A 72089-nucleotide genomic window follows, 5' to 3' on the forward strand; every position below is an offset into this window, starting at 1 on the left:
ACATCTTATAAAAAACAATAAAAAAATTTGCTAGGCGTTTGGACATAGACTTAGTTGGAATTTGGGGGGTAAAAACTTTTTGAAGTTAATATGAAAAATAATATTTGAAAGTGAAATTGTGCTTGAAGATGCATTTCACTTTAAAATAAATAAAATTTATGAGTAAAAAAAAAATCACTTAAAAAACTGGTTGAAAAACTCATAAGAAAAACTAAACAAAAAATTTATTCCATTATATAACCAAATAGTATTTTGAATTTTTTTTTTTATCCAATCGAGTGTGAATAAATTTTGAAGAAATTTCCGAGAAGTAATTTATAAAAATAAAAAAGTTAAAAGGATAAACAGAGTCACATGGCTGACTAATTCCACAGCCGTCTATCTCAGCCATCGCTTTAGAAGCAAAGTTTGTAATAGTCAATTCAAGGGAGTAGTTTCAATCTTTATCTCACTTGCTGTAAGTCATGATTCAAAAAGAATTCCTTTTTCAGGTAATGAAAAAGAAAAAAGAAAAACACTTCATTTTAGAAAAGGGATTGAGAACATCAGCCATTATTGACAGCTAAGAAGTCATAATAGTAATATCCAAATACGTTTTACTTTTCTTTTTTAAGTTGCTTTGAAATGTGTTTCACTATTTATTTACGGCAAGTTGTTATAAATTTTAGTACCACAAAGAAATTATTGCGACTTTTCATAATGCAAAGGTTAATATGTAATCCTAAGCGTTTTTCATTATTATACACACACATTACAAAAATATTTTCTCTCTTCATAATCGCGGCAATTAAAAAATGGCTATTCAAAAGCAGCATATTTGTCATCGTATCGTTATTTAATCATTTTTTTGCTATGCATAGAGTATATACTTTGTACACTGAGTATATACTAACAAAGATTACATACTATTACCGCCATTACCGCCAGGCGGGTGAACTTCTTTTACCATTAAAAAATAGTTTCATCTTAAAAAGTAGGGAAATCTACATGATATAGAAAATATTTGGCCTTATTTATATTTAGTAGCTATACTTTGCCAAAATTACATCTCATAGCTAAATCTTGTATGCCAATTACACAAGGTAACTAGTACACTAAAATTATATTGTATTTAGTATTTGCTCCCATTTTCCTCCATTTTCTCTCTCCTTCGTCGCCTCTCTCTCTAAGCTGTCTTCTTCAGTTTTCTGCAGCACAATTAGATATAGTTCAATTACACTGGGATTGGTCTTAGACTCAATTTAAAACAAAATTCACTAACCTTAGTTGTCTCCGTCTAGGCACCTTTCTGCTGTGGCATCATATGAAGACAAGGAGACAACACTACGAACGTTTTGGGAAAAAGGCTTCTCCGGTGAAACTACCAGATCCTTCTCCGATCCCACCCTACACTGTCATCTCCGTCCAAACCAACTCCGGTGAAACCCACCTCCGGCGAAACCAGCTCGTCTCTCTGTCAGCGTTTTCTGTCGCCGCCAGATCTGAAAGTTGTTACTAGCATTATTGCGCGATGTTTTTGGTTCTAGATGATTTAACAATTACTATTACTAGACGTGCATTTCCTCTAATGTGATGTTGTTTTTGAAATCTGCAATGCTGTATTGTGCTAGAGATTGTGTTTTTTAGATTGTATTCATTTTTAGTGTGTATTTGTTAATTTTTAGTGTATCTATGTTTTTTTATGTATTCAATTTTCAGTGTATTACTCGCTGCCTTCACTAAAAAAAAATTTGTATGCAACAAGTTGAATACAATATTTTTTGTATTTATGTTGTTTGAATACCACTGACTTTTAAATACAATAAAGTGAACACAATGTAAAAGTAGCTATAGATGAATACAACTGAGTTGAATACATTTGACATGAATACAGCTAAGTTGAATACATATGACTTGAATACAATGAAAAGACTTTTTGAAATTTTTTTATTCACTGTATTCATGAATACAGCTAGGCCGTTTTATGAATACAACGAGCCATTTTTTGAATACAGCGAGGAAACTGTAGCTACGCAATGTAAATATTGAAACTGTAGCTATGACAAATTTTAAACCCCCAAAGTGTAGTCATTTATGTAAAATTCCCTAAAAAGTATATCCCGATAAAACCCATCACTACTACTTTATTGTACCGGATAAAAGCGGACACCAACAAGAGTTTTGGTGGGATGGAAGGATGTCTCCATCTTTAATCAGAGGACTGAGGTTCGAGCCCTAGATATTAAAAAAAAAATCATATTGAGAAGTGTTGCCCACTTAAATGAGCCTATGCGACGCGAATTCGAATTAATCGGTTACCCAACATTTGTACCGAACACCGCACGGAAAGAAAAAAAGAAAAACTATAATCAAATACCATTCAACCATTACAAAATATGTACACAATATATAGGTAGTGTATATATAGTTTATACTTAATATACATATACACTACCTATATATACTTCGATCTTCCATCACATTTGGTGAAGTAGATGGCCGAAGGATACATTTACGTTAATTTTTCAAAAAAGAAAAAGAAGAGGTGGGTGGGGGCGCAGCCGGGGGGGGGGGCTTGATTGTTATATTGTGTTTATCTCCATACTGTTTAAGGAAGTGGGCCAGCAAAAATGAATACAATTCAATATCCAATTCATATCAAAGAATTGCTGGTACAGTCAAATCTCTATAACAGTATTATTGGATCCAAAAATTTTCTGCTGTTATAGAGAATAACTGTTATATACCTATATCAGCATTGGCATTTAAATACTACTTCGTTGTTATAGGAAAAAAAAAATACATAAAATCTATTTTTTATTTTTAATTGTCAAATTCTAAATTTAATCATACTTTGTATAACGAAAGAAAATCATTTAATAATGAAAATATATATATTCATATGAGGTTTTTTGTTATAAATAGTGTATTAAATGATCAAATATTTGGTCAAATGTATACACTTATTATTGGTAATCATAAATATGCTATTTTTATAAAGATATTTAATTATTATATTACAAAGGAAAAAGAAAATAGCTATTATATGAGGGGTAATTTACAAAGAGCGTACTGTTATAAAGTTGGTTGCTCCTGTTATAGGTGAAATGCTGTTATAGAGAAGTAAAATATAACATAAAAAATCGGTTCCGAAAAAACTTGTCTGTTATATAGAGATGTTGTTATATGCAGGTGCCGTTATAGAGAGGTGTGTTGTATATATTTAATTTTTGAGTGTAAAATTTTCTAAATTTTCAGGAACACGTCTTTGATCTAGCTAAATAGATAGTTATATTTTATTTTTCTGTTGTTACTTTATGGGTTTCTCCAACTAATCCTATAAGGAGGACATGAACTTTCATTAATCATTACTATTAGCCTTTTACAGTTTATCTTCTCTGCACGGGCATGATGGTCTTCACTAGCACAAAAGTTGTGCATAGACGGTAATAATTACACTAAATATTTGATTTCGCTACGACTTCGATTGGTTTCCCTAATCAAGCCAAACTCCTCGTCACTTCTGGCCACCTTATTCCGTCACCGCAGTCCAAATATAGAAGAATTTGTATATTATCACATTTAAAAGACAACCACATATGAGTGTGCATAGCTAGTAAGTACTAAGTTGAAAAATACAAAAGTCATGACGTGGCAGATTCAATTACGTTGACAGTATAAAAAATATTTACATGGCTATATATATAAATTGAATCCATTCTTTCACTCCCGGAAGAATATTTTCTTTAAAGGAAATCATCTATATATTATTCTTAATTGTGTGAATCGCTTATCATTTTGTTGATGAGTGCCATTGAGACTCAACATCAGGACGGAAACTTTTATCACATTGTTTTTGAGAATCATAAATTTTAAAGTTTTTAAAAATGTACATCTTTACTTTTTTGAGCAAATAACACTTGAACGGGTCAGGCAATGTTAGTTAAAATTTTAGAGAGAGAAAAAATGTGTGAAACAAAATTGCTCTATAGTCATGTTAATTAAATTTTGCAAGTACAGAGTACATTCTGATTATGAAGTTTAGACGAGTGGTTGTCATTACTAACAAGTAACAACTAATTGCAAACATCAAAAATCACGATTTCTATTATGTAGGCATTCCTTTAATTGTGTTAACCGACTTTAATTTTGTTGATTAGTATTGAGACTTGAAATCAGGATTTTTAAAACTGCCATATTATGTAAAATTATGAGAACCATACATTTTAAAAAAATTCTTGCAATATGTATCTCGTGAAGAACATTGAAAGTGATTACAATGAGAGAAATATTTTACTCTGAGCCTAAACAACTAGCAAACATTTGAACGAGTCACGTAATGTTGAATAAAATTTTGAGAGAAAAAAATATGTGGAACAAAATTGCTCTACAGTCATGTCAACTAAAAGTACATAGTACAACTGATTATGAAGTTTTAGACGAGTGGTTGTTACTGTTGACGGATAATTGCAAACCTCAAAAATCACCATACCATCATATTGTATCACTTTCACTCTCTCTCTCTCTCTCTCTCACACACACACACATCAATCATTTAAAAGACAACCACATATGAGTGTGCATAATGAGTAAGTACTAAGTTGAAAAATACAAAAGTCATGATGTGACAGATTCAATTACGTTGACAGTATAAAAAATATTTGCATGGCGATATATATAAATTGAATCCATTCTTTCACTCCCCGAAGAATATTTTCTTTAAAGGAAATCATCTATATATTATTCTTAATTGTGTGAATCACTTATCATTTTGTCGATGAGTGCCATTGAGACTCAACATCAGGACGGAAACTTTTATCACATTGTTTTTTAGAATCATAAATTTTAAAGTTTTTAAAAATGTACATCTTTACTTTTTTGAGCAAATAACACTTGAACGGGTCAGGCAATGTTAGTTAAAATTTTAGAGAGAGAAAAAATGTGTGAAACAAAATTGCTCTATAGTCATGTTAATTAAATTTTACAAGTACAGAGTACATTCTGATTATGAAGTTTAGACGAGTGGTTGTCATTACTAACAAGTAACAACTAATTGCAAACATCAAAAATCACGATTTCGATTATGTAGGCATTCCTTTAATTGTGTTAACCGCCTTTAATTTTGTTGATTAGTATTGAGACTTGAAATCAGGATTTTTAAAACTGCCATATTATGTAAAATTATGAGAACCATACATTTTAAAAAAAATCTTGCAATATGTATCTCGTGAAGAACATTGAAAGTGATTACAATGAGAGAAATATTTTACTCTGAGCCTAAACAACTAGCAAACATTTGAACGAGTCACGTAATGTTGAATAAAATTTTGAGAGAGAAAAATATGTGGAACAAAATTGCTCTACAGTCATGTCAACTAAAAGTACATAGTACAACTGATTATGAAGTTTTAGACGAGTGGTTGTTACTGTTGACGGATAATTGCAAACCTCAAAAATCACCATACCATCATATTGTATCACTTTCACTTTCACACACACACACACACACAATCACACACACAGACAGACATACATACATACATACATACACATACATATATATATATATATATATATATATATATATATATATATATGTATTTTTGCACCATTGCGCCTTTTTTCAATAAACCCCCCGCTTTATTTGTGCTTTGTGCTTAAAGCCCCAGCTAACCAGAGAGTTTTTTGCGCTTTTCGCTGTTGATAACACTGCTAACTCCCACAAGCACAAATATCGGGCAACTATCCACCAAGACTTTGACAGATAGGACGAAATCACCTAGTTAAAACCGGGTTCTAACTCTTAACAATCTTACCAGATTTGATATTCATTTTACACTGTCAATTCCAAATTATAATGACACCCAAAGTCACCAACCATGACAACTTTCTCAATCCATGACCTTTAATTGCTATAGTAAACAAAATAAAAAATAAAAATTGAAGTAATTAGAATCAAGGTTAGAATAATATGAATACTAGAATGATCAAAAAAGGGGATTTGAAGCTAGGAAAATGCTTTTTCCAATATATGAATGACACACATCATGTAATTTTACAAATGCCACAAATGAATATAAGTTATTACCTTAAATTACAAGCGTTTTAATTGAAGGAAAATAATAAAAAATTATAAAACTTCGCTTTACAAACAAACTCACAGCACTCACCCAGAACCAAATTGATGGGAAAAAAACATCTTGGGCTAAAACCAGATACTTTTCACAATGAACATTGTCCTCACCTTTTGTACAGCAAAAGAATCCTCATTGCTTCAACACCATTTGAATAGCATCTTGTTGAACTTTCGTTAAACTCTGCAAACAACAGTTGTTAAAACCATATAATAAGTGGTTCAAAATAAGATATCATATTGAGATGTTCCATTCAGTCATTTGAATGGACCTATAAAAGATGACTGAAAATTGCTCCATTACTATTAGAGAATTTCTTGAGAAAATCTACGAGATAATTCACCAAATTTATCTGCAGGCGTGATTAAATTGGATGGTCAGTTTAAATCAAGATAGGATTTGATCCAATTGATCAGATGTAACATGGTATCAGAGCGGGAAGATCTGGACCGCACTAATTCATAAACACAGATCAATTCAAAACACAATTTCTCGAGAAATTATAATTGTTCGCAATTTTTTCTTAAAAATCAGAACTGTAAGTTTTCTTCTTCAAATAGAAGCTTGTTTTCAGTAAATTGAAGCTAATTGAGGCATAAAAATGGCGAATCTCATAGTAGAGACACTAGAACATAGTCATCCCCTATATTTGCAACAATTAGATGCACCTAGTGTTGCTTTAATTGGTATAAAACTTAATGGTCCTGAAAATTATGGAATATGGAGAGATCGATGAGTTTAGCCCTAATGGTGAAGAACAAGTACTGCTTTGCTGATGGAACCTGTAAGAAAAGTTCATACAAAGGAGAATTGGAAACTCAATGGGAAAGGTGTGATGTTATAGTATTACCATGGATTAGCAGCACTATGGCACCAAATTTAGTCACTACAATATTCTATGCTCCAAATGCAAAGTATGTGTGGGATGACTTCAAAGAACGATTCAATAAGTCAAACTTTACCAGAATTTATCAGATATGGACTGAAGTAGTATGCTTAAGGCAAGGTAGAGATTCTGTAACTGACTATTACACTAAAATAAAGAACTCGTGGGATGAATTTGATGTATTAATTCCTTCACCTTCGTGTAGATGTGTGGAAGCTAAGCCCTATGTAGAACATTTACATCAACAAAGATTGTTAATGTTTCTAATGGGATTGAATGAGTCTTTTAGTCATGTGAGGAGTGATATATTGCTTAAATCTGATGTGCCTAGTGTGAATCAGGCTTATGCTACTGTTGTACAAGAGAAGAGTCAAAGACAGTTAGGAGTAGTGGAGGCTAACAAAGAAGTTCTCACTATGTTAGCTGGTAGAGGACAAAATTTTAGAGGAAAAAGGCCAACAGGGACATTCCAAGGTCCATCTTGTGAGGTTTGTGACTATAAAGGACATAAGACAGTGGACTGCTATAGGTTAGTTGGATACCCTGCTGATTTCAAAAGTAACAAGAAAACAAATCAGATTGGCTCAAGTGGTTATGATCAATACCAAAATCAAATACAGCATGGAGGTTATAAGCCTAGAGGTGCACAACAAGGTGAAACAAGCAGTTTCAGATCATATGCCAATAATGCAGCAGCAGAACAGGGGCAAGGACATCTTCTTACTGAAGAGTAGCAGAATCAGATGAAGCATTTGCTGTAGAACACTGATCTGAATGAATGCAAGGCTAATATGGCAGGTAATGTTTCCTTAGTGTCTAATAATCCAAGTTCACATGATTGGATAGTAGACTCAGGGGCAACACACCACGTAGCATCTTGCAAGGATCTATTAAAAGAGACAAAACGGTTAAAAAATTCAAGCACGGTTCAATTACCAACAGGAAATAAGGCTTAATCACTTGTACAGGCAGTTCCTTTGTGTTAGGTGATATAAAAGTGAAAGATGTCCCACATGTGCCTAATTTCAAGTTCATTCTTCTATCAGTTGCCAAACTTACTAGGGATTTACATTGCAGTATCAGCTTTTTCCCCACCTTTTGGGTGTTACAGGATCTTTGCACTACCAAAGTGATTGGGATTAGTAGACAGTCTAATGATTTGTACCCGCTGAAAGATGGAATAAAGGCAGCTGTGAATGTATCAATGAAGAGTTTAGATACATTTGAACTTTGGCATCTCAGACTTGGTCATCCTTCACTCAAGGTAATGCAACATATCTCAACCATCAAACAAGACTTGAAGAATCCTCCACAACAATGCTGCCAGATATGCCCCATGGCTAAACAAAGTAGATTACCCTTCCCTCATAGTACAAATAAGTCAGATCATATTTTCCAATTAGTACATATAGAACTCCCACATATGACAGGAAATATTACTTTGTTAAAATAGTTTATGATTACAGTAGATTTATGTTTGATTCAACATAAAACTGAGGTTCTCATTGTACTAAAACATTTCCTGACAATGGTATGTACTCAGTTTGGTGTTAAAGTACAAGTGTTGAGGTCTGACAACGGTACTGAATTTACTAACTTAAAATGTAAAAATCTTTTTTCTTTTCTTGGCATTTTGCATCAAAGTTCTTGTCCTTACACAACCCAATAAAATGGAACTGTAAAGAGGAAACATAGACATATTTTAGATACTGCTAGAGCTCTTAGATTTCAAGCTTTAATTCCCATAAGATTTTGGGGAGATTGTATTAAAACTGTAGTTTACCTGATAAATAGACTTCCTTCTGGTGTACTGTCTGGTAAGTCACCTTTTGAAATGTTATATGGAAAGGAACCAAGAGTTGATCATTTGAGGGTGTTTGGCTGTTTATGTTTTTGGATCTGTGTTGCCAAGGCAGGACAAATTTGCACCAAAGGCTGAAAAAGCCATATTCATGGGATACTCAGAATCTCAGAAGGGCTATAGGCTACTTGACATTAAGTCTAAGACTTTCTATATCAGCAGAGATGTGTCCTTTATGGAACATAATTTCCCTTTTCAAGGCCTCTACGATGAAACTGTGGACATGTTTCTTCCACAAGAACCAACTATTGTGGATTATGAGCAGCCCTTTCCCTCCTCTCATAACACACCATCTAAGGAAATTGAACCAGATGCACCAGTTGAACCAGATGTACCAGTTATTTCCACTTCTCCACTTTATGATGAAGCTGTTCACAATGCTGAAGATGATGCTTCCAATCCTGAGTCAAGTACTGCTGATGTTGCTGACTCCATTATTTCTTCTGATGCTGCTTTAAGGCCAAGTAGGACCTCCAAGGCTCTTCTGTGGCATAGAGATTATGTGATTCCAAAGAAGGTTAACTCTGCCAGCCTATGTCCTATTAGTGATCATTTATCTTATGACCACCTTAGTCCCTCATATCAAGACTATATAGCAGCCTTTTCAGTAGCACTTGAACCAACTTCCTTCAAGGAATCTTCTAAGCACCAACACTGGCTTGATGTTATGCAAGCAGAGGTAGATCCTTTAGAACTAACAACACTTGGACTGTGGTGGATGTGTCTCTTGGTAAGAAAGCAATTGGTTCTAAGTGGGTATATAAAATCAAACACAAGGCTAATGGTGATATAAAGAGGTATAAGGTCAGACTTGTTGCTAAGGGTTATAATCAGCAAGAAATCCTAGATTACCATGAAATATTTTCTCCAGTGGCCAAAATGGTCACTATTAGAACTGTCATAAGTGTAGCAGCAGCTTCAAACTGGCCTTTCTATCAAATGGATGTGAACAATGCCTTTTTACAAGGTGATTTATTTGAAGAAGTATTTATGGACTTGCCTCAGGGTTATTAGAAGCAGGGGGAGTACAAGGTATGCAAATTGCTTAAATCCTTATATGGACTGAAGCAAGCCTCAAGGAAATGGAACCTCCAGTTGACTGAGGCTTTAGTTAACACAGGCTACACACAAAGCCCTCATGATCACTCCTTATTTACTAAGAAATCTGGGAATAGCATAGAAATTACACTCACATATGTGAATGATTTGCTGATTAGAGGTAGCAGCACAACGTTAATTCAAGAATTAAAGGCATCATTGCACAGTAAATTTAAGATGAAGGATCTTGGCACACTCGAATATTTTCATGGAATTGAAGTATTAAGATCAAAGACAGGCATTCTACTTAATCAGAGGAAGCATGCTGTTGAATTGATATCAGATTCAAGGTTTAGTGGTGTAAAACCAGTTAACACCCCTTTGGAGGCCAATATTAAGCTTACTACCGTTGATTATGATGAGCTTGTGGGAATTTCAAATGATCCACCTTATCAGGATGTCAATGCCTATTAGAGACTCATTGGAAGATTGTTATACTTGACAATTACTAGACTGATACTTTGCAGATCAATTATTAATTCAATTCCTTCAATTGCCTAAGTTATCACATTAGAAGGCTGCTTTAAGGCTGGTGAAATATATCAAAAGGTGTCCAGGTCAAGGGTTGCTGCTGAGCAGTAGTCCTAGTAAAAATTTGGAAGCCTGCTATAACTCAAATTGGGCTGCTTGCCCAAATACCAGAAGGTCTGTAACTGGTTATGTAATCAAGTTAGGACATTCTCTTATATCTTGAAAATCTAAGAAACAACAAACAATGAGCAGGAGTTCAGCCGAAGCTGAATATAGAAGCATGGCAGCTGTTGTTTCAGAAATCATATGGCTGTTGGGCCTGTTCAAAGATTTGGATGTTACAGTAACAACACCAGTCAAGTTGTATTGTGATAGTAAAGCAACCATTCAGATTACTGCAATTCCAATATTCCATGAGAGAACCATACATATTGACATTGATTGTCATTTTGTGAGAGAAAAGCTCAAGGCTGGCCTGGTGGAAACACACTACCTCAACACTAAAGAACAACTGACTGATCTACTCACAAAGGGATTAGGTAGTTCACAGCATCATACACTATTGAACAAGCTTGGTGTTTTTGATGTATACTCAAACTCCAGCTTGAGGGGGAATATAGGAGTATAAGTAGTTAGTTGTAATTGTATTGAAATTTAAGTAGTTAGGTGTAATTACTAATGCAGTTAGTTTGTTAAGATGATGTCATTAGTTAGATAGAGGTACATGTGCAGAGCATGTGCACTACAGGTTGTATAAAGCCACATTTGTGGCATCAGAATTCATATATCAAAAATCTCCTTTCTCTTTCTACAACTCTCTTCACAATGCTTACCTTAGATTGAGATGAATCAAGCTAGGATTTGATCCAATTGATCAAATCTAACAACATCCAATCAGAAAAAGACACATTGAAAATTCTCGAAATCAATAGTTGTTCTTCACCATTTTCAAGTGTGTTTTTGTTCCAGACACTATTTTAATCCAAATTTGTCATAAAATACAACATTAATTTCTCAATTTTTTTATCAAAATCAAGTAACCCATGCATTTTAAACCTTCGAGCTTTCCAAAGACCTCATTAATGACATAATCATAGTCACCAGACTCACCACTACCATAGCAATTTTTCCATTGTTACGGATTATTTTTAAATTTTTTGGACATGTAAAAGAAGACTTAGAATTTTGCAATTCGTGGAACAAAGTCCCAATTTTTCTTCGAGGAAGGAATTGAAGCTTTTTGGTGCCATTTGCTTTATGAGATTTCTAATTTTCACAGTACTCAAAGTTTCTTTTAAGTTATGGTTTCTTTAAGTAAAAAAATCCCTTGTTATTAGCTTTTGTGTCATTGACACTGGGATTAATGATGCAACTTTTAAAGGTATTGTCATGTTTCATTGATCAACTAGTATGAGCCTAAAATAATTCAAAACATTAGAATCTCTAGATTTGTAAACTGCACATGGATCTTCTTCTTGTTAAACTTGTGCAATCAGATATGCCTCTCACACTAATTGTTCAACAGAAATCTGTTAACTTCTTTATGGGCCAGCTTATTATTGGTGTTGCCCTCATAAGCATGTATAGATCCATTGCAATGGGGGAAGTGGCGGTGGAGAGAAAAAAAAGGCAATAAATAAAAAGTGTTTATGGGCTCTTCACGTGCCTATGTTGGGTAGAACTCACTCTATGTGCCAGCTCGGCACATGGGTTCAGCCTTTATTAAATTTTATAATATCAATTAACTTTTAAATAAAGATAAGTTGTTATACATTCAGATGTTGAAAAACAAAATTATTTAGTATTCATTTCTTAATATCAAATATATATATATATATATATATATCTTAATGCGTATTAGAATGCATGTTCTGTTGGTTCAACTGAATCTGTTAATTCTCGTCTGAATTATATAATTTCAAAATGTATAAATAGCTATAATAACATATCTCGATCATTCTAAGATGACAATATCCTCCTAAACATTGTAAGCATTACGTTTGTTGAATTTTTCTTGGAAGCTTGAATTAAAAGAGGACAAATGTTTTTAAAGAAAGATTAATTGCAAGGGAATATAATGTAGCTGATAAAAAGTTTCTTCATGACATATCCAGAATATCCTAGTAAGTTAGTATCAATTAAATGACAAAAATAATTAATGGTGAAAATCTCAAGAAGCAATATCAGCCATCGACGTTTTTAAGCGACATCACTAAAACGTGTTTCTCAATTTTAACACAACATCATTAAAAGCTCGTTAAAAGAGAAGTAGTATGTTGGTCAATCTTATATCGTGATTGATCTCAATCTTATATCGTTATTTGATCAATCTTGGTCATTGTAACATACTTTCTCCCTCATTCGAATTTTGGTGGTAAAACAGCAACAAAATGATTTTTTCCTAAAAATTTCCAACAGTACTTGAAAATTTTCAAATATCACAATATATATATATATATATATATATATATATATATATATATATATATATATATATATATATATATATTCGAACATCTAAATCTTAATGCGCATATTAGAATGCATGTTCTGTTGGTTCAATTGAATCTATTAATTCTCGCCTGAATTATATAATTTCAAAATGTATAAATAGCTATAATAACATATCTCGATCATTCTAAGATGACAGTATCCTCCTAAACATTGTAAACGTTACGTTTGTTGAATTTTTCTTGGAAGCTTGAATTAAAAGAGGACAAATGTTTTTAAAGAACGAATAATTGCAAGGGAACATAATGTAGCTAATAAGAAGTTCCTTCATGACATATACAGAATATCCTAGCAAGTTAGTATCAATTAAATGACAAAAAATAATTAATGCTGCAAATCTCAAGAAGCAATATCAGCCATCGACGTTTTTAAGCGACATCACTAAAACATGTTTCTCAATTTTAACACAACATCATTAAAAGCTCCTTAACAGAGAAGTAGTATGTTGGTCAATCTTATATCGTTATTTGATCAATCTTGGTCATTGTAACATACTACTTCCCACATTCGAATTTTGTCGGTAGACAACAACAACAACAACAAATGCAGTGAAATCCCACAATGTGGAGTCTGGGGAGGGTAAAGTGTATGCAGACCTTACCCCTATCTCGGAAGATAGAGAGGCTATTTCCGAAAGACCCTCGGCTCAAGAGAAAACACAATGAGAAAGGTTAGATAAGCACAAGCAGTTCAAAGCAAAATGCAAATGAAACTAAAGAAAGCGAATAAGTCAAGATAAAGCAGTCTGAAAAAAGGAAGCAGTAGCTACCACAGATAAATAAGATAATCGAAGTACAAGAAACAAACATATAGTAGCAAGAATCAAAGGACAACAGACTATAGATCGAAACAACGACTACCTACTAGCCTTTTACCCTAATCTGAGTCCTCCATAACCTCCTATCTAAGGTCATGTCCTCGGTAAACTGAAACTGCTCCATGTCTTGTCTCAGCACCTCTCCCCAATATTTTTTCGGCCTACCCCTACCTCTTCTGAAACCATCCATAGCTAACCTCTCACACCTCCGCACTGGGGCATCTGTGCCTCTCCTTCTCACATGCCCAAACCATCGCAGCCTCGCTTCCCTCATCTTGTCCTCCACTGATGCTACTCCAACCTTATCCCGAATATCTTCATTCCTAATCCTATCTCGCTTGGTGTGCCCACACATCCATCGCTACATTCTCATTTCCGCAACTTTCATCTTTTGGACGTGAGAGCTCTTGACTGCCCAGCATTCTGCCCCGTACAACAAAGTCGGTCTCACAACCACTTTGTAGAACCTGTCTTTAAGTTTTGGTGGAACCTTTTTATCACACAACACTCCTAAAGCAAGCCTCCATTTCATCCACCCTGCACCAATACGATGTGAGACATCATCGTCAATATCCCCATTTTCTTGTATAATAGACCCAAAATATTTGAAACTTCCTTTCTTTGGGATAGTCTGGCTACCAAGCCTCACTTCCACGCCAGGCTCATGTGTCACGTCACTGAACTTGCACTCCATGTACTCTGTCTTAGTTCTACTCAACAAAATGATTTTTTTCCTAAAAATTTCCGAGAATACTTGAAAATTTTCAAATATCACAATATATAATTTTACACACACATGTATTTAGGAAGCTGACGACTACAGAAGCTAAAAACCTACGACTACAAGACAGGTCGGAAGCGACTCGCTCCCGTGCCTCTAGTGAGCTAGAGACAGTTCAAAAAGATCAAATCCGAACTAGACTAAAGGAGTAAAGGTTGAAGATCTAATTAGAGACCTAAATCCAAAATACGTACCGTAAAATGACTTTTTTTTCTATCTCTGCTATACTCTTTTGTAATAGCTTGTTGAGCTAAACTAACGAGAGATAATATTACGTTTTACCTTCTGCCTTGACTCCCAATTAACTTTTGAATAATTTAAAAGAATTTATCTTAATTTCTGCCATCATATTTCTGGTCGTCTGTTCAATCTTCTTTCTAACTTTTTCCTTAAAATAGTCAATCCTCTTAATTAATCACATTTAATTGTCTTTTCAGCAGACATCATATCCGACAAAAGTCTTCTTAACTGAAATACAATTAATTTGTTCTTTTTTTCTAATTCAACTGTCTTTTCCATCTGTGAAACTTTGAATCAACAATATAATTTGTTCTTTTTTTCTAATTCAACTGTCTTTTCCATCTGTGAAACTTTGAATCAACAATACATGATTATCATATGTAATCGTGTATAACAAGGAAAAATGTGATTACTATTTCTTTTTACAAAATGAGAAAAGGAAATTAAAAGAGAAAAAGGTCCCTCCGGGTACATCCAATAAAAAACAATAAAAAAAATTGCTAGGCGTTTGGACATAGATTTAGTTGGAATTTGGGGGTAAAAACTATTTGAAGTTAACATGAAAAATAATATTTGAAAGTGAAATTGTGCTTGGAGATGCATTTCACTTTAAAATAAATAAAATTTATGAGTAAAATAAAAAATAACTTAAAAAATTGGTTAAGAAACTCATAAAAAACTAAACAAAAAATTTATTCCATTATAACCAAATAGTATTTTGAATTTTTTTTATCCAAACGGGTTAAATAAATTTTGAAGAATTTTCCGAGAAGTAATTATAAAAATAAAAAAGTTAAAAAGGAAAAACAGTCACATGGCAGACTAATTCTATAGCCGTCTATCTCAGCCATCACTTTAGAAGCAAAGTTTATAATAGTCAATTGAAATATTTTAATACTTTAATAAATTTTGGGTTTTCAATTCAAGGGAGTAGTTTCAATTTTTGTGTCACTTGCTTTAAGTCATGAGTCAAAAAGAATTCTTTTTTAATTCCTTTTTCTGTTAATTAAAAAAAACACACACTCCATTTTAGAAAAGGGGTTGAGGACATTAGTCATTATAGACAGCTAAGAAGTCATAATAGTAATCCCAAATACGTTTTACTTTTCTTTTTTAAGTTGCTTTAAAATGTGTTTCACTTTTTTATTTACGGCAAGTTGTTATAAATTTTAGAACCACAAAGAAATTACTGCGACTTTTCATAATATAAAGGTTAATATGTAATCCTAAGCGTTACACATTACAAAAATATTTTCTCTTAATAATCGCGGCAATTAAAAAAATGGATATTCAAAAGCAGTATATTTGTCATCGTATCGTTATTTAATCTTTTTTTTTTGCCTATAATTATATATATTATATACTTTATACCCTGAGTATAGACTAACAAAGATTACATACTATTACCGCGAGGCGGGTGAACTTTTTTTACCAGTTAAGAAATAGGCTCATCTTAAAAAGTATCTCCCAATGCCGCCCATCATTACTACTTTAAAAAAGCGGACACCAACAAGAGTTTTGGCGGGATGGATAGGATTCCTCCATCTTTAACTAGAGGATTCGGGTCCGAGCCCCAGATATAAAAATAATCATGTTGAGAAGTGTTGCCCCCTTAAATGAGTCTATACAACGCGAATTCGAATTAATCGGTTACCCAACATTTGTACAGAACACCGTGCGGAAAGAAAAAAGGAAAAACTATAATCAAATACCATTCGACCATCTTGTTTACAAAATATGTACACAGTGTATGGGTAGTGTATATACAGTTTATACTTAATCTATCTATCTATATCGATATTATTATAAAAGCATGAATAAAAATATTGGTTAACCAAAATATCTTTTAATATTGAATGACTTTTATACCCTTTAAAAACTAAAAATATTGCTTTGTAGAAGCTATTACATGTTGGATTACTATTAAAATTTACCTAATATTAAAGAGAAAATTTGGTTCCACGGTGTCCGATCAGATGGAAGAATCGAAAGGAGGCATTAAGCATATTGTTTGAAGCTTGGCGGTATATGTTAATATTGTAAAAGTTCCATGGTGTTGTCTCGAGCTTCCAGCATTGCAACCGACTAGCAGTGCGAAATGGGCGGGTCAAATCGGATATTGATGGGCTGAAAACGAGTTATACAAAAACGGATCAAATATTCGATTTGTCCATGTCTAACACAAATAATGGGTTACCCATGGATAATATGGATATCATATATCAAGAATAGTCAGGTGATCGAAAACACAAGTTAAAAGTCAAAATAAGCTTAATCTCCTGGAAAGCAAGAATTCATGAAAAATACAAAGCAGACAAATGGGTATTAATAATACGAATATCCATATTATCCATCGGGTTCCATTTGACCCATATCTAATACGTTGGATTGGATAGTTACTTGGTTTTTAACCATTTTGCTGGCCTAATTGCAACTCAAATATCAAATTTACAGGTTGCTTTAGCCGATCCAATCATATAAGGTAGAGCTATGCACTGAGAATTTGAACTAACTTAATGGAATGACTAAAACGTAATTTTCACGCAAGGACAAAAGCTATTGCATATATAATACTTGCTTGTGAATTACCATAATTAGATAAATGTTGGAGCGGATGCTAATGAGGTTGAAATTTTGGTCGTGGATTTGAAATTAACTTGCACATAAGAAATGAAGCAGATCAGGGGGTTACTTGGACGAATACAAACTAAAAGTGAATATGATATATGTACAATTTAAAATTTTAGTTGTATTTAATTAGTGCATGCTACAACTTCAATTCATATTTTTTCAATCCGATAAGTTTTGAAAATAAAATTAGATTCTAATGTAACTTCAAATTAATTTTTTTCTTTTTCGGTTGTGCCCATAATAGATACTCGTTACAAATGCAAAGGGAAATATTGCAGCCATCGGCTTGCAAAGCCTCACGTTAGGTTACTCTTGACACACCCTATCTTTTTGTTACTGAATTTCACTGCGAAAAGTTAGATTGAAAAAATAACTTACAATACTAATAAAGTTTATATCTTTTAGAAATTAAAGTTATTTCTTGAAGTAGAGAATTCCCAAGTTTGATAAAAGTATATAATGTTTAGGACTTTGAATTCAATTTCGAATATGTCAGTTTCAATTTAAGTGCAATATTTTGGCGGTTTATAATCAGCTACCACAAATATCTTTGACTTTTCATTTACGAAGTAATCCTCACCTCTTTTGACATTAACAACACAAGTATACAATTCTAAAACATAAAGGATATATACCAAAAAGAACATTTTCATGGAAGTATTAAGTGAATACGATCAAACAATGTTTGTATACTTTATAAAGTAAATAATATGTAATTTCAAATAACATTACCTAATATGTTTATGATTGACAAGGGATAACGTGCGAGGTATGTTCATAGAGACTAGTATGATATTAAAAACAAGAAGGGTCTTAGAAATATCAATTGAACTTTTTGTCCTTCATTAAAAAACTCTACAGTAGACAAAATCGTCATTTTCTATTTGCCTAATACTTAGGATTAAAAAATAGTTTTAAAAAAAACTTATTAAATCATTCCTTATTTGACATAGGTAGAAAACCCTACTTAAGACTTTGAATTGAATTAAACTTACCTTATATACAATTTTCAGCCGCCTATTGCTTATATATGTATAACTCATTTGCACATTCTCACCATTGACGAATGGTTCTAGTGTCTTTTTAATTTTTTATTATTATTATTTTTATTTTTTTTGTATTTCTTTTCATTCTAATTGTTGTGCATCTCTGGTATTCTGCTCGTGGGGAGAGGGATGCGGGAAAGTGGGGTCCTCTCACCTGTGCTCACTTCCGTTTTAGAAGATGTGCACAGGATGCTTGTCCTCTTGTATGCATATGATCAAATTGAATAAAAGATGCATCTTTCATTTCTTCGCGATCTTTTCTGTGTGATTTGAGATTTTATCTGCCTAATGTGTGTTGCATTTTATTTAGTATTTTAAAAAATCGTTGTCACTGTCTGCGTCAAAAATTATATTTTCAGTTTTTTTTCTAATTTCTAACAGGTGTTTAAAATACATATAGGCCATGAATAATTACACTGAATGCGCCATGTTATACGTCTGGTATGCAATATGCAAAACATCTGGAGTCAAGTGAGCAGGCACATCATTCTCTTTGTAAAGACCTTGATAATCAACCAAAATTTTAGCTTGAGCAGGAGAAAGGTCGCTCCATAGATGCAGGAACTATTTTGAAGTATAACTGCTACCTGGTTAACTTAAAGTACGGTTGTATAATTTTCTTTCTTTTTCGAAAGTTACGTCTACATAAAGCTATGCATTTTAGTCAACGAAAGTGATCAATGTTTTCTTTTTTTAGTTAGAACTATGATATCTGTATAATAATAACGTTGCACACTATAACATTATCTGGAGTTCCTTCTGTAACAAGACTGAAAAATATAATTTAATTGGTTTTGCACCAACTTAGTATAAACAATAGAAATTGAGATATTCTTTTATAAGTGTTATTTATTAATTTCTCCATGAATTTATAGGACTAAATCCCCTAAATTGTTTTCAAATTAGAAAAGAGGTCATTCATTTTGACAAGGACTAAAAAGAAAATAAGTTAGAAACAAATTGAAACAGATGGAGTATTATTTAATGACATACTCCACCATTCGCATTGTCCAATGGAATCATAACTTCAGCACTTATAAAACCAATCGAAGAATGCCCGCTTAATTATCAAAGTAGAAACACGCATGCATGATAACCACTGTTCTAACTTTTTTTTAAAAAAATAAAAAATAAATGAGGTGTTCGGGTCAGCTTGCACCCATCTCAACTAATTTCACAGGACACCTGCTATGACCCAGTGTTGTCAAAGGATCGCTTATAACCCGAAGCAAGGCTCAAACATGTTGAGCGCTTTGCCTCGCTTTATTTGCGCTTCAGTGTCATCATCAAGGTTTTAAGACATACTTTTCCTTGTCAATGAGCCTCTTTGAAGGGATGACACCAGATAATTGATATTTCACTTTATCGTAATATTTTTACAATTTCTTCCATATATTTGCTATTCATGCTTATATTATTAGTCTTGGACTAAACATATATACACACACTCTTATATATTATATTAAAAGCATGAATTCTCTAACTTAAAAGTTAAATTATGTAAATGCCCTTCTAAAATTTAAATACCCTTTTAAAATGTAAACATGCTATTTTTTTTATTTATTTTTTTTTAAAAACGATTAACTGTAGCTCAAATGAAAAGACGCCGCAAAAGTCGGGAGCAACTAAATGAACCGGTGGCAGAAAACCTCTTTGCGTCCAAGCTTTCAAAAGAGAACCATAAAAAATCAGAAAATTCCTGGCAAAAGGTTTCAAGAAGAACGACTAAGAAAGCAATATGAATATAGTATTAAGTTGAGGACTAAAATATCAATTGGTGGGAAACTCGACTTCCCATGTACGCAGTGGCGGATCCAGGATTTCATCCAAAGTGTTCGAAAACCGCTGAGCTAGCCTTTTCCATGTTGTTGAGGGTGTTCAAAACAAATATATCTACATAAACTCGGAAAATTTACCTTATATATACAGTGAAATTTTTTGCCGAACACCCTGGCCTACCTTTAAATCCGCCTCTGCATGTACGTTACATTCCACCAGTTGGAGACCCTAACTACCTTCCCCTATTCTTTTCTCGGCAGACATGTCTTGTGCCGTCATCTTCATAATTCTCACTGAATAATTAGCAAATGTCGTCTTGATGAGGCTTTTATCAAGGTTTCGATTGCATTCATTTTGTCTACTTTCAAAAGGCACGAATGGAGGGTATTAGATAGTCTTATCCCAATAACTTTTGCTTCGACTATCTATTTGTATTAGAAAATACATGAAATATATGTTAATATTTAACTGCGAACCTAGTGACTATGACGATTGCAGGTTCGATGACAAAGCTTTTTCTATGACACTGTCGGAAATATTTTGAGAAATCTCACAAATTCCCCCTTTCACTATGGATTATAAATTGTGACACAAAATAATCTGTAATAATATTGAGAAGATTCGCAAAGCAGTGATAATTTTCACTTGGTAGTATATGAATGAAAACAGAGACACCAACCATACTCCAAAATTGAAATTAATTATTCACAACTTCGGGTTTCTGTTCTTCTCTTGCATTTTCTTCTAGGCTTCTTCCAGATTTTTCAAGAAATGCCAAGTTAGCAGCATGTCTTTTGCAAATGAAGACAAAATCATTTTGCTAGGCAGACATAAATCTCACCTTCCAGGGGGCACAATGTACTGTGTTTTGGTATGAAACAATTTCGCAGGAAGATGTCAACCTAAGTGTGATGATTGGAGAAGAAAGTGGCAAAAACAGGTTTTATTTTCTTTACTTTACTCATTATTTAATTACTTAGTATTTGTAATTTTTGATGAAATCTCATTTTATACAAATGTTAGGATAGATGTAAACAACGAAAATTACACTTGAAATTGTTAAAGTGTAGATATACATGACTTATGATTTAATGCTAGACGGAGTGTCTAATATTATTTTAGTAACTAGAATTGAAATGCACGCAAGGTTAATGAAAATTAGAAATAAATTCTTTATTTTAAAAATATCATGATGATATTGTTCTCTCAAACAAAATATGTTTGTAGTATTATATTTTACCGGGAATAAAAAATATTTTTTCTAAATAAAACAAGTTCAAATCTACGAATAGAAAGAAACAATGGCTACAAAGCTTGCTTGTTGAACATTTTTTCATATCCCGAGAGCTTGAGAAGACTAGAAAAGTAATTGATGAGTTCAAGAAAGAGAGGCAAGCGATGAGGCAATTGTTAAAAAGCTTTTTTTTTTTTTTTCTTTTGGTTAAAAAAAAAATCTCTTCATGAGGTGACACATGCCTAAAATAAGCTTGAAAAAATGGAAGTGGTTTTAATCTAACTTTGACTATGAAGATAGTGAATGACATCACGTATCACGTGAAAGCAATGAATGGAGAAGCAAGTGACAAAAAAACGGGTTTTACTTTCTTAACTCTATTTTCCTACATTCAACATCTTTTCAGGACTTTGCTACCACATACGTCCTCGCTTAACAACTCTTTGAAGCAGAAATTATTAAAGTAGCTCAATTTAATTCTCCTTGCTCCAAATAAAAGAAAACATAAAATGAAAAAAAAAAAAGTAGTAATATCCAATGTAAAAGGAGAAGGAGTGAAAAAGACGATTTTTCGTCCCCTGCAGTCTGAAAACCATGATCAATTAACACATGGAATAATTGCAGAGCGTCAACAGCAAAAATCTAATAGAAATGAAAAAATAGTCTACCAATTGATGAAGAGGGAGCACTGGAGTTAATGGCGGTGTACCCGTCATGTAGAAGAAAGAGAAATGAGAATAATAAAGATAAAAAGTAAGAGAATAAATTTGATCCCTCTTTTAGTGGGATAAATCTAATTTGAATTACTAATTTAGTGGGATAAGTAACCGGTAAATATACCAATAAAGTAATAAACAGTGTTCTTTTTGATGAATTTGAGAAGTTAAGCTATTTATGTGCTTAATTTTTGTGCAGTGACTTATGGTGTAATTTTCTCAATTTTCTAATTGTCTAATCAAATGTTTTCCTTTTATTAACAGATTGTTCCAAATAGTTGTTATATCCCAAAAGAAGTACGTTATTTTCAACAGATTAGGTGAATGGGATAATAATAAAAGTTATGAGTACATTTTTGTATTTTATTTCTACAAGAAAAAAAACCTCTTTATTCAAAAAATGAAAATTTTCACCAGAATATGTCACATAAGGGGTTGTCATTCTCATTCAATATGTGAAGCCGTATCCTTTTCTCAACCCTTAAATGTTAGGGAGGTAAAAGTGAGATTGGCTCTTCTATATTTGAAAGGAACTAGAACAACTGACACCATATTAGGTATCAAAATTCGGGTAGGGGTGGGGGTTATGTAATCGGTCAATCTCATTCGGGAAGTAGTAAATAAATTAAGTCACTTCAACACAACTAAACCAAGGATAAAGAGTCGTGACTCAATTAGATTATGCAAGGAGTATTGGAAAGTCTTTAGCCAAGTTCTTTGGTTTCTGATGAAAACTAAATATTTGAGTCTTCAATACTAAAAAAATGTGTTCGTAATTTGACATACACGTGCAACGCACGTGACGAGAAACTCGTGTGTGTCTATATATATATATATATTTGTATTTTTGCCCCATTGCACCTTTTTTCAATAAACCCCTCACTTTATTTATGCTTTGCGCTTAAAGCTTAAAGCCCCAACGAACCATAAGTTTTTTGCGCTTTTCGCTTTTGATAACACTGCTACCTCCCACAAGCACAAATATCGGGCAACTCTATCTACCAAGGCTTTGACAGATAGGACGAAATCACCTAGTTATAACCGTGTTCTAATTCTTTAACAACCTTACTAGGTTTGATATTCATTTTACACTATCAATTCCAAATTATAATGACACCCAAAGTCACCGACCATGAAAACTTTCTCAATCCATGACCTTTAAATGCTATAATAAAAAAAAAAATTGAAGTAATTAGAATCAAGGTTAGAATAATATGAATCAACCATAGGACGATCCAAATGGGGAAATTTGAAGCTAGGAAAATGCTTTTTCCAATAAATGAATGACACACATCATGTAATTTTACAAATGCCACAGATGAATATAAGTTGTTACCTTAAATTACACGCGCTTTAATTGAAGGAAAATAATCAAAAATTATAAAACTTCGCTTTACAAACAAACTCACAGCACTCACCAAGAACCAAATTGATGGGAACAAAACATCTTGGGCCAAAACCAGATACTTTCACAATGAACATTGTCCTCACCTTTTGTACAACAAAAGAATCCTCATTGCTTCAGCACCATTTGAATAGCATCTTGTTGAGCTTTCGTTAAACTCTGCAAACAACAGCTGTTAAAACCATAATAAGCGGTTCAAAATAAGATATCATATTGAGATGTTCCATTGAGTCATTTGAATGGACCTGTAAAAGATGACTGAAAATTGCTCCGTCACTATGAGAGAATTTCTTGAGAAAATCTACAAGATAATTCACCAGATTTATCTGGAGACGTGATTGAATTGGATGGTCAGTTGAGATACTAAAGTAATGATAGCATTCAGATATGATGCCCACTGTCTGAACAAATACCTCATTAAGGGGGTCGGCACCACTAAGAAGGTCATCATCATCTCCATCATCCTGGTCCTATTAAAACGTATTAAGGTTTAAAAGTTGACTAATTCGAAGGAAATTGATGAATGACAGATGAGAAAGAGAAAAATAGCAGCATTTGACAAAACCTCGTCGAAAGCTTTGGCCATTGCGTCAAGGTAATCATGGGATGGTCTACCACGGGGTATGGCACTGCTTGATGAAATTAAAGATTCATCCGTCTCAAAGTCTCCGTCTTGAACTTCCTCCCAATCACTATCCTGGCACAACGAATTTGTGCAAGATTTAGTAGGCGTTTGGCCATAGATTTCCAAAAAAAAATTGTTTTTTTTTACTTTATTTGAAATTTATGAGGTTGGAGTTGAAGACGGAATTGTGTTTGGTTATACTTTTTGCAAAGGAGAGAAGAGAACACTTTATTTGGAATTTATGAAGATGGAGTTGGAAAACAGGTTTGGAGCACTTTTCCAAATTTGGAATCCATTTCCAAGTTGAATTTGGAAATTTTATAACCAAACACTAATTTTGAAATAAAGTGTAACATTATTCTGGAAAAAAAAAATCTCACAGCCAAACGGCTAGCAATCCTATAGGCTTGTCTTTATACAGTGCTTTTAAGGACAGCAATTACCTCATCGCCGCCAACTAAAACTTGCTCTTGAATTTCGATCAAGGCGTCCGCTAATAAAGCAAGTATCTATACCATAAACACAATTCTGTTAGAAAAACTAATGGTTAACTACTCAGCAAAGTTAGATTACATATCTGCCTATAAACACACCAAAGTAAAAGAATGCATAAAAAAATCCAAAAACAATTGCTGAAACACAGATTAAAATGCAGAAATTGCCCATCATAGGAACAGTCACAATACCTTTGCAGGAAGAGGCATCAACGTCCATTGATCTGGAGCTGTTTTAGCTTTTGAGCGTGTAGTTATCCCTGCAGTAGACTTTCAAAATACGCAAAATGAATTTGAGTCTTTGGTGGACTCTGCTTCTAAGAGAATAAAGCACAATTATAACCAACCTGAATTAGATAGCCTTGAACGTTCAGTTTCCCCAATTCAACATGCTTTGTAGATAGAAGTAAAGCCAAAGCTGTAGTGGTAACTTTGATTTGGTACGCCCCCTGAATTTCCCCTGAATATTAGCATGTTTTTTAGTACCGAGTAAATACAAAATGCAGTTACATGTTCCTATATAATGCAACTGAAGGACCAGTAAACCCGTATGCTTGCCTTGCTGCTTTGTCCACTCAATCATTAAGTACGTGAAGGAGTTAGGATGACCTTCTACTGGGATTGAGACTAACAACTCGATAAATTGTTCAACGTGAGGAGCACTCATGTGGACCTACATAGAAAGATACACCTCTAGATCATTCCGGCATCTCCATGTTGCAATAGAAAATCAAGTACAAATGAGAATAAGCAGTTAAAACACCAAGATTCCCAAATTCATTACTCAAAAACTTGCAGATACTAATATATCTGTAAAGGAAGGATCTTTTACATCTTGTATATCAAATCACTGATTCAAAAGCAAAGCAAGGATGGAAACATCATAATATGTGAGTGCTACCAGAAGATGTGCTGGCAAACGATTACCAGAATTTCAGTTTCTAGAAAAAAAAAATATGAAAAGAAATCACAAATTTGTTTTGGTTCTGATACTAAAGCATCCCAAAGTATTGTGAATTAAAAGCTAAATAGGAAAAAGAACTTTTATGTATGTTGTGTATAATCAACAAATTTATGTTAGACTCTACTCCTTATTTCCTTTTAACAACTACCCACCAAAAAGTGGCATTTCTATATATACAAATTTAGTTCATTGGAAACGAGACTGATACATAACGGAGCAGTTACCGGCCAAAAATGAAAGACAGATCCTCAAATAAGGATGAGGAAACCATACCAATCTGGCAAATATAACCAACAACGAGCTTCTTAACCCAGAAGTTTTACAAGATTGCATGCGCCTCACAAGAGCAGCAACCAGGTCTCTGATATGTTGGGCCATCTGTGAAGGGAGATGCAGGATAAGTTGAAGGATATAGCTCCCAACAAAAAGTGCTCCAGAACTTTCTAGATCAGGGTCCAAAAGCCTGCACGCAAGATTGTCATCAATCAACCATTCAAGTAGCGTAACATCAATCGTTCAAGCAGGCATACTAGATGTGAAAAGCATATGAAAGCATGAACCTCCCATAGTTTTAAACTTCTACTTTTGAAGTATTACAGCAATCTACAAGATTTCAGTTTTCACGTTCTAATATTTTTTCTCCTTTCTTATCCTTTCTTTGGGCATTCCGTTATTAACAGCAATGTAGCATATTCCTAAACAGATTAATCAACTTATGTTGGTATGTGTCTTGAAATGACATCTGTATACCATGTTAACGAGGAAGATAAAAAAGATCATCAAGCATAAAAAGATGATGGCAAGTGGTCGATGAGCTCTACCAGCCCCATATTACAAATGAAGCATGATAATCAGACAAATAGAAATTCAAAGGTTCAATCAGCTCATGAAATTGCACCTAGTCCCTAGTGGTTGTACTTCGATTATCTTATTTATCTGTGGTAGCTACTGCTTCCTTTTTTCAGACTGCTCTATCTTGACTTATTCGCTTTCTTTAGTTTCACTTGCATTTTGCTTTGAACTGCTTGTGCTTATCTTGTTAGGTGTGGAATTGGCCAAACAAGTCAATTCTTTTGTTCACATAGTCGTGATGTAAGCGCTTACCTCATAATAGTCGTGATGTAAGCGCTTACCCCATCATAGGAAATTCATTCCTATAAATAGGTAGCTTATGGTTCATTTGTAAGATATCATTAAGATCATTTGCTATACACATCCCAAGAGAGAAAAAATCTAAGAGAAATACTCTTAGTGAAAGGCCTAAGTAAGAGAAGGTCTTTGAGAGAATTTTCTGTGGTAAAATTCTTGAGTGTAATTGGGATTGGGGTTGTGAGGTTGAGTGTTGTAAACACTTGTAATATTTCTTCTTTAATAAGATCTGCAGCAGCAACGTGGACGTAGCTCTCACATTGAGGGTGAACCACTAATCTGTGTGTGCTATTTATTCTTCGCTTACATCACGGCGTAAGTAGGTTCTGTCTAAGGAGGTTGGTATTTAAGTGGTCCAGTTGTGACCCTCCAATCTTTCCTGGGAACCTGCTTACAAAGGTCGGATTTGGGATTTAAATCCTAACAACTGGTATCAGAGCAACAGGTTGTGTTGTGATTTAGAAACGATGGGAGGCGAAGATGGTACGACGCACGACATCGGTAAATTCGATGGTACAGACTTTGCGTTCTGGAGAATGCAAATTGAAGATTATTTATATGGCAGAAAGCTTCATGAACCTCTGAGTCCGAAACCAGAGGAGATGAAGCAAGCAGATTGGAATCTCCTAGACAGACAAGTTATGGGAGTCATTCGGCTGACGCTGTCAAAGAACGTTGCTCACAATGTGGCAAAGGAGAAGACCACTGCAGATATGATGAAGGTATTGTCTGACATGTATGAGAAACCTTCGGCAAATAATAAGGTATTTCTCATGAAGAAACTATTTCATCTAAAGATGATGGAAAATGCTCATGTTGCTGCACACGTAAATGAATTCAATACCATTGTAAATCAATTGTCATCGGTAAAAATTGACTTCGATGATGAAGTGCAAGCTCTAATTTTGTTGGCATCCCTACCAAATAGCTGGGAGCCAATGAGAGCAGCGGTTAGTAATTCTGTCGGCAGTGACAAACTAAAGTTCAACGATGTTAGGGATCGTATCCTTGCTGAGGAAGTGCGCAGGACAGATTCTGGAGAGGCATCGACGAGTTCTGCTTTTAATGTTGAAAACAGAAGCAGAAATTATGACAGAAACTACAACCGAAATAGGGGCAGATCGAAGTCAAGGAATGGCAGGGGTCAATCCAGACCAGGACGAACATTTGAGTGTTGGAACTGTGGAAAACCAGGTCACTTCAAGAAGAACTGCAGGGCGCCAAAGGAGGACAACAAGGGGGCTGGAATCAACGCTGCTACGGAAGACATTGGCGATGCGTTGTTGCTATCGGTTGACAGCCCGATAGACTCTTGGGTGCTTGACTCAGGAGCGTCCTTTCATACCACCCCACATCATGATATAATGACAAACTACGTGGCTGGGAATCTCGGCAAAGTTTATTTAGCCGATGGAGAGCCGCTAGACGTTGGCACGGGAGACATTAATTTGAAGATGTCAAATGGATCCTCGTGGAAGATTACAAAAGTTAGACATGTTCCAAAGCTGATGCGAAACCTGATTTCAGTAGGTCAGCTTGATGATTAGGGATATGATCTCAACTTTGGTAATGGGTCTTGGAAGGTGGCGAAAGGTGCTATGGTAGTTGGCCGAGGAAAGAAGATTGGCACTCTCTACATGACGGATAGCTGTCGTGATATTGTTGTTGTGGTTGACAACACAAAGAAAACAGATTTGTGGCATTGTCGGCTTGGGCATATCAGCCAGAAGGGGATGAAGTTGTTGGTGACAAATGGCTTAATTCCGGAGCTGAAGACGGTGGACCTTCATACGTGTGAGAGCTGCATTCTCGGAAAACAAAAGCGAGTAAGCTTCTCAAGTGCAGGCAGAGAGTTGAAGGTCGAAAAGCTGGAATTGGTGCACACAGACGTGTGGGGACCTACCACTGTACCCTCCCTTGGAGGATCACACTACTACGTGACCTTCATTGATGATTCAACCAGGAAGGTATGGGTTTATTTTATGAAAAATAAATCCGATGTGTTTAGTGTATTCAAAAGATGGAAAGCCATGGTCGAGAATGAAACAAACCTCAAGTTGAAGTGTTTGAGGTCCGACAACGGCGGAGAATACACTGATGGTGATTTCAAACGGTACTGTGCCGATAATGGGATCAAGATGATGAAGACTATTCCTGGAACGCCGCAACAGAATGGAGTAGCCGAAAGAATGAACCGAACGTTGAACGAGCGTGCTCGGAGTATAAGAATACACTCTGGACTGCCCAAGACATTCTGGGCAGATGCAGTCAATACCGCAGCCTTCTTAATTAACCGAGGACCGTCAGTTCCCTTGGATTTTAGAATTCCAGAATAAGTCTGGAGTGGCAAGAAGGTAAATCTTTCAATTCTGAAAGTGTTCGGTTGCTTATCATATGTTCATAATGATGATACGGCTAGAAGCAAGCTTGATCCAAAATCAAAGAAGTGTTACTTTATTGGCTATGGTGACACCGAGCTTGGGTACCGATTTTGGGATGAACAAAATCGGAAGATCATCCGAAGCAGGAATGTTGTCTTTAACGAAGAGGTACTGTACAAAAACAAGCTGCAAAAGAATTCAGAATGTCAGGACAAGGAATCGAAAATAGTCGATTTGAGGGACTTTCCGGCACCTGAGCCGCAGCCAGGTACAACCGAGGCAGAGGAACAAACAATCCGAGAAGGTGCTGATGAAAGTGCTGATTCTGAAACAAATGAACAGACGCCAATCACAGAGCTGCGTAGATCATCCAGGATCAGGAAGCCGCTTCACAGGTACTCTCCATCCCTCAACTACATTCTACTCACTGATAGAGGGGAGCCAGAATGTTATGAAGAAGCAATGCAAGTCGATGAATCGACTAAGTGGGAGCTGGCAATGAAGGATGAAATGGATTCACTATCGGCAAATCATACATGGGAATTATCCGAGTTGCCAAAGGATAAAAAGGCATTGCAAAACAAATGGGTTTATCGGATAAAGGAAGAACTCAATGGAAGCAAGCGTTATAAAGCAAGGCTGGTTGCAAAGGGATTTCAACAGAAAGAAGGCATTGACTATACGGAGATCTTCTCTCCCGTAGTCAAGATGGTGACTATCAGAACTGTTCTTGGGCTGGTAGCAAAGGAAAATCTACATCTGCAACAGATGGACGTGAAAACTGCATTTCTTCACGGTGATCTAGACGAGGAAATCTACATGCGACAGCCGGAGGGATTCAAAATCAAAGGAAAGGCGAATCTGGTGTGCAAACTTCAAAAGAGTCTGTACGGACTAAAACAGGCTCCAAGACAGTGGTATTTAAAGTTTGACAGCTTTATGAAGAAAGCTGATTTTTCAAGGTGCGAGGCAGATCACTGTTGTTACTTCAAAAAATTTGAAGACTCGTACATGATACTGCTACTCTATGTCGACGACATGCTAATCGTAGGAGCAAACCTACAGGAGATTGATCGGTTGAAAAAGGGGTTATCGGAAGAGTTTGCAATGAAGGATTTGGGAGCTGCAAAGCAAATCCTTGGGATGAGAATCGACCGAAGCAAGGAGGGCATCAAACTCTCACAAGAAGAATATGTGAGGAAAGTTATCAAAAGGTTTAACATGCATGATGCCAAGCCAGTCAGCACTCCCTTGGCTGGACACTTTCGGTTGTCAAAGGATCAGTCGCCGACAACCGAGGATGAGAAGAAGCAGATGGACAAGATACCTTATGCATCTGCAATCGGTAGTCTTATGTATGCAATGATATGTACAAGGCCAGACATTGCACATGCAGTGGGAGTTGTCAGCCGATTTATGAGCAATCCGGGAAAGCAACACTGGGAGGCTGTGAAGTGGATATTCAGATATCTGAAAGGCAGCTCGAGTTCAGCTCTGTATTTCCGAAAATCAAAAACAGGATTGCAAGGGTATGTTGATGCTGACAACGGTGGTGATATTGATAGCAGAAAGAGCACATCCGGGTATGTTTACACCTTCGGAGGTACTGCAATCTCTTGGGTTTCCAAGTTGCAAAAGATAGTAGCTCTCTCTAGTTGTGAGGCTGAGTACGTTGTTGTGACGGAGGCCACAAAGGAAATGATGTGGCTACAATCTTTTCTGCGGGAATTGGATCAGGACCACGAGGGAAGTGTGCTATATTGTGATAGCCAAAGCGCCATTCATTTGGCAAAGAACCCGGTTTACCATGCTCGAACGAAGCACATACAACTCCGGTACCATTTCATTAGATCAGCTTTGGAAGATGGAGCGCTGGTGCTTGAGAAGATCGCAGGGAGTCAGAATCCAGCAGACATGCTGACAAAGGCAGTGACGATAGACAAACTGAAGCTATGCTCAACTTCAGTTGGCCTGCACGAAGTATGAAAGTAGGAAAGAGCTGCTGCATCGATCAAAGTGTGAAGACAAATTAAAATTAGTCTTCAAGTGGGAGATTTGTTAGGTGTGGAATTGGCCAAACAAGTCAATTCTTTTGTTCACATAGTCGTGATGTAAGCGCTTACCTCATAATAGTCGTGATGTAAGCGCTTACCTCATCATAGGAAATTCATTCCTATAAATAGGTAGCTTATGGTTCATTTGTAAGATATCATTAAGATCATTTGCTATACACATCCCAAGAGAGAAAAAATCTAAGAGAAATACTCTTAGTGAAAGGCCTAAGTAAGAGAAGGTCTTTGAGAGAATTTTCTGTGGTAAAATTCTTGAGTGTAATTGGGATTGGGGTTGTGAGGTTGAGTGTTGTAAACACTTGTAATATTTCTTCTTTAATAAGATCTGCAGCAGCAACGTGGACGTAGCTCTCACATTGAGGGTGAACCACTAATCTGTGTGTGCTATTTATTCTTCGCTTACATCACGGCGTAAGTAGGTTCTGTCTAAGGAGGTTGGTATTTAAGTGGTCCAGCTGTGACCCTCCAATCTTTCCTGGGAACCTGCTTACAAAGGTCGGATTTGGGATTTAAATCCTAACATATCTAACCTTTCTCGTTGTGTTTTCTCTTGAGCCGAGGATCTTTCGGAAACAGCCTCCCTATCTTCCGAGATAAGGGTAAGGTCTGCGTACACTTTACCCTCCCCAGACCCCACATTGTGGAATTTCACTGGGTATGTTGTTGGTGTGACCTAGTGGTCAATGAAGTGGGTGGAGAACCATAAGGTCTTAGGTTCCAGAGACAAAAACACTTAGTGATTTCTTCCCATCCGCCCTAGCCGTGGTGGACAGAGTTACCTGGTGCCTGTTGCTGGTGGGAGATGACAGGTATCCCATGGGATTAATCGAGGTGCGCACAAGCTGGCCCGGACACCACGGTAATTAAAAAAAGAGGTTCAATAAAGCTCATGAAAAAGGAAGAATGACAACCCAACCTTGAAGCCACATCAAGCAAACTTCTCATCGCAAATGCAGTATCACCACCCCAAGCAAGCAATTCTTCTTTCGCCACAGATATAAGAGCAGCTAAGCACTGTGTTGCATTCTGGATCCATACCAACACCAATAGGTTACTTCTAGCTTCTGAACATACTGAGCAACACTAAGAGAAGCGTAAATTAGTAACAATTTCCAAGTAGAAACAGAGTCCACAAATGCAACCTGCATTTCACTATGATCATCACTTTGAAGGACTATACGAACAACAGGATCAAAAGAGACTTCATACACCGCCTTTACAATTTCAATTGGGGCATTCTGAAATAAACACATAATCAATACATTAGATAACTTTAAAAGTTAAATAAAGATGGTATCAATAAAGATTCTTATTTTAGGTAGAACATCACCTTCAGCAACATTGTCACGAGATCTAGTGAACCAGCAACTAAGCCCTCTGGCTGCTGTTGTGGCTGACAGAAGCCAAAAACTTCTATCAGGCACAATAACTAATACACCTACATTTTAAATAAGATAATCTAATTCCTAAATAAACACCCCTAATAAGACATAAAATTCAGAGCATACATTATTTAGAATGGGCCCAATATAAGGTAAAACTCGAGAAACCAGTGGGTGTATACAACCAGGAGCATTTTTTATTGCCTGCAAGCAAAAGGGAAATTGGAGGTCAATTTATATTGTGACAGAAGATAATATAACTAAAAGTCCTTAAGCAAGCTGTCATAAAGCAGCTATCTATAAATTCACTAAGATAAATGCATGAAAACTCCTTGCCGAGGGCCTGTGCACCCCCAGGATTAGTCGGGGCTCAAAGAGACCCGGACACCCGGTGCTTAATCAAAAAAAAAAAAAAAAGTGAGAATTCATCTCAAAAGGAATACATTATATACACACACAACAACAACAACCCAGTGAAATCCCACATCGTGGGGTCTGGGGAGGGTAGAGTGTATGCAGACCTTACTCCTACCAAGGTAGGACGGCTGTTTCCGAAAGACCCTCGGCTCAATAAAAGCATAAAAAGAAGTCAGATAAGGTTAAGAGAGTCAAAGCGATATGAAATGAAATAATGCAAGCGACACAGATAACACAGGATAATCAAAGCACAGGAAATAACAGATAATAGCAGAAATCTGAGCAGAAGAAATTATATTGCGATAATGCAACTACTAATAAGAACGGAAAACGAGACTATCTACTAGCCTTCTACCCTAATTTGGGTCCTCCAAACCCTCCTATCTAAGGTCATGTCCTCGGTAAGCTGTAGTTGCGCCATGTCGTGTCTAATTACCTCTCCCCAATACTTCTTCGGTCTACCCCTACCTCGTCTGAAACCATCCATGGCCAACCTCTCACACCTCCGCACTGGGGCATCTGTGTCTCTCCTCTTCACATGCCCAAACCATCTCAATCTCGCTTCTCGCATCTTATCTTCCACCGAGGCCACCCCCACCTTATCACGAATATGCTCATTCCTAATCCTGTCACTCCTGGTGTGGCCACACATCCATCTTAACATTCTCATCTCGGCAACTTTCATCTTTTGAACGTGAAAGATCTTAACCGACCAACACTCCGCCCCATACAACATAGTCGGTCTAACCACCACTTTGTAGAACTTGCCCTTAAGTTTTGGTGGCACCTTCTTGTCACATAGCACTCCGAAAGCAAGCCTCTATTTCATCCACCCTGTCCCAATACGATGTGTGACATCATCGTCAATCTCCCCGCAGCTTTGCAGAATAGACCCAAGGTACTTGAAACTACTTTTCTTCTAGATGGCCTGGGTACCAAGTCTCACTTCCAAGCCAGCCTCCTGAGGTGCTTCACTGAACTTACACTCCAAGTACTCTGTCTTTGATCCTACTCAGCTTAAACCCTTTAGACTCCAGAGTATGTCTCCAACTCTCCAGCTTAGCGTTAACTCCGCTACGAGTCTCGTCGATCAGGACTATGTCGTCCGCGAACAACATACACCATGGCACCTCACCTTGAATTTGCCGTGTCAATGCATCCATCACCAAGGCAAATAAAAACGAACTAAGAGTTGATCCTTGATGCAACCCCATCACAACTGGAAAGTGCTCTGAGTCTCCTCCTACTGTCCTTACCCTGGTTTTGGCCCCCTCATACATGTCCTTGATCACCCTAATGTACGCCACAGGTACACTTTTAGCCTCCAAGCATTTCCATAGGATCTGTCTTGGAACTTTGTCATAAGCCTTTTCTAGGTCGATGAATACCATGTGTAAGTCCTTCTTCCTCTCCCTATACTGCTCCACCAACCTTCTCACAAGATGGATGGCTTATGTAGTTGAGCGTCCCGGCATGAATCCGAACTGGTTCTCTGAAATAGACACACCTCTCCTCGCCCTCATCTCCACCACCCTTTCCCACACTTTCATAGTATGGCTTAGCAGCTTGATACCTCTATAGTTGTTGCAACTCTGGATATCTCCCTTATTCTTGTATAGAGGGATCATTACACTCTCCCTCCATTCTTCGGGCATCAATGCCGTCTTAAAGATGACATTAAACAACCTAGTCAGCCACTCCAAACCTGTCGGGCCCACGCTCTTCCAGAATTCCCCAGGAATCTCGTCAGGTCCGGTCGCTCTTCCCCTGCGCATCCTACGAACAGTACCCTTAACCTCGCCAACCTTAATACTCCTGCAATACCCAAAATCGTGACGCCTTCCTGTATGTTCTAATTCTCCCAACACAATGTCTCTGTCCCCTTCTTCATTCAAGAGTTTGCAGAAGTATGACTGCCATCTCCGTCTAATGAGAGTCTCCTCTACCAATACTTTGCCATGCTCGTCCTTGATGCACTTTACTTGATCCACATCACTTGTCTTTCTCTCCCTCGCCTTGGCTAGCCTGAACAATTTCTGGTCCCCTCCTTTCTCTTCTAGTTCAGCATACATGCGTTCAAAAGCTACCGTTTTTGCCGTCGAAACCGCCAACTTCGCCTCCTTCCTCGCCATCTTATAAAGTTCTGTATTCGTCCACTTCTCCACCTCATCCTTGCTTTCTATCAACTTCGCATACGCCACCTTCTTTGCTTCCACCTTCCCTTGAACTTCTCCATTCCACCACCAGTCCCCTCGATGCTGACCACGACTACCTGTCGAGACCCCCAACACTGCCCTTGCTACCACCCTAATGCAACTAGCCGTCTTATCCCACATACTGGTCGCATCCCCACTACTATCCCAGGCCCCCATATCCTTCAATTTCTCTCCCATCTCCAGGGCACTAATCGTGGTCAAACTCCCCCATCTGATCCTAGGTCGATCCTCCACGACCCTCTTCTTCCTCGTCATCTTGATCGCTAAATCCATCACCAAGAGCTTATGTCGGGTTGTAAGATATTCGCTCGGAATGACCTTACAATCTTTGCACAGACCTTTATCATCCTTCCTAAGGAGTAAAAAGTCTATCTGAGTCTTAGCCACCGAACTACGGAAGGTTACCAAGTGTTCCTCCTTCTTTAGGAAACTCGAATTGGCTATCACCAACCCAGAAGCTCTTGCAAAATCCAAAAGTGAGACTCCTCCTCCATTCCTGTCCCCGAAGCCAAAGCCTCCATGCACATCATCATAACCTCCCGAAATAGGCCCGATGTATCCATTGAAATCACCTCCCACAAATAGCTTCTCAGTAGGCGGTATGCCTCCCACTAATTCGTCCAAATCCTCCCAAAAGCGCCTCTTCTCCTCGTCGCCTAAACCCGCTTGCGGCGCATATGCACTAATAATGTTCACAGTGAGTCCTTCAACGACCACCTTAATCGACATCATCCTATCAGTGGCTCTCCTAACCTCTACCACCTGATCCCTTAATTCACCATCTACTAAAATGCCCACCCCATTTCTATACTTCGACCTACCGGAGAACCACAGCTTATACCCGTCTACCTCCTTAGCTTTAGGACCTACCCATTTGGTCTCTTGGATACAAGCTATATTAATCTTCCTCTTCTTAAGAATCTTAACTAGCTCTATGGACTTCCCCGTTAACGTCCCAATGTTCCAAGATCCTATCTCAACCTAGACGCTCCTCTAACCCACTTACCCCTCCTAACCCTCGCCCCCGTCCCCGAACGAGAACATGACCCTAGTCTACCATCACTAAGCAAAGCCACGAAAATGAGTATGAACTAATAAATTATTCAAAAGTCTAAAGTTAGCAAAATGTAACTACAAGTGTATGGACAAATAATGGATGTGGCAACCGGAGGTACCAACTCCAGTTGAACTGAACCTGGTCGCCGCCAGAAAACACTGTTCAACGTCCGAATACTGTTCACGCTATTCACTGTTGAGTACTGTTCACTGCCGGAATTCTGCTCACAGAGACCTGAAACGGGAGAAGAGAGGGGGAGGGGGGGGGGGGGGGGGGGGGAAGAAAAAAAAGAACAAGAAAAGAAAAGGAAAAAAGGAGAGAGGGCTGGCCGGAAAATGGTGCCGGAAAAAGTCTCCGGCGATGACGCAGCTGTGTTCTGGCAGCGGCAGAAGCAGCTAAAAAAAGGAAAAAAGGAGAAAAGAAGAAGAGGAGAAGAAGAAAAGGAAAGAGAGAAAAAAGCAGATCTGGCCGGAAAAGTGGCCGGCGTTACCTGGTCGCCGGAGTTACCTGAACAGTGATGCGGTCTGGTCGCCTGACGGGGTGGCGGGTGGGGTGGAGAGTTGGAGGGCAGATATGCGCCCACACACACACATACAGTGTGTGTGTGTGTGCGCGTGTGTGTGTATAAAGTCTCATTACAGATTTCCATTTACTTCACACCACAAATATATTCTGCTCATTAACCTGAGCCTAAGGAAAGGAGGTAGGTTCAAAGACAGAACTGGTTTTACCAATACAGTTAATAGTCCAAGTTCTCCTAGTTTTCGCACGACATTGCGTGATGAGTTGATTTGCTTACACTTATCAATCAAAACCAAAGGGTAGCAGAAACAGGAATGGTACTACTTGTCAACCTTCAGCTTTGATAGAACATAAATCCATTACCAATTCATTTTTTGGCTAAAATTGATAGGAAACTTTGCTCGAGTAATACAAAAATGGTCAAATAACTAATTCATGCACGGTAAAAGGATTTTAGCTAACACACTAAGACATGACTGATTTTAATAGTTCAGCCTGTCATCTAAAATTCACCTAGCTGACTGTGATCACCCATATATATACTGTATCACGCATTAAGTAACATGTCAATTCAATTTTCTGGTTAACATGTCAATTCAATTTTCTGGTTAAGTACATATAACATTGTTAAATTAGATTTTATGTAATCAAAGAATAGCCTTTCATATTACCTCCAGAACCTCAAGAGCATCAATGCTGACAAAAGGATCTGCAACATTCGAAGCCCACATATTGAGGATAATGGGAGAGAGAACTGGCTCAGTAGACACTGCCAACTCAGGGCCTACATAGGTAAAATATATTAGAAACTTCAAACATAGAGCGCTTGGAAAATTTTAAGAGATGCTCCACTAGAAAACTTTGTAACTCCAATCCGGAAGTGCATGATAACTTAAACATATACTCGGTTTATATTCTGCTAACCTGCTTTTACAGCCTCCTGTAGTGTTTCAAGCACTAGATGCATGGTCTCATCAGAAGCCTGGGGAGCAGACAGTTAACCTTAGCTTCAACAATAACAGAGCGAAAAAAAGGCCAATAAGGAGGAAGTTTAGTTCCATAGTTACTTACATGCTTAAGAAGATCTGTGAGCGATGAAAATATATCCAAGAAATGAGGACGGAGAATGTCTTTATTTGTATCAGGTAAAAGTTGAGAAAGTGCTCTACATGCCCCTACTTTTACAGGTGGAGGCCTGTTGTAATTAATCATCATCAATAACTTAGCTCTTTATTTTTCTTTGATAGTGGAATTAAGTACTAAATTAGGTTCTCACATATCCATGCCAAGTGCTTTGATGGCTGCATACAGGAAGTGCTCGATTAGACTCTGGCTGACCTGAGCAAACAACAATTAATTGTGAGCCATATAGTTGCATAGAAAAACAAAAGATAAAGTCTTAACTGTTTTGATGAAAATAACAATTACCATGGAGGAGAACTTAGCAATGGAAGAGAATATACGCGCATATAAGAAGGGATATTCATTTACCCCTGCAAAATCCACAAGAGCACTAATTTATTAGAGATATCTCCGCATCTACCTTAGTGTGCGTCTACACTATATCCAACATAGCAAACCTCACACATATAGATCCATACGACGTAACCTAAAATCCAATGTGATCTACAAAACCAGATTTACCTGTTGACATGTCTTCCGAAAGAATTTGCTCTAAGGTATTTCCTAAATTTTTAGTGATTTCAGGGACCTGAGAGGAAAGTCGAACAAGATAAGTAATTACTACAATTTACACAGAAAAATGAATCTACCAGGAACTCTCTTTTAATTTTTAAGTTAACAAGCAGAAAGCCAGGAAATCACCATTTAAAGTATTAAAAGTAACACAAACCTCAGCTTCAAGTAGCTGTTCAGACACTGAAGCCAAAGCGAAAAGTGTGGCCTCCCTCATCTGGGAAAAGTAAGAGTTATCAGGGGGCATGGTGCAAGAGTATTACTCGTAAAATGCTACTGAATTGGTTTAAAGAAAATTTTCATTTTGTAGCAGTTGGATAGGTTTGATAGAAGAAACACTATACACCCATAGTTTATATATCACTTTCAGTACTGAGAGATGCTATTGTTATTCCCAATAAGACGACTCGGTAACAGATCGCTTCTTCCAAAGCGCGCATATATACTTCTAGACATCATATTGGTGTACAATAAATGAAACCATTTGTCTTTATAAACAAGATCAACCAACAGATTATTAGACTTCAGACTTTTCATTCATAATATGGAAATAATATAACAATATGTTGAAATTAAAAGTAGATCATGATGCAAAACCAGACTACTAGTAGATACCCAAGCAAGTTAGAATATTATTCACAGTTCGACCAAAAGTTAACAAACTTTAGCAGAAACAGCCACAAACCTTTGCTGATCCTACATTGCTTGTCAGAGTTTTTTTTTCTACCATGTTAGTCCTTAACTAGACTCTTCATATCCCTATAGTTAGTTATTATAGATCTTCCAAAGTTCAGGCTGGAAGTTGAGCTTACTCATGCTAGACGCATTCACATATCTAATACCCATACCAAAGTCCATGTATAGCATAGAGTGTTCAGAAGACGATTGAAAAAGCTAATTAGCATCAAAGCTGTCAAAACATAGTATATCTTTTCCACTTACTCTCCACCAGCCTGAAGCACCAGATACTTTTTCTTGCTGAGACTCCCTAAATCGCGTCTTCGCAGAGTCAATGATAGCATGAATTCCCTGTGTACCACAAGAACTAATGACTTCTTCCAACAAAAGGGCACCTGGAATGACAGTTTCATATCAAAGGAAGTACAGGATAGAGCAATCCGACAGCATAGATATATCATGCCCAGAGTTGGCATGCAGAGTTCTGAAACTCAACAATCAAGTTTTCATTAGATCAAACGAAAGAACAGCCATCAGTTAAGGTGCCCAAAATCTGAGAAAACAAAAGATCCTTTTTTATTTTATTTGTTAGCATGGGCTTAAGTTTTTTAACAGTTCACATCGAAATGAGAAAACTCCTCAGAATTAAAGCCCCCAAGGAAAGTGAAACAAGAATATGATGGCAAGAAAGATCATTCAGGGTGAAAAGTAAAAGATATTTTTGGATAAAGAAATAACACGATTACCACCACAAACACATTAACGGAAGCACTAAACTTTCTAACTAAAATCTCATAAGTCGGATAGATGTAACCCTTGCTGCAATGCTATGTTAATGATCCTAAATGTGAAATAACTAATAATTCCTATCCATTGAGAGATTGTTTGTTCACTGGGAGAGAAAGAAATAGAGAGACCTACAAACAACTTACCAGAAGCACGACAACTGTAAGTATTATCATCCTCATCAGCAACATATTGATTGGCATCAACAGACCAGTTATGAACCTGGGATCAAAATCAAAAGACGAGATAAACACAGAAGGCATATGGAAACTTCTTTTGGTAGTAAGAATTATGTAAGAGGGTATAAAAAACAAGTTGTGATCAAGTAGCAAACAAAGAAGTAGGTGCATTGATTCCATAGAGAGGGGAGACAACAAAAATTAAAATGCTGCAGAAATGATAGCAGACACAGCATCTTGATACTAATAATCAGCAACTGAAAAAAAGTTGCCCATATATACTGAACTTAATATATATCTCCTGAAGTTTGGCAGACAAGGAGGCATGGAGCCTGTTCCTTAATCTGTCAGAAGGTGCAGTGGAGAATCCCAAACACACTGAAGAACATTGTCACTAGGGGGAGAGGAAGGAATAATAGATATTTCGAAACATATCAGAAGCACTACAGTCTGTCAAATTTGGATGTTTACAATCTTTAACATTCTGGTGTAACTTGAATAACATAATCACTTTGACAAACTGACGACTTCCTTAACTCCTCACTATGCTGAAAGACAAGCATATCACCAGGTACACGATTAACGAATGAAATGCAAGCACAGCTTGATTTTCTTTAAATGATAGCATCATGAGGATAGGAAAAGAAGAAGTTTGACAAATGATTTATGTGTTTTTAGCATGCCAAGATAACTTAAAAATAAGTGATTTCTTGTTCTTTTACACCATAATAAACCAGATCTGCAAAACACAGCTTTTGAATTTCAAACCAATTGAAAAAGAAAACTAATTATTACCTGTTGTTCTGTTGTCTGCATAAAGGCAATCGTGTAGTAAACCAACTCCTTTACATTGTGCCCGACTACCTACAATGATTTCTCCAACTCTAAACCATTATAAATAAGAAGGCGCAGACAATTAATTGAAAGTTATGCAACATACCTTTACAAATTTGGGGCTGCCCAAAATAGTCAATAGAAACTCAAACAACTGTGAGACCACAACAACAAAAAAAGTATCACTCGTATAGACAAAGCTAAGACAAAAGAATGCCCAAAGATGAGAATAACCAAATTAAGAATTCAGTCAATGTCCACATTATACCGGAGATAAACAAAATTCAGATCTAATAATTTGAAGATTAAATACGATTCTGCTTTCATATGAAAGAGGAGAAAGAATTCCAGGTTTCCATAGTCAAAGACCATAACAAATCTAAAAGTCCGAACATCTGAAACTTTTTTACTGAAAATAGAAATCATTTTAAAAAATAAATGAGCTTTGACTAGTGATTATTTGCCTACAAGAGAACTCGGTCTCTTTTACCTGGATGATGAATGATTCAAGACTTTGCTCCGCACCATCAGAATCATATCGCCCATCATAAGGATCTTCTATTCCTTCGATTGATGATCGTGTATATACTCCTAGAGATGATACAAATGTCTGCCACAATGGCCCCATAAAAACTGAAACGAAAGAAATAGCCAGAAATGTCGGAATATTTTACCATCTATGCATGACCATGTCATTTTAACATATAAATTAAAGAGAAACTTAGTCCTGGAAAATAGATGAGGATACTGACCACTAAATTGACTTTCCATAAGGCTCGGGAAGTTCTGGAGGAACTGATTCAAGCATTTTATAACCTAAATGCACCAGGGGGGAGTTATAATCTCTGACACAAAAATATAAGATACAGCATCATATAATTTTGACGAAAACCAAGAAAATCAACCTCCATCCGGATGCTCCAATCATCAGGGTCTTCCGATGGCACTGGATGTTCTAGAATAGAAGAGAATTGGTTGATCCAAGATTGAAGCATAGGTGACATCATTGCATTTGTCTCCGTCTTAACACAAAGAATAAGCAATGATGATATAATTACACAATGTTGTAAACTTCAAGTTTTTTACAGAATAAAATACCTTATACACACCGCTCATAGCCCCTAGCATCGAGGTGCAAGCATAAACTATTGAAAGAGCCTTCATGCGCAAAGGTTTCTCATAAATCTGCAGAAAAATAGAAGAATCTGAAGAGCAGTACTTTGTGGGGGACACAAGAAGCAAAAGAATTAAAAGAAATTACTAACCACTACCATTTACAGACATTTAAGATATCTACTTCCGTAAACATAAAGGTGAGGCACAGTAAACTAAATTAACCTGAGGTGATGATACAATTGTGTGCAAGCAAGGAAACAAAACAGGAACAAGTTTCGGAACCATCTTATCGTCCAAATCCGCCGATACAAGAGCAAAGCACCTTAAAGCTCCGTGAACTGCACAATTTTAACATCAGACTTCTAAATTCTAAGTTTTAAGCAGTCAGCAAAAGAAGGGTGCCAACCAATAAGTTGCATGACAATTCAGATGATTAAAACAAGTTTATTGCAATCTAAACTTCATGATAAGGTGAAAGAAATGACTCACCAGCATTCATATTTGTTTGGTCAGTGATACATTTCATTAGTGACGGTAAAAGATCAGGCCACTCTTCTGGCCAATCGTAATGGGCAATAGATGCCACACCCATACCAATGGCTGTGCAGATCTTTCTATGAGGATCATCGAGCAATGGCAACAGCAGGCCACGTATAGCAACCTGATAAAACACACAGAATCACACCAGGAATCCGTATAGAGATAGTGAAACAACAGAGCTTCCCTAAACACCTGAGATGTAATCCCAAACTCAATAGGATCTAGATCCTCATAAAGTAGGTGATGCGGGAAGGAAGCTTGATTTATTGCTATCCTAATTATCACTAAATCAATATTGTCGAGAAAATTTAGGTTCATGCAGGAGCTCTCTCTCTTGCTCAATTTGCCAGAGGTTTCTTCCTTTACGAATCTATAACTTATAAACAAGATGAAAATGTCTAAATATCCTCTTGTTATATCTCTTATATCTATCTAAAATCTGATCTTTTCACATACCAACTGTAAGTTGTTATTATATTGATCACCATAATTCCTCTAGTTCTACAAAAGAAAACCGTATGGTCATGAAGGTTACTCCAGCCAATGTTTATCCTTTTCTACTAAAACTAGCAGTTACAAAAGCCAAGTTTTCTCACCACATTGCGCACATATACATGCCTTTAAGAAGGAAGAAAAAACAATTTTCTATAGCCAACTGTTATTTCCTTCCAGCATCAGAAAGGGGTGTAGTCAATGCAAAATAACGGAAAAGACTGTCTTTACTGCTATATTCTTCTTATTCTAAACCCCGAACTGCCCATACAGAAAATTAGCGAAAACTTATTTACATAAGATAAAATAATAACTGAGAAAATCATTGATATCCAAACCACAAAAACTCTAAGGAGGCCTCGACCTGCAAATGCTTGAGGCCTTTGTCTGTTAAGATAACAGCATCTTTATGAAGCAAGTTCATGCTACCTCTAAATTAAAGTTAGAGACTATATCACGATAATCCAGTTAGCCACACTATAACAAACTAATCAGTTGTTCTAGTATGACTATTCGACATTTAACAGCACAAACTGACCAATAAATCAAACATTTAAAGAGGAAAAGGTTAATAAACACCAACAGTAAGTTAAACCCACATATTAAAGGACTGCAACATGTCTTAAAATTTTACATTTCGAAGAAGCAATTAAACAATGGTAAGAAATTAAGAGATGAAACAGATCCAAGGACAAGAGCGACCTTTTCATCACTTGAAACAACAGGATGCTCAAAACCCTCCTCATCCTCCTGCCAGTGCTTCTTTATAAATTGCTTTAGAATAACAGCAGCTAGGTAAAAAGCAAGTTAAGCTTACAAGGCCAAATGGAAGCAAACAAGACAATCAACAAAAAAAATGACATACAAAATCTTAGTCATCATGGATTATCACATTGGTACAGCCTGAAAGGAAAGAAGCTAATGTATACTCCCCCAGTTCCAATTTATGTGAAGGCGTTTGACTGGGCAGAGAGTTTAAGAGAAAACGGAAGACTTTGGAAACTTGTGGTCTAGAATAAGCCATAAAAAAAATTGTGTCTATAAATCATTTCATAAAGGGTAAACTGGAAAAATGAAAGTTAAGTTATTACTAAATTTGGAAAGATGTCAATTCTTTTTGGGACTGGCTAAAAGGAAAGAGTATCACATAAATTGGGACGGCATATATATGTATGTGTGTTTTTGTATGTATATATGTATACATACACACAAATATATAGTAATAAGATCAGGATATCTGACGTAATCCCAAAGGTAGATCTCTCCTTGCCGCAATTCTACACAATGCGCTTCCAAAACCTTCAGTAGAAGACAAAATTAACAAAGATTAAATTATCTTCTATATAGAAAACTTTCAAATAACATGAATAAATTTATGAAGAATCCTGGAATATCTAAACCCAGCCATGTTTATAGATCAGCAGAATCCACACATATAGCAGAAAGCTTAGCTCCAGACTTGTAACTTTTGCTAGTAGTCAAGACTTCATGGATTGCTATACATGTTTATAGGTCAGCAAATACCTTGTGCTTTGACGATTTCTTTTTCTCCTCACTTGGAGATATGAAATATGCTATTAAGAAAGTTAAGAACACTCATCTAAGCTGTAAAGAGAAAAATAATATTACGACAGGTTACAAACCAACGGTCATGTTAGATTGCAATGATTAATAGCGTACAAACAAGATTTTTGACCAAGTTCCTCACATCGCAATAACCAGCAAACCAACACACTGTTTTTGCTCTTTCTTTGAACTCCATGGACTTCAATCCATTTTAGAAAGGTAACAGTGGACTAATCATATGCACAAAGACAGTGCTGGAAGCCAATTTATAATTCAAAAAAAGCAAAAGTATGTCCTTGTTCATCTTACAACGACTCTAGAAACTCCAGTAATGTTTCAGCTTCATCTACATAGTTTTCTTTACACCAAAAACAAATTAACAGTACACATTTCATCTTGAATCTTTGAATTGAGAAGCTTCTATCTTCAAAATACCTTGCATTTCTTTCCTTCCAAACAGTCCACCATGTGTAAGCTGGGACCATTTTCCACCATTTCTTTTGTCTTACATTGTTCCAACACCTCAACAGATCACATGCTCCTATCTTTCTTTCAAGTTTCTAAATTCCGGCAAAAGCCATATATGACATGTTAAATGTCCATATCTACTATGTATATTGACAGTCTGCGACTGCAAGTAGCAAAATACTGTACTAATGAAAATGTCCAAAACTTGACATGTATAGATTTTAAAATTTCAACAAAAGAATTTTGGAAAGAGAAAAATATTTAAAAAATCGAGGGGCCATGGTGCCTAAATCTATAAGCAGTTCCATCGACTTTCATTTTATTATATTTTATTGTTTGATAAAGTCAAGTGATCTTTGTGACTTCCCTGGTCACTTGTTCTCTAGCTTACTGGGAGGTGGGGAAGTATGCTTCTTTTACTGCTCCAGATTCAGACAGAAAGGAAAAATCTTGAATGATTTTCCAAGTGCATTTCACCTGTCTGGACATTGCAATATCATTAACCAGTCTCAAAATTTATGTCATCTCCAATTTCAGCTTCAACCTTTGGACCTCTAATACAAGATTTACGTTTGATTGACCATAAGAGTACTAGATTTACGTTTGATTGACCATAAGAGTACCTTAAATTTGACATCAGCAGTTAATTTCTACTATTCGAACAGCACATTATTCAAAATCCAAACTTTAAGGAGAAAAAGACCTTAAGCATCTTCTAGCAGCTCAAACACAAAAGGGTTTCTCAAATCTTTGACATAAAACAATTAGCTTCAGAGCTTTTTTTTTTTCTTGATAATCACAACAACCAGTAGCACATAGTTCAAAACTCATATATACTGGGTCCGCCCTCTACCCTTTTCCGCTTAAATACCAGGCTTACAGCTCGAACACGTGCACCTTATGCGCACATCAGTTAGTTTCTAAATTTGAAGTCAATACTTTAACACCATTCCAACCAACACATTCTCCAAAGCATCCAAATTGAAACTCACAAAACTAGCCTTAAGACCCAAACTTTACATAAATAAGAGAGCTTTCAGCATCTTTCAAGCAACTGAAACACAAAAACTAACCGCTCCTCCAAATCTTTTAGCATGGACGCAACGACACATCAATTTATTGAAATAAAACACAACTGAACAAGTACAGAATTTATATAGCTGCCGGCAGCTAATTTATGATCATTCTATTAATATCAGGTACAGTACAATTGAAACTTATAAGACTACTCCAAGATCCAAACTTTACATAAATAAGAGACCTTTAAGCATCTTCCAAGAAAAACACAGAAATTAACAACCCCCACTTAATTTTTAATTAATTGAAATAAAAAACAACAGAACAAATAAAGAATTCATATACCTGACACCAGCTAACTTATGATCATTCTATTAATATCAAGTACAGTAAAACGGAAACTCTCCTAGTGCGGGTTACCTCTCCTGTGTGGTTTGCGAGCTATTTCAGAGGAGCTGGGTTTACCCTGTGCGCACCCGAAGGGTAGCGACTGCGGGTTCCCATGTCATCCAAACAAAAAAAAAAAAATGGAAACTCACAAAACTAGTCCAAGATCCAAACTTTACATAAATAAGAGACCTTTAAGATCTTCCTAGCTACCCAAACACAAAATTAACAAACCCCACTATTTTTTTAATTAATATAGCTGATGCCAGCTAATTTGTGTTCATTTTATTAATATCAGTTACAGTAAAATTGAAAGGGTAAGGAAAAGATTACCTGCCAACCAACACATTCTCCAAAAGGTCCAAATTGAAACTCACAAAACTAACTCCAAGATCCAAACTTTACATAAATATGAGACCTTTAAGCATCTTCCTATCTACCAAAACACAAAAATTAACAACCCCTACTAATTTTTAATTAATTGAAACTCACTAAACTAGTCCAAGATCAAAAATTTACATAAATATGAGACCTTTAAGCAACTTAAAGACATAAATTAACAACACCCCACTAATTTTTTTAACTAAATGAAATAAAACACAACTGATCAAATACAGAATTCTATTAATATCAATTGCAGTAAAACTGAAGGGGTAAGAAAAAGATCCAAACTTTACATAAATATGAGACCTTTAAGCAACTTAAACACAAAAATTAACAACCCCACATCATTTAATTGAAATTAAACACAACTGAAAATACAGAATTCATATAGCTAATAATGCCAGCTAATTTATGATCACTCTATTAATATCAAGTACAGTAAAATTAAAACTCAGAAAACTAGTCCAAGATCCAAACTTTACATAAAAAAGACACCTTTAAGCACCTTCCTAGCTACCCAAACACAAAAATTAACAAACCCCACAATTTTTTTTACCATTCTATTAATATCAGTTACAGTAAAATTGAAGGGGTTTAAAAAAAAAAAAAAAGATATTTTTACCAGGTTGAAGGGCAGCTTGTTGAAGTGAAGTTTCAGCAAAAGAACGAACTTGTTGATTTGGGTCAAGTGTTGCACTTAAGCAGTTAATAAGCCATTCTTCATCCAAATCCATTTATAAATTTTTTTTTTATTATTTTTTTTTTTTACCAAAAAACAATAAACTTAATTCACTCTCTCAGTGTGTGTGTGTGTGTTTTTGGCGCCTTTTGGGAATTTGGGTTTTGTAATGTGAGGGTGTTTATAGGTGTTGTTAGGGTTTCAATAATTGTAATAAAAAATTTAAAAAAAAAAAAAAGGGTTTCAATAATTGTTTTGATTTCTTGATAAACCGGGTTCAGTGGTTACACCGGTTTTCTTTTTGGTTCGAGCCCAAGTGGTTCTTCACTTGTAATGGACAACAAAGAAAAATATGGGGAAACTCGGTTAAAAACAATACACTAATTACATATCACTCTCTCTTCTGTCCGTCGGTCGCAATTTATGTGATACACTTTTCTTTTTTGTTTGTATCAAAAAGAATGATATATTTCTATTAAAATAATTTACAATCACACAAATATTTATGACTTGTTTTAGACCATAAATTTCAAAAGTCTTTCTTTTCTTTCTTAACCTTTGGCCTAGTCAAACTATATTACATAAATTGGAATGGAGGGAGTGTTATAAAGGGGATGTTTGGTGGACTAAGCTCCCGCTACGTGTGAAGGTTGGGGGAAGTACCAAACCACAAGGGTATATTGTACGCAGCCTTACACTGCATTTATGCCAGAAACTGTTTTTCACGACTCTAAACCGGACCTCCTGGTCACATGACAGCGACTTTACGAGTTACGCCAAAGTTCCCCTTCTAATAAGATATTATTATATCAAAAATAATTTAAATTTAAACATTAAACATAAAAAAATGACATATTTTTATATTAGAGAAGAGTGCTATTTTTTATATTTATATTTCTTTTCTACTATTATCTACTATTATAGAAGCACGGGTTTGAGCCAGATCGTCGTCAACATCATTCCAAGGGCATTTCGGTCATTTCACGTTTTGGTCTTCCATACTAATAATCAATCTTCTCGATTCTTCCTCTATAATCTGCATTTTATCTCATTTTCTCTGCCTCTTCGCAACATGCTTTATTGAGTATTTCTACTTTAACTTTATTGTTATTTATAGGTTTTGCTAGGGCTGGGCATAAAACACCGAAAACCGAATTACCGAACCAAATCAGCTATTTTGGTATTTCGGTATTCTGTATTTCGTTTTTCGGTTCGGTATTCGAGAATAAAATATAAAATTTGGTATTTCAGTTTCGGTATTCGATATTTATAATTATACCGTTCGATAATTCGGTAAATACCGAATACCGAAATAAATACCAATAAAGCCTAAAGTCCTATAAGCCCATTATTTTAAATTACTAGTCTAGCCCAATAGGCTAGGCCTCCCATCACTCATCTAAAATCACTTCACAGAATCCCTAATTTTTTTTTTTTAAAATAGGTCAGCCACTGAAGAATAAAGATAGTGGTTTTTATTTTATTAAATAAATAATTGTCCAAACAACAAATACCAAATAAAACATCAAAAAAGGAAACTTCTACGTTTTACCCTCTATTTCAAATTTACACCTTTAAGCAATGATCTCAAGGCAGTAATTTTTAGTGTTTTCATCCATTTGGACAGTTTACTCATCCATTTCTTTGCAGGGTAGTCCGTTAACCTGCAAAGATTGGTGTTCTCTCTTGAGTCATCTCTTCCCAGCAGCTTTCGATGTATATCCTTCTCTCATCAGATACAATAGAATTAGACTTAGTCCGCATTTTGATATTGTGCTTTCTCAGGTGTTTTGTCGCAATTTTACAAAGTATTGTTGTAGTTCTATTTTCCTTTCCTTCTATTTCTGGTTCTTTCATAGATGGGTCGCTGCCTTGAATTTACTTTTATTTGCATGAGTGTAGTTGCTCTTTCATTCCTTTCATAATTAATTTCAGGAGGAGTAAAAATTAATTTTATTCTCAATTTAATTGGAATTGCAGGAAACAGATTACTCTTGATGTGGCCTCCGCAGCAGGCTTGGATTTCCGGGTGAAGGCATACTCATCCTATGCCAAAGCTTCAATTATGGCAAGGTAATAATTGTTGAATCTTCTGAAACATTCTTATTCTCATTCTTTCTGCTTAAATCTTTTATTCTTTTGGCTTTCTGAGTAATTGAAGTGGTACTTAGTTCTTTAGTTCTTAGTTCTCATTCTTTCTGCTTAAATCTTTTGTTATTTTAGCTTTCTGAGTAATTGAAGTAATACTTAGTTCTTTAGTTCTTAGTTTTAGGTTGTACAATTGTATTGGTGATTAACTGATTACTATCTTTCAGTTTCCTACTTCATCACTTCCTCTTATGACTGTCCAGGCCAAGTAAGCGCTCAGACTGATTTTTTCAGGGTAAGCAATGTTGAATATGAATCTACATTTGAAAAATGCACCTGCAAAAGATGTTATATGGTTTGCTTCTATCTGTCCATTCTTATTCTTAGGTGCTTACTAGAGGTTTATGTAGTTTTCCACTCTAAGGTTCTCCTTATACCAAGTTTTGGGGATATAACTGCCATTGTCAAAGTCATTTTCACAGGTGATTTGGTTGTGCTTCTTAGCTCAATGAAGTCAGGTTGTTTATTCAGTCGCTGCACAATATTTAGAATGTGCTAAAAGATATATAGCGTTTGTGCTATGCTTAAGAAAAGGATTGCATTAGTATTCCCTATGATCAAGTTTTATTAGCATTTTAGTTTTATCCAAATCCCAAAAAAGGTTTGTGTCATTATAGATCCAAACACTTCCCCCAGCCAGGCAAAAGGGTCAGCCTGAAGTGGTGGTTTAGCCAAAGGGGGAACATGCAACGGTTGATCTTAGTCTGTTTTGGTTGGTTTAGTCAACTAGACTTTAAATTCGTGGTCTTATAACATAATCGTCTGAACTTTGGGAATCATAGTGGTGATTCGGCTGCCTACCACCAACTTTTTAGCTCAATAAAGTCAGGTTATGGCCTGCACAATATTTACAATGTACCAAAAAATATATCGTCTGAGCTAGGCTTATGAAAAGAACTGTACTAATATTTTTATGACCAAGTTTTACTACTAGCATTTTAGTTTAGTAGTCTAATATTGTGGGAAGAAAATCTATCGTATCTACTTAAGAAACTGACATGATTTCTATTGCTATATGTTTTCTTTTTCGTTGTTTAGCAGTTTCATATTTTTTGTGTAATGGTGTTGGAAAATTTTATTTTTGTCTGATACATTTCAATTTATCTTCTCAGGGTGAACTAAGTTTTCATCTATTTGGATTCATAATGTGTGTCGGTGCAACAGCTGCAAGAGCACTCAAGTCAGTGCTTCAGGGGATTTTGCTGTCCTCCAAAGGGTAATTACTGCATAGATCTCTGTGTTTTACATATATGAGTGAATCTCTAGCCAAGTTTTACTTTTAGTTGAATGCTGAAATGTTTAATTTTGAATAAAGGGAGAAGCTGAATTCCATGAACCTTCTACTCTATATGGCTCCTATAGCAGTTGTATTTCTATTACCAGCAACACTTTTAATGGAAGAAAATGTAGTTGGCATTACATTGGCACTTGCAAGAGACGATAGTAGAATCATCTGGCTTTTGCTATTCAATTCTGCTCTAGCATATTTTGTAAATCTGACCAATTTTCTGGTGACAAAACACAGGTAATAGACATTTGATAATGGAATAATGATCAGAAGTAGATGCTCTCAATGACAGAAAAAATTTATAGTTTTGGGACTTCCATATTCACGATATGCTGCTAAAGATATCGCCATCGTCAAGAGCATAATACAGGTGCAATTCAATCTCTTCCTTCATGTCACTTGATACTATAGAAACTTATTTTACATTGATGTATGTGTATAGTTAATCGTATCTTCATCCTAATATCAAGGTGCTATATGTATAATCTTTTAGAGTGTATGGAAAGATAACTTCTTCCTTCTTTGTTTTTTTTTTTTTTTAAAAAAAAAAATCATTTATAAGGTAGGAGAAATATTCTTCATCGTGTTTTTACGAATTCGGATTTGGCTTTAGCTTATTAAGTTGCAGCATCAAATAAGTGGCTGTGCTCTTTGGAATTTTTGGGGATATACCTGCCATTGTCAAAGTCATTTTCACATTGAACTTGTTAGTTTCACTAGAAATCGGTCCAACTATTCGCCAATAATTTACATGACTATATGCATTGAAGGGTGCAAATTTTTTGTTGCAGATAGGTTAAAGGAATTATGCAGATACGTATGGACAGAGGAAACTGTTTTTTGGAATAAGGTCCCATTTTGGGTGGACAGGCACATCTACCAGACTTTGGTTTCTTTAAATGAAGTTTGAAGTACGTTTTGCTCCACAGTGTACCACTTAAGGAGTGTAGTTATTTGATTAAGTTCCTCTTCAATGTTCCTAAAGAAAATTTACATTTATAGCTTGATCATGTCTGATTGCAACATCATTCAAGACTAGCAAAATTCGTAGTTCTTTTTTATCCATTCAAGATCAATAAGTTCATAATTTCCATTCGTCCATGTCTGTAATTTTGATCCAAAAATGTAAAAAGTACTTGAGTCACATGTTGGGCCCGTGCTGGCACGGGCATCAGGTATCTAGTATACTATATATAAGCATGGGTTGGGGGATGGATCGTCGTCCGTCCCCAACTCATGTTTAAAATTTTTTTTTTTTTAAAAAAAGAGTGGACCCCATGTTAAAAAAAAATCCTCCAAACTCACGTTAAGAAAACAGGTGGATCTCATATTAAAAATTAAGCAATATAAAAAAAAAAAAAAGTGGACTCCATATTAAAAAAAAAAAACAATATCAAAAAAAAAAAACGTGCACCCCATATTAAAAAATTAAACAATATTCATGTAATTCTCAAAGTATTCCCATTAAGTCAATAATAATGGATTCATTGCCACATGCGTATCAACCTATTAGCGGGAGCAAATGAAATTAGTGTGCACCAAAAAACGTGAACCCCATATTATTATTTTTCTTCAAAAGATTAAGTAGTCAAACCATACAATTTTCTTTCTTTTCTTATATTAGCCTGAGATCTAATCTAGATATTTAACTGTTGTATTTGCTATTCCGTCGTGTCATTTGTTTGTAATGTTTACTAAAATAAATATACTTAAAATATTTCTATTTAATTTTTATTCTTACTCTAATAAATGTGAAAAGAGATTAATGTCGTAAAAGAAAAAATAATATTAAATGGAGATCAAATAATAAATAAGGTAAATTAGTCAAATTATAATTCTAGTTGACGTTTCCTTAAAAAAAAAGTACAAAAGACAACATGACAAGTAAAATGAGCTAAACCAAAAATATTCACCAAAAAAAAAACATAGTAGAATATAAAATATGAATTCTCTCATATATAAACATGCAAGGTCAAAATTAGTATAAAGATTAAATTATTGCTTTAATTATTTGTATATACCCAAAGGGAGAAGAATTAGTAATTTAAGATATACAAAATATTATGGAAGATAGTAATTAAGTAATGTTTTCCCAACCTATAATCTTTGGTCAATATTAGTACGCAACGTAATAAGACTAAATAATCTATTTAGTATTCACTTTATTTAGAGAAAAAAGGAAAAGGAAAAAAAATAGAAAGTTAAAAAAGATTGAATTTAAAATATTGATAGACAATATTCTAAGTAAAGCTAATATTGTAGATGATCATAGCTAATAGTTTGTGTACGAACAATAATAATTTAATATGTCAAATAAATAAGATAGTCATACTTTTTGTGATTAATTTTCTTTATATCGACCGCGCATGCACAGGTATTAATACTAGTATAAGAATATATGCTCCGCACCTAAAAGCCTTCCCCTGCCCAAAACGCTCAAAACTAGCTATGGACGACAAGAACCATAAACACAAAAGCTCTAAGCCTTCCAAGAATGATTGCAAACGAATTAGAAGTATCAATGAAATCACAATTATGGACCTTCCAAGGGTTATTGTGGTTGAAATACTTAAGGTTGCAAATTAAGTCAATTTTTTGCTGTAAGACTGTTTGCAAACTCTGGTATCATATTATTTCCGACCCTTTATTCGTTAAGATGTATCACACAACATCATCTAATTTTCCCTGGATTTTGCTTCGCAATGGCTCCATCACTTCGCTTCTTGAACTCAAAGCAGATTAAGATTATTATTCTCAACCCCAAAACAAACCCATTGTGTTGAGCCCTGAGTTTCACCTCCCTTTACTTAAATCGATAAAGTTCTTAATTGGTTCATGTAATGGGTTCATTTGTTTGTTGGATGGTTCGACGTATGATGAAAACCATTCGGTTTACATTAACAATCCTCTTTTGGGTGAGTATTTCAAACTTAAATTGCCCGAATGGGATAAAAGTTTTTATCGTGTTGCTTATGCATTTTGCTTTAGTGAAGCGTCTGGACAATATAAAGTATTGAGATTTGTAGTTAGAAAGTTTTGGGGTGGTCCTGAATTATCGGAATTGGAGGTTTATACTCTTGGAGTTGATAAGAAATGGAGAAATGTGGGCGAAGTTCCCTATCCTGTATGGGATCCTATATGGGATCGTTTTGACAAGGTTTATGTCAGTGGTGCTCTTCATTGGATGGATGTAGGAAAAAATGACAGCATTTACTCCTTCGATATTGGGACAGAAAAGCTAAAGTCCCTGCCAGCTCCACCTGGTCTTAAAACTCCATTGTGGCGCTTGAAGCTAGTAGAGTTGGGGAATTGTCTATGTTTGATCGATTATATCTGCAGAAAGCGTGTTGATATCTGGCGCATGAAAGAGTATGGGATTGCTGAATCTTGGACTAAAGATAGCATTTTGGTGGATTCTCTTTCGCCTGGTACGGTTAAATATAATTTTGAAGCGATATTAATTTGGAAAAATGGAGAAATGTCGATACGAAGGGGCACAAAACTAGCTTCTTACAACCCAAAAGAGAAGAAGTTTAGGAAGGTAAATGTGTATGGTAATGTTAATGCAGCAACTAGATACATTCCAAGCTTTTACTCGCTCAAGACGGCCATGGGAGACAACTTTCCAGTCTCAAATGTTTATTTGAAGACTCAGATAATTTAGTATTTATATAGTCTTGCTTCCTCCAGGATATTATGTTTTGTATCTCTTTTTCTGGTTTAGTTTATCTTAAAACCCGGTGATTTACAATGTTTTGTGAATGCTTGTGTATTCTTGTTGAGCAACTCTACCTATATAAGTACATTCCCCAAAGCGCTTTTTCTTTTGTGCATTCCATCTTGCATCTGCATGCTTGCACGAACAGAACGAATGATCAAAACATATTGGCATATCAGCAGATATATTTACTTTGAAGAAGTGCTTAATGATCTAAAAAGTTACTTTGAAGGCCGTTTTGTTTTTCGTCAATATGACATGATCACTTGGCCAAAGTTAATGGGGGTTTACCAATTGCAACTGATGTTTATCTTATGTCCTAACCTTTTTGGTTGTTTTTGAACAGCAGGCTTATTACCAAGCAAACCATTTTTCTTGCTTCCTACTATCTTCCATTGAGCAAATTATTACCCCTTTCAAGAGACATTGCATGTGAGACCAAACAAGAATGGTTTAGCTTAGGAGCTATCTCCTGTTTGTATGATATGCTTAATAATTATCTTGTCAAGCTTTCTACTGATAGTACTTTTCTTATCCCTTGAGTTATCAGTATCTGCTGGTTTTTTACGGCCGGTTGAAGTCAACTGAGTTTCGGTTACGATCATCAAGCCTTGTTGAGAAATATCTCTTCATAGTTGTTACTCTGAACTTCATCTCTCTTCACACTGGTGTAGATTTGCATATGCTGATAATTCTGATGACTTTATATAGTGCCTAGCTAGTTAATGGACTAAATAAAAAACATAGCTCAAGTTGCTAGTTTTTTCATATGAACGTTCATCTATTGGCTTTTCGTAGAACATCATCTTGGTTTAGTATTGGACTATTAATATAGAACAAATCATGATGATGGGAAACTTCAACTTAACCAAATGAACTTTGCAAAAGCCTACCAATAACAAGAGGTTCCCATGCGTCCAAACCTTAATTGGTGGACACGGTTATATATTTGTGTTTGTGGAGGTAACAAGTACCTTATGAAATTTGTCGAGGTGCGTGCAAACTAGACTGAGCATCATGATTATAATTTATTTATTTTTAAAAAAAGCCCATGGGAAACAAAAGCTCTTTTTAGGAGATTTTTCCTAGGCACTGGCGTGGGTAGGGTGAACGTGGTGAAAATGCAATGCGGGGCGTGTTGAAATTTTGCGGGTTGAGACAGAACCGGCCCCGCATCATCCCCGCTCCGCCACATTGCCATCCCTAAATAGGTTGTAGTATAATATTACGCCGATGTCTTCTACTATTTTTTGACACCCGAGATACAAGAAATGGTCGCACATGGACCCATAAACATAAAAAACATCTGGTTTCAGGTGCCATTCAACATCGTCCTTTCGACTAGAAATACACATAAATTATAAATACATATTTTAAAAAGAGCTGGAGGATGAACCTATGCAGCATCGGGGCAAGGATTCCGTGCAGATATCTGGGGTCCTCCTTGCCCAACTCTGAAGCATCTCTATCTGAATCCTCGTCGCCTGACCCTGAAGCATCTCTACCAAAGTCTGACCAAAGGTGGTCAAAGCCATCATCCTCGGAATCCGAATCAAGTGAACCTACAAGATCATAACTCACCTCCTTTGTTGACACTCAATTTTGTCCCGCCTCTCCTCCGAAATACCTATTTACGCTTCTAATATCTTTGGAAAATAAAAAATATATATATTATATTTTTACTATAATTACTAGCCTCTTATCAATACCGGCGTTTCATTATTCTATTACAGTTACTAGCCATCATTATCATTATTATTATTACTATTATTATTTATTACTATTATTATAATTCACAATTTTTTATCATTTCAACATTTTACCAGCTTACGCACACGCATCGCATTTATCTTTGCATAATTAAATAATAGTATTTATTTTACTGTGGATTTTCGAAATACTATTACACGGCTATTACAACGCCATTTTTTATCTGAGCATTAATGATTGCATATTTCATATTGAGCAATATTTTAACACAAGTTATTTAAACAGGCCTTTTATTTAAATTTAGAAGCCAAACTGTTTCGCGCACTCAGTCCGTATTTTTGATTTATCGGATCCCAAATCAAAGTCCAATCAACTCACAAATATTTTGGACCAGCCTATATTTTGATTCCAATTTTTAGACCAGTCCATATTTTAATTCGCTAGCCCATTCTTTTAATACTCGGTCCAAAAATTGACCCAATCCACAAATGGACCGGGTCCGACCCGTGCCAGTTCAGAATATAGGGTTTCCCTTCATCATTTTCCTCCTTCCGCCGCTCTTCCTCCTTCACCTCCCTCTCTTCTCTTTCTCCCGCCTCTCTCCCTCATCGTCGCCTCCACTCCACTACACTTCTGACACCCCACTTCCCTCTGCTCCCCCACTCGTCTTGCCCCCCCACGCTCGTCATCCCCATTTCCTCTTGTCGCCCACTCCACTACACCTCTGACACCACCCCCACGTTACCTCCACTCCTCTTCCATCCTCATCGCTCCCTCCACACCACTGTCACCCCATTCCACCCTGTCCCCCGCTTCTCTCTCTCTTCTTCGCGACAAACCCTAGAATCGCCCTATAAATAATCGTTTCTAAGTCATCAAAAGGGATATTTTTGGAGGCAGGGAATGACCTGAAGAAATAGAGGATTCTGGATTTTAGAAACCCCCTAAGAATCAGTTTTTTTTTTAGTCAAGAAATTCCCCAAGAATTAAGCTCTCAGCCGCACAATAACCCTTTGAAAATTTGAGTCTTTTAGCCTAAAATTCCATAGAAACTGAAGGCATTCGTTTTGTTGCTAAAAATACTCTAAGCCAAAATTTCGATTTTTATCAATCTTTCTTATTTCTGGGAATTGAGTTTTGAAGTGTTCGAGGTGATATCGAACCCTTCGTCCCATTTCGCTGCACCCGAAGAAGGTCCGTAATTTTCTCGTCCCCTTTTAAATTTTTAGTCTCTGTAGTAGTAAGATGCTAAAATCGTGTTTAAATCAGATCTGATTATATGGACAATATTTATTATCTTAGTTTAGTTAGACATGTGATATGTGATAAATATGTTTCAGTTAGCCTTAATCTTGATGTTTGTTCATGTTTGCATTATCTGAAGATTACCTTAGTATAAATCTGCATCTGTGTATTGGCTTGTTTAATCAAATAGTATGATTGATAATCCTTAACTAACATACATTAATCTCTGCCCTAAAACCGTAACAAATAAGTTCCCTATTGATAGAATCTGTTAGACATGTGTTGTGTGACCCTGTATGTGACTCTGCATGCTTGCTTTCATTAATTGTATGTTTGCTTGCTTCTGTTTGTGTTGGTTAAACTGGGAACTGATGATGAAACATGGACTTAAGGGTAGTCTAAAGTTAGACAAGTATTGAAAGGTTGGCTTGAAAAGAGTATGGCATTTAACATATGGATGAATAAGAGTGTGATGCTTTATTCAAGTAAGATATAGGTTGCGAATGTTGGTTAAACTGATTAGCTGTTAATGGGAATTTCACACCAGCAGTCTACAAATAGATCTGCATATACTCCTTATTCATTTTCTTTGTTATTTAGAATTTTATCTAATCTAGGTATGTTTATGTTAGTTGAGTTAGCTTATGATTTGGTGTTTGTTTCATGGTGGTTCCCATTTGCTAAGGGAGCTGCTTTTATTAGTTCTGTGCCTAAACTTGTGGTCTATGTAAGGTAAAACAGTAAGAACAAGGTGAATGTTGCATTAAAATACATCTAAGAAAATGGGCTGTTCGAACCTCCTTTTAGTTTGCTTGCTCATATGATTCTAGTATTCCTATGTTGCTGGGAAATGATGTGATAGAAGTCTTTTTTAAGTCTCATGTTTTTCCCTTTCCCTCCTTCCTCAAAGTCACATTAGTCGTTAATTACAATATTAAGCCTGTCCAATACTAACTTTGGTTCTGTTAGTCTGTTATTAAAGTGGATGTAATGCTGTGATTGGACTAATTGAAACCTAGAAGTTGATGTTTATTGTGGTCTGATGTGTTCTTAACCCAAGATTATCCTTATGTTTCGAATAAGTCTATTATCATCCAAAAATATACTCGCATACTTCTCATCCCTCAAGTTGCTGGAATTGAGCAGCTCTGCTTTATCCCTTTGTTTACTCTGGTTTGTTCCCTTTGTTTACTCTGGTTTGTTTCCTATGTGATTATGAGTAGTTCGATATATGTTTAGCTACTTGGTTTGTTTTGCTTAATGTTGCAGTTGGTAAGAAAACTATGTTCAAGTATTTAGTTTGTTTTGCTTAGTATGGCAGTTGATAAAGAGCTGTAATTAGCCTTCTAGTTTGTTTGCTCAATTTGAAACTGTGATCATAGTTGAAGGAGAAAGACACTCCTGGTTTGCTTAGAAATTAAATTGCCTAGCCTGTTTAAAGTTAGTTTAGTTCGATGAAGTTTGTCATACGATGAGTTATTTTTTTTTTATTTTTTTTTACAGTGAAGCATGGTTGGATGTTTGTTTGGCCTAGCATAGTCAAAGTGTGTTTTTATGTTATCCTAGCCTAAGTCTATCCATGTTCAAGCATATGTAGAATATCCTGTTATGGTTAATTATGATTTATATGTCATATATATGTTATAGCTAGTGGCTGCATAGTGAATATTTTTTTAAAAAAAATTTGCTGCTTGTCCTTAAAATAAATGCCACTGGGCATAAAATCTGCTTCTTAAAGATGGAAAGGACAATCATTCTTCTTCATTTCTAAGGAATATAATTTGATCCTAAGTCGAAGTTCGACACTATTTTCTTTTGGAGTTAAAATGAATTAAAAGACTTCTGGTATCTAGCCATAGTTACTAGTGTATTGCCTTATAGTTTATTGCCATTTGGCGTTTAAATTTGGTGCGTTGTTGCAAGTATATATTTCAGTTGGTTATGTATATTCATGTATTACCGGTATACCTCTATTTAAAACTACTATGAACATGTATACAGAAAGTATACTTAAATATACGTAGTATATACACGATCTGCTGATTTGTTCTGAGTTTATATTTCATATGTTCAATACTATTTACTGGTCGTTTACTAATCCTTTTCCTTTCATCCTTTTATGCATGACCATCGCATACGAGTCCGAGGGACTCGTCTTCCTCCGCATTCGGTGTTGGGCTAAAACCCAACATAATCTCCCTCGCATCAGCTCTGTCCGCAGCAAATAAAAATTCTGGGCTAAAAGCCCAACAACAGCAGCAGCAGTCCCTCAAAAGTGGGCTGACCCATTTGATAATCATTGGCCCTTTCATTTTATTTTTGTGCACATTAATTTGTATTTGCAACTAACTTTTGTTTGTTTTTAGTTTAGATAAATCCTAATGAATTAGTAGGTTTAGTTTAGGAATGGGTAGTTAGTTTAAGGAAAAGAACTAAAGAATATTTTGTAAACATCTTTTAAGGTCATTCAAATTATGCATACTTTTAGCCGAATGTAGTTAATAAAACATAATTTTGTTTATACTTCTAAAAAGCAAAGTCAATTAGTACCTCATCGTTTAGTTGTTTCAAGTATTTATTAAAACATTGCACAAACTCGCGTTTTCTTCTATTTATATATTTTATGCAAATCTTATTTTAAATAGCATTATTATCTAAAGTCTTTGCAACGTTTATAAGTTCATTTTAAATGGCATTTGAAGTTCTTTTTATGCAAATCATTATATTTTCTATAAATCTCATTCTAAATAGCATTTTTATTTAAAGCCTTAGCAACTTTTATAAGTCTTATTTTGAATAACATTTAAAAATCTTTTTTTATGCAAATTATTATATTTTCTCTACATCCTATCTTGAGCAACATTCTTATATTTTTTCTTAAAAACCTTAGCAACATTTCTTAGCCCCTTTTCTTAAAATTTCAGGCATCTTATTTAGCATTAATTAATTAACCTAAGTTTGACCGGATAACCGTAAGTTAACGGATTCTAAAGGATGCCTAGCTTGAACATGTGGCTGGCAAAGGCTGGTTTAGTAAGGGCCTTGGTAAGAGTATCTGCTAGTTGGTCCGCAGCGTGTATATGGACAACTTGAACTTGCTTGTGCTGAACTTGGTTGCGAACAAAATGGAAATCCACTGCAATGTGTTTCATGCGACTGTGGAGAACAGGATTGGCACATAAATACGTCGCAGCAACATTGTCACAATAGATAGTTGGGACTTTTTGAAGTTTAAGTTGCAGCTCTGCTAGAAGATTTGTTACCCAGTTTGTTTCCGCAAGGGCACTTGCTACTGCCCGATATTCAGCTTCAGTGGAAGAACGGGCTATCGTTCTTTGCTTTTTGGAGGACCAACTCACAGGATTTTGGCCAAGAAACAAAAGATAACCAGTAGTAGATGCTCGATCAGTGACATCTCCAGCCCAATCCGCATCAGAGTACATATGTAAAGAGAGGTCATTATGGCGCATCAAACGTAAACCAAAATGAGCAGTTCCTTGAAGATACCTTAGTACCCGCTTGACAGCTTTCCAGTGAGTCTCCAAGGGAGTTTGCATAAATTGTGACAGTTTGTTTACCGAGAAACAAATGTCTGGACGAGTGAAGGACAAATATTGGAGCTTCCCGATTACCCTCCTGTATCTGGTCGCATCAGTTTTTAATCCACCACCATTGACCTTGGGTACGTCAGTAGCACTCATTGGAGTTTGAGCAAGTTTGCAATCAGCCATATTCTCCTCTCGCAATATATCATTGATATAGTTACTTTGTGACATAATAATACTATCTACACTTCTAATGACTTCAACACCTAGAAAGTAGGTGAGATTCCCAAGATCTTTTACAGAAAATCGAGCAGCAAGGGAAAAAATAACCTGATTAACAACTGAAGTGTCGCTGCCAGTAACAATAATGTCATCCACATATACCAGTAGATACACGGTGGCACGATACTGATGTCGGATAAAGAGCGAACTGTCAGACTCAGATTTTATGAATCCCAATAGGAGCAAATGATGCTTGAGCTCATTATACCACGCCCTGGGAGCCTGCTTAAGACCGTAGATAGCTTTACGAAGACGACAAATATGGGTTGGACAATTTTCGTCTTTAAATCCCTGAGGTTGTTCCATATAGACCTCTTCATCAAGACTTCCTTGAAGAAGTGCATTATTGACATCGAGTTGACGTAGAGGCCAATCAAATTTGATTGCAATGGAGAGTATCACACGAACAGTATTCGGTTTGACGACTGGGCTGAATGTGTCATGAAAATCAACACCCGGACGTTGGGTAAATCCCTTTGCAACCAATCTGGCTTTATAGCGATCGATCGAACCATCAGCTTTTCTCTTAATTCTGTACAACCATTTACAAGCAACAACATTTTTAGATGGATCACGCGGTACCAATTCCCACGTTTGGTTTTTATGCAGCGCATCAAACTCAGCTTTCATCGCTTTCTGCCAGTCTATATGTTTGTTAGCTTGTTTGAAGGTGGTAGGAGTGAAAGTAGGGGTGAGATGGGCCATGTAATCAAAAATTTGTTTTGGTTTATGGATATTGTGTTGTGAGCGGGTGACAACTCGATTTTGAGGCAAAAAGGAAGGTTGTGGGTTGGGCAAGGTTGGAGCTGATGTGTGCTTTGAAGCCGTTTCAGTGGACCGACGAGAGTAAACGAATTGAATAGGAGGTTTTGGTGGTTGCGGATTGGATGTTGATGGTAGTTGAGGTGAGGAAGAGGGTACTGGAAGTAATGAATGTGCAGGGCGGGACTCATTTGAGTTTATTGGGGTAACGGATGAGGATGGTTGAGAGGGACAAGATTGAGAATCAAGATGATAAGGAAGAGAAGAAATTGGAGGAGAAGAAGTAGGCGCAGAAAGAGAAGTAACTGGAATCGCAGATTTTGTTGGACCACGGCCGGAGGAGACAATATCATGCATGTGCCTGATGGTATCTGCATTGGGTAAAATTATAGGGGGCAGTAAATCTGTACAAGGTGTAGGAGAAAAAATAGGAGACTTTTTGTGGTTAGGTTCAACTAGGTCTTCCCATGCTAGTGTTTTAAAATTTGAGTAAAGCTTTGAAAACATATCCCGGAAAGGAAAAACACTTTCAAAAAATTGTACATCACATGATAAGTATATTTTTGAAGATTTCGGATCAAAACATTGATGACAATGATAAGTTGACGAAAAACCCAAATAAACACAGGGCGTTGATCTCGACTCTAATTTGTTTTGTGAGTATGGTTTGAGCCATGGATAACACAAACACCCAAAAATTCTTAATTGGGGATAATCCGGATTTTTGCCAAATAACATTTGAAAAGGTGATTTATTTTTTAAAATGGAGGTTGGCAAGTGATTTATAAGATAAACCGCATGTTGACAAGCAAAAGTCCAAAGAGTCGGTGGAAGCGAAGCTTCATGTAGTAAAGTTCTTGTCGTTTCAATAATATGTCGGTGACGTCTCTCGGCAAGAGAGACTCTTTGTGGGGTGTATGGAGGAGATAAAAGATGTTCAATACCCTGGGAACTTAGGTATGGATCAAGACTTCTATATTCGCCACCACCATCCGTATAGATAGAAAGAACTTTCGTAGTAAAACGGCGTTCCACTAATGCTTGAAATTTTTGGAAAAGGTCTTTAACCTCACTTTTATTGTTTAATGTATAAAGCCAAGTATATTTGGTGTATTGATCAACAAAAATGCAGTAATATAATTTTTTGTCAATCGATAGAACCGGAGAAGGACCTCATAAATCACTAAATATTATTTGAAATGGTTTGGTACTTGATAAAGTAAGATGCTGAAAAGGATGGCGATGTGCCTTATTTGATGAACACGAATTACAAACTAAGAATTTTGCTCGCGAGAAAGGTAGCGAGAATTTATTCAAAACAAAATTTAAAACTCTTGCATGTGGATGACCCAATCGACGATGCCATGTGAAAATGGATGTGTTGGTGGAAGCCAAATGCGCTTTAGGAGAAGTTATGGAAGGTGAAGTTGGCCACTCATAAAGACCGTCTCCACTCCGACCGTGCACCAACGGAGTCCTCGTTTCCAGGTCCTTCACAGAAAAATGAAAAGGAAAGAATTCAATAGAGGTTAAGTTATCTTGACAAAATTTGGAGACGGAGAGTAAGTTGCGTTTAATGTTAGGAGCACAGAGAGTGTTAGAGAGTTTGAAAGCATTATTTGATGCATGTAGTTGAGTTTAAGCTCGTAACATTCGAGTATTAACCATCTTTGGTAGTCATACGGCCGACCTTAGCGATCCTTCAGCTCCTCTATTCCATATAATGTCTGAATTATTTTCTTCAAATGGTTTAACTTATTTCCTTTTTTCTAACTAGATTCTTGTACTAAGTAAAATGTTTACACATATCAGATATAATTCAGATGCTTTCTTTATTGATCACCTCTTCCTTTCATAACTAACAGTCCCCTAGGCTAATGAATCAATGATGACACCGGAATTCGTTAACTCGTTACGGAGTGTCCGACCTCCAGCCCTAATCTTCCTTCATAACTATCTTTCTACTAATATCCTTGAGATTCTTCTTGCTCTTAGTTCCGAATTCCGATTTATAGCTATACTATACCATTAGAAGTTGATACTCTCTACCATTCATTCCCACGACTCACCCTTTCATTAGCTTAGCTCATATTGTCCCATAGTTCTCTTAACTACTTGTTTGCATCACAGTCATGTATCATGGTCCTTCTAATATTCTGTCGGTTCATATTCTTATCATGAAATCTTCACGAAGCACACCTTTTTCCTTCTCCTTGCGTCGAGTCCTCATCTTCCCTTATGATACTACAACTTGTTCATATTTATACATAACCCCCCCCCCCCCCCCGGTACATTCATCCTATTTCCTTTATGATTGAATTTTTGTACTTCTTATCAAGACTCTTATCCCATGTTACCGATGTTTTGCCTTTTGGCCAGACTTGTTAGCTTATTATCCTTCCTCTTTTCCTTGATGGCTACACAACTTATTTTGCCTTCATTAGTCCACTTTCTTACTTTTTCCCTTAGGGTCTTTCTTGACTTCCCTTGCTCATAAAGCGCTTTTCCCCACTTGCCATTCTACAGCATTGGCCCTGGAATTCATAGAATATTCTATTAGAAATACGAATCCTTTCTATTCCTAAGATTGCCTTTTTTTTGGGGGGGGGGGGGGGGGGGGGGGGGCTTTTCCGCTTTCTAAGTGAATGTATCAATATGGCTTCATATTTATCCTCTTGGATGTACCTTAAGAGTCAAAAATCCCTTGACACCTTTCATAAAATCTGATTATTCCCTCTCAGGTTATATCCATGTCCATCGTTATTATACTTCAATCGTGTTTATCAAGATATGTTTTGGAATCTTCGCATTCGTCTTTTATTGCATATTGTCATACTTTATCCTTCATACTTACTTACTTTAGAAATTTATCCGGATGGCTCTTCGCCTCTACCGTCGCCTTAATCCTTTTCTTGGAAACCTTACTTGACCCTTACTAGCAACATACTTCCCTTGCTTACCCTTCTCCTCTTCTCATGACATCATAACCTTCTTACTCTTATATACGCATATTCTTCTTCTCCCCGATATTATTACATCATGATTATCCTACTATAACATTCGGGGAAAACAGTATCAACCTGCCCTGTAGCATTTTCTACCATAACTTCAATACCCAGCTCAATCAGTACCTTTAACATATCATAAGATCGATCATAAGGGCATGCATAATATTTAATGTGACCACTCATGAGTATCATTTACATTGTTTATTAATACCTCGCTTACGAAATATCCCAATACTATTTAAGATTGTCATGTTTCCTTTGTAATCGTATCTCTATTTCAAGTCCATTGTCTTATGCTATCGATGTCTACCTTTGGCCAACCTTACTAATTTATTATACTTCCTCTTATCGTCGATGGTCACATAACTTCCTTTAACCAATTCATTAACGTATTTTCTCTTACTTTCGTCCTCAAGGTCCTTCTTGATTTCCTGTGCTCTTAAAGTACTCTTTTCCCTTTGCCATTTTATAGTATGTGCCTAGAAATCTGTAGAACATTCCACTATAAGTACAAACCCATCATCAACCCGTCCTGATCTTATGTGTGTGTGTTTATATATATAAACTTCTAGAGTAAAAATTTCCCCTGCTCGTTAACTTCCTTTCCCATATCAATATCTCCTCATTATCTCTTACTCACCAATCTATAAATTGTAATACTGCATTTGAGTTCTTAATGTCAACTTTCCCTATATCTTCAATAAATCTCAATTCTCTGAAATCTCAAATGCAACTCATTCTAGTTCCTTTAATTACTAATCATTTTCCCCGCCAAGGTTCTTCCCTTAAATTAAATTGAAATCTAAAACTTCTCTTTGAAAGCATCTCATAATTGTTCATTCAATCATGACTTACCAAACATCCGATTGACACATTTTCCTTCATTCTTTCTCTATAGCATCGACATTCAAATAATTCAATTTGTAAAAATTTCGGTAGAGTTTCCTCTATACTTCTTACTGCCTCATTCCTGCACACAACCCAGAAAACACATCCAATGCCTTACAGGGCGATCACAAATACCCGTAACATCTAGCTCATGTTCTTATATCAAAGTCTATCAATATCAATAAGGCAGGAAACATACCTTTCAAAGTAACAACTTCAATTCTCATAAATTACCTCATAGCGGCATAATCAACTGCGTATCCACAATCAAAACATTTAGGGTTAGAATCAGGGACATCACATCCTATAATTTAGCTCTACGACACGATCTAAGATGAGAAGAAAGGGTCAATGGTTCCTAAATGCCCTGCAGCCTCTTGTTTATAAGTGTGGCACGTTTCACACCCATAAACAAGACTCTACTGGACACGGCTCGTAGACACTCCCTAGGATGAACTGCTGTGATACCATTTTTTCCACGATCCAACCCGAGAACCATGACGGGCACCCGGCGCTAACATACCGAGCACCTCTAAGCATACATCTCATAATCATTTCTGAGTGGACCATAAAGATAGCTCATGGATACCATAATCTGTAAGGGCATATATCGCAACATAACAGCACATCTCTATATAATCCTCAACAACTATGCACTTCATCACTAGCCGACAAGGGTACTAAAATATTATACAACAACATGAACCGGTAGGGTTATGCAATGTCTAACTATACACACATTTCTATGAGCCTCTACATAGGACACAAGTGACCATAAAGACCAATACCAATAGACTGCAGCTCCGAAGTAAGTGGAGTGCTCCTGAGAATCCGCTGATAAAGCAGGTACGGATCTGATCCGTCTCCCTGCCTACCTGCGGGCATGAGCACAGTGTCCACAAGAAAGGACATCAGTACGAACAGTGTGCTGAGTATGTAAGGCATGAATAACAATATAACAAAAAATATAGAACATAACATGAGAGAAAGATAAGCTGTACATTTGCTTGCCTCTTAAGGCGAATATCATGCATGCTTAGCTTTCTTAAAAAAAAAACATTTTTCATACATATATAAATAGTAGTGTTGCGGAACGTATAACCCAATCCATAACTATGTTATATTATCATCATACATGTTGCCGCGGAATGAACGACCCGATCCATTTATCCCATATATCCCGTGTCCGGGACGATATCATAATATGCCAACTGATCAGGTGGTTATGCGTATATAACGCCTCGCCCTTCTTCCCATATCCCATACATAAATACATAAATACATAAATACATATATATATATATATATATATATATATATATTTATGTATGTGTGTATATATGCGTATATAACACCTCGCCCTTCTTCCCATATATGTATGTACATAAATATATATATATATATATATATATAACATAAGTAGCATGCATGAGAGTCCAACTAAAAGTTACCACTTTATCGGAGTGACGTAAGGTCGGTAACCTCCGATTTATATTATGGAACAATCATCATCACAATATTTCACCTTCAAGGAACATTTATCATAAGGTGAGATCAACTATAATGAATGAAATCAAGAAAATCGTGAAATAAACTCAATAATCTCATAATAACATCAAATCCATCAGCTTTGGAATCCCTAGAATGGGATCATCATCATCATCATTATCATCATAGGAAAAATATATCTTTAGCATCATAAGAACCTTGAGAATCATAAACTTCTAGGTTTTTGGGATAAGGATGTTATGGAAAGCATGTATGGGTTCATAAGAAAAGAATCATGCCTTTAGAAAGAAAGGGTTTAGCCTTAACATACTTTTTCAGTCGCCTTACTTAAAGCTTATCCTCCCAAGCTCGTAAATATACATTCAAAAGAATTCATACTATTATTAGGCTTATCGTCACATGCCTGTCTTAAGCCTTCAAATTAAATCCTCTGAGAATCTGCCGACATTCGGGCAGCATATCCCATGTATTATTTACTTCCTCCAAATTCCAAAACAACTGCCAAACATCATTAATAACATCAACCATAACATTATCAAGATACTACATGACAAACGTATATAGATCCATCTGAAACATCCTTCGAAAATCAATCCATAAGCCAACAACAACAACATATCTATTTACGCCCTTTATGCCATGTTTTCCCTTACTTTAAACCATTAAAATCCTCAAAAGAAATGACTTAATATCAAACTCAAGATCAAAAACATACCTTATAACTTGAAGATCTTCACCTCACACCATTCACCCTAAAGCTTATCCACCGCAACTTCAATTAGAAGCACGAACAAGCTCCTTCCATGAACTAGTTAAGGATTTTATGGCTTGATCTTCTCTTGATTTGATTTGGAATGGTTTGGAGTGTTGGAGAGAGCTCATAGGGTTTAGAAGGTTCGGTTTTTTGTGAAAATATGAGCCCCAAAGTCGTGGCCCTTCTTTGATTCGTCGAGATTGGTTATTAATTTTACAAACCCGAGCTTAATTTGATGTAGAAACTCCTAAATTTGCTATATCTTGCTATAAGAATGTTGGATGAATGTTGTGGGAACTTCTAGAGAAGTGTGGAGAAGAGAAATGGTGCAAATGAGGCGATTTAGATGACTTAAAAGGGTATATATAGTAGTCCAATTCGGTTTGGGCTGATTGGCCGAAATTGGTGGGCTTTTTTAAGTGGCTTCTAGAATTTCCGCCTAAGTTCGCGGGCTTCTGATAATCCATTTTAAAATGCACATAACTCCTTACTCTAATGTCGTTTTGATGAACAGTTTGTTGCATTGGAAACTACACTCGACGAACTTCATTTTAGGCTCTTGAAACACCTCAAAACTCTTGATATACCAGGAGATATACCTTTCTGAAGTTGACCCAAAATTCCGTCCAAAATTCTGCCAAATTTTTTTCCAAATTTTTGACAAACTTATTTTCATCGATTTGCTTAATCCCGGAATCTTTCGAAACTTTTCATACATGATTTTTATCATTAAGTATACTTGATAAGGGTTATGTCCTTTGGTTTCAAGGTTGTCCTTCATGGTTACGACTTACGAGATCATAATTCATCCTTTACTTCATTGTTACGTACTTCCCATGGCTTGTACATTTCAAAACTTCACAGGACATCTTCGATACTCCATTAATACGATGAAATATGTAGCGTGCTCATGCTCTGAAAAGTGCGAGGTGTAACAGTATTCTTGATATTATTGAACGGAAGGTGTTCATATATACCCTTCAGAGATGAGTTATTGTTAGTGACATGTTCTATTACATTGAGCAGACTATTTGTCAGTCTTATTGTGACTTTTGTTATTGAAATATACTTCATTGATGTTGACTTGATACGTGTTCTCCAGTCATCCCTTGTGATTTGATTATGAGACTTTGTTGATGATGATTAAGATGGAACATATACATCTTTTAAGGCACATTTGACAGGGGGTGACGATATAGCTTAGTGAGAACTCATGGTCCGAGGTTCTTTCCGAAACGAGTGGTACATAGACACCATGGGCCCCTTGCAGGTTATGACTATTTGGGGAAAACATTACCATTTAGCATGTCTCTACAAATATGTGACAGAGAGGGAAACTTCATTGTTGTTTTACTGTCTTTGGCTTAAGTATTGGTGTTTCATTGTTGATGATTGGTGACTTATTCTGAAAGTGGATTATTTGAAGATATTACTTGTGATACATGTTTGTTATGCCTGTCTACCTCTTCCAGTTATTTTATGTATGTATTCATGATACTAATCTTAGTCGGCCTATGATACCTACTAGTACACATGTTTGTACTGACCTACATTTGCTGCACTTTTTCTGTTAGTGCAGATATTGAGCCAGAGACGTCTTCCAGATCTCGCATCTAGTTGAGGTTATTCACTACAAGATCAGAGGGTGAGCTCTTATCCATGTCATGACGCCTGAAGATCTTTCTTTATTTCAATGTCTATTTTCATCCCAGACATTATGTTTATTTTGATACAGTACCTCTTTTTTTAGACATTGTTGGTTAGAGTCCTTGTACGGTGACTTTCAGATTTTGGGGATGTAATAGCTAGACTTCCGCACTTACTTTTTAGTTTATTTTATTGTCAGACAATTTATGCTATTATTTATGACCAGTGTTTGTTAATTGGTTTAAGTAATTGAAATTGTCTTGATAATTGGTTAAGGGATTGGTTTGCCCACTATAGGACTAGTGTGGGTGCCACTCACGTCTGTTTGGGATGTGACACTTCTACATGGAGTTGTGGTGAACTTGGTCTTGAAGCAAATTGTGTAAGTTGAAGTTCTTAAAATATAAGGTATGCCTTTCATCTTATCTCTTATGTTGAGTTGATTTGAAGGTTTAGCAAGTTTTAAAAAGGTGAAAAGGGTTATGGAGAAATAGTCGTAAAGTGTTGTGTTGTTGTTGTTGAGTTCATGGACTGTTCTGATCACGTTGTGGCTGCAATGTTGAGCTAATTCCTATGCATATGCATAGTATTTAATGTTGTTGGTGTGTTGATGAAATTATGCTCCTATATTGGGAAGAAATGAAGTGTATACTGTTATTGTATATTGGTAGACTTTGGGTTGTTTGGTGTATATTCTCTGTATGGGCAGTGAAAGGAGTATTTAAGGACTTTTGTAAGCTTGTTGTTGTTATTGTGGGTTGTTGTATATGTTGAAATGATCGGAGAGTAACGGGAAATGCTGCCCGTTTTACTTTAGAATTAAGTTGTCGTTGATATACGTGATATACTAGCACCATCTAAGTTTATATATGTATTCCTTGTTATAGGATTGGCGTGCTAGTTGTAAGTAGCTCAATTTTTGAATTTCTTGGACGACTTGAGGTATGTTAAGGTTATTTCTTTCTTTCTTTTAGCATGATCCTTGTGAACCGAACGTACACGTAACGTTAATCCATAATGGTTCTACTCTTAGAGTTAGGACTGACCCATTTGATTCATGCTCCATAATGTATCTTCAGAAATTCTTCCTTCAGATTCAGTATAATCTTTAGAGTTACTTGTACTTTTATCATGTCTTGCATTGCATTGCATTTATATATATACATATGCATATACAGACCTGTGACCCCCAGACGTTATATGCGCGTATATTATATATATATGGGCTATGGGCAAGGTGACAGCGTTATATATGCACTACCACCTGATCAGCGGGTCATATGATGATATGATGAGGATGATGATGATGCCCACAGAGGCCGTTACGATACGATACGATATGATACGATGGAATGCCCATAAAGTCTTGACAGGCGTTATATACGCATAGATATATGTATGACCTCATGTATGCATGCACAGTATTTATGGATATTATTGGTCCACAGAGGCAGTTCAGACATGCATGTTGCATTCACTTACCTTATAGTTTCTTATGTCTCTCTTATGTTACTCTCATGCTTTACATACTCAGTATTTTGTCCGTACTGACGTCATTTTGTTTGTGGACGCGACATTCATGCCCCTAGGTAGACAGGGAAATGGTACAGATTCTTAGACTGCCATCTCAGCATTGGTACAGGAGCACTCCACTTGTTTCGAAGTTGCAGTTCAGCGTGGTATGACTTTTTTGTATATATATGGGCATGGCGGGGTCCTGTTCCGTCCTTATTATGTTATGTACTCCAAGTAGAGGCTCGTAGGAAGATGTGTACAACTAGATGTCTTATGACCTCCTCGGTCTATATTTTTGTTAGATCCTTTGATAGCCTTATCGGCTTATACATGGGCACAATTTGATGATGTACATTTATATATGCAGTTTGTTTGGGCATG

At 36.1% G+C, this 72089-nt stretch overlaps 3 protein-coding genes and 1 long non-coding RNA gene across 7 annotated transcripts; 3 read left to right on the forward strand and 1 right to left on the reverse strand.

Moving 5' to 3' along the window:
* The first annotated feature begins 6294 nt into the window (after positions 1–6294).
* LOC132642819 (uncharacterized) lies at positions 6295–8630 on the forward strand. Its single transcript, XM_060359846.1, has 2 exons — positions 6295–7797; positions 8077–8630. The coding sequence occupies exon 1, from the start codon at positions 6834–6836 to the stop codon at positions 7731–7733; it is 900 nt and encodes a 299-aa protein (XP_060215829.1). The 5' UTR covers positions 6295–6833; the 3' UTR covers positions 7734–7797; positions 8077–8630.
* A 14802-nt stretch (positions 8631–23432) lies between these two features.
* On the reverse strand, positions 23433–47994 carry LOC132641869 (uncharacterized). The gene is made up of 33 exons (XM_060358958.1): positions 47633–47994; positions 44426–44487; positions 43891–43983; positions 42646–42817; positions 42379–42494; positions 42139–42225; positions 41946–42062; positions 41793–41856; positions 41531–41673; positions 41147–41194; positions 41002–41070; positions 40174–40249; positions 39506–39636; positions 38721–38780; positions 38513–38579; positions 38297–38361; positions 38145–38206; positions 37940–38063; positions 37793–37850; positions 37540–37652; positions 32783–32860; positions 32605–32667; positions 32417–32512; positions 32191–32300; positions 25946–26135; positions 25267–25381; positions 25056–25168; positions 24901–24978; positions 24658–24723; positions 24155–24286; positions 24003–24059; positions 23835–23915; positions 23433–23748 (listed from the first exon to the last, which is right to left on the reverse strand). Exons 1-33 carry the CDS (start codon positions 47742–47744, stop codon positions 23698–23700), a joined length of 3069 nt encoding a protein of 1022 aa, XP_060214941.1. The 5' UTR covers positions 47745–47994; the 3' UTR covers positions 23433–23697.
* Positions 47995–49256: 1262 nt separating this feature from the next.
* LOC132641870 (uncharacterized) lies at positions 49257–52220 on the forward strand. Of its 4 annotated transcripts, none has more exons than XR_009583012.1 (6): positions 49257–49405; positions 49670–49762; positions 50005–50072; positions 50950–51053; positions 51363–51495; positions 51917–52220. It is a non-coding gene; the product is annotated as an uncharacterized LOC132641870 (long non-coding RNA). The 4 variants fall into 4 exon arrangements; XR_009583013.1 differs by having other exon boundaries at positions 49260–49497; XR_009583011.1 differs by having other exon boundaries at positions 49261–49474.
* A 1353-nt stretch (positions 52221–53573) lies between these two features.
* LOC132639906 (F-box protein At3g07870-like) lies at positions 53574–54789 on the forward strand. Its single transcript, XM_060356293.1, has 2 exons — positions 53574–53699; positions 53947–54789. The coding sequence occupies exons 1-2, from the start codon at positions 53574–53576 to the stop codon at positions 54787–54789; spliced, it is 969 nt and encodes a 322-aa protein (XP_060212276.1).
* Positions 54790–72089: the final 17300 nt, after the last annotated feature.

Source organism: Lycium barbarum, chromosome 5 (genome assembly GCF_019175385.1).
Source record: "Lycium barbarum isolate Lr01 chromosome 5, ASM1917538v2, whole genome shotgun sequence".
NCBI lineage: Eukaryota > Viridiplantae > Streptophyta > Magnoliopsida > Solanales > Solanaceae > Lycium > Lycium barbarum.

Bases quoted from the DNA above. Each gene is read 5' to 3' on its own strand.
- LOC132639906 (XM_060356293.1), top strand. From the start codon at position 53,574: ATGGACGACAAGAACCATAAACACAAAAGCTCTAAGCCTTCCAAGAAT. The intron at 53,700-53,946 runs GTTGCAAATTAA...AAATCGATAAAG, and splicing joins TTGTGGTTGAAATACTTAAG to TTCTTAATTGGTTCATGTAA.
- LOC132641869 (XM_060358958.1), bottom strand. From the start codon at position 47,744: ATGGATTTGGATGAAGAATGGCTTATTAACTGCTTAAGTGCAACACTT. The intron at 25,382-25,945 runs GTATGGTTTCCT...CTTTCTATGTAG, and splicing joins TGGTTATATTTGCCAGATTG to GTCCACATGAGTGCTCCTCA. The intron at 25,169-25,266 runs GCAAGCATACGG...GCTAATATTCAG, and splicing joins TGAGTGGACAAAGCAGCAAG to GGGAAATTCAGGGGGCGTAC.
- LOC132642819 (XM_060359846.1), top strand. From the start codon at position 6,834: ATGGAGAGATCGATGAGTTTAGCCCTAATGGTGAAGAACAAGTACTGC.